The 60,948-nt window shown below is 45.7% G+C and overlaps 1 long non-coding RNA gene across 1 annotated transcript; it reads right to left on the reverse strand.

Annotated features, from left to right (window-relative positions):
- Positions 1–20,739: 20,739 nt before the first annotated feature.
- Positions 20,740–36,713, reverse strand: LOC138428529 (uncharacterized). The gene is made up of 5 exons (XR_011252480.1): positions 36,442–36,713; positions 32,263–32,675; positions 30,402–30,468; positions 27,132–27,220; positions 20,740–20,887 (listed from the first exon to the last, which is right to left on the reverse strand). It is a non-coding gene; the product is annotated as an uncharacterized lncRNA (long non-coding RNA).
- Between the last annotated feature and the right edge of the window lie 24,235 nt (positions 36,714–60,948).

Genomic DNA, 60,948 nt, shown 5'->3' on the forward strand with positions numbered 1-60,948 from the left:
ATACTACTTTTCATTTTTTTAAATTCCATTCTGACAGGCTTACACTAGAAAACATATCTCTCCAAATATTATTAATGGGGGTCTAAATTGGTTCAGAGCTTCCAGAGGATAATATACCAGTAAGTATCAAGAATTGATTTAAATTTTTTTAATTTACTTTTAACGATATGTCCTAAGGAAATAAGTTGAGACTTAATGCATGATATGTGTCTAAATGTGCCTACAAATGCTTTATTTTTAACTTAATAAATTAACAAAGAACAACCTTCATGCCTTCAAAATAGGGCTTTGTTAAAATGTTTACATTCCACAATTGCCAATTGTACTTATGTAATAGATTGAGTAAAAAAAAAAGTCTGAGTAACTTTATCAGGTATTGAATAAACATGGACATAAATTTGTAAAACAAGGGTAGATGAGAGAGACAGAGAGAGGCAGAGAGAGAGAGACTAAACTTAACAAAGAGGTAGGAATATAGATGTGTTCTTATTACATCATGTTTTCTTCTTACATCTTCCCATTTGCTTTCTTTTTAATGTAATGAATAAGCATTGCTTTGAATGTCATAAAAAGGAGGTTGTTTTAAAAATAGTCATTGTTTGTAACAGAGCCCTTATTTCAGTTCAGTTCAGTTCAGTCGCTCAGTCGTGTCCGACACTTTGCGACCCCATGAATCGTAGCACGCCAGGCCTCCCTGTCCACCACCATCTCCTGGAATTCACTCAGACTCACGTCCATTGAGTCAGTGATGCCATCCAGCCATCTCATCCTCTGTCGTCCCCTTCTCCTCCTGCCCCCAATCCCTCCCAGCATCAGAGTCTTTTCCAATGAGTCAACTCTTTGCATGAGGTGGACAAAGTACTGGAGTTTCAGCTTTAGCATCATTCCTTCCAAAGAAATCCCAGGGCTGATCTCCTTCAGAATGGACTGGTTGGATCTCCTTGCAGTCCAAGGGACTCTCAAGAGTCTTCTCCAACACGTATTTGGACTATGTCAAATCTCCTTGAACTCTGTTTATGCTTTAAATGTTGTGCCCACAAATAAGCATCACCATCTTCATGCTCAAAAACACGTTGTTAAGCCCTTCTTTAATTCAGAGAAGCTAGTAGGTACTGGAGCACGCTCAGTTGCTCAGTTGTGTTAGACTCTTTGAGACCCCATGGACTGTAGCCTGCCAGGCTTCTCTGTCCATGGGATTCTCCCAGCCAGAATATGGGAATGGGTTGCCATTTCCTCCTCCAGGGGATCTTTCTGACCCAGGGATCAAACCCTGTCTCTTGCATCTCCTTCTTTGCAGGTAGATTCTTTAACTCTGAGTCACTGGGGAAGCCCCAAGTATTAGAGACCCAGATATATAATAAATTCACCAACTTTGAAGATTTGAAGTCCAGTTGGCCTTGCATGTGGAACTTGATGCCCCATTGAACCTGTCTTGTATTTATTCTATTCATTTTTCATTCTCTGGACTAGAAATAATATTAGTGTTCCTTAGGAGAATAAACCACAATAGAGGAACAAAGACTCTCTTTCAGTGGCAAAAAAGGGTTCATCATCAGGGAAGGGCAGTGTGTAGACCATCTGTTTCTGTGCTTCTGACAAAGAAAAAGTGCCTCCCCTCCTGGTGGTTCTGGGGTGGGGGCAGGGGAAGAAACAGTATTTCAGATGCTAGAACCCCTTCTGACACCACAGCTAAGGCATTAGGAGGTGGTCAGAAATGAGAGTGAGCCAGTAAAATTAGAGAACTGTGGCTCAGGGAACTATGACAAGGGTCAAGCTTCATTCGATTGGCCCAAGGAGCAAGCACTTATCCACACAAGATCCTGGTGAGGATTTTCATCCCTCCCTGGGCAAATTTAACAGCCATGTTCATGATATAATGCATATGTTAATCAGCTTAGGGTGCTAGAGCAAAATACCTTAGACTGGATGGCTTGTAAACAACACAAATGCATTGCCCACAACTCTGGAGGCTAGAAGTCCAAGATCAGGGAACTAGCATGTCAGGTTCTGGTGAGGGCCATCTTTCCAACTGCTGCCCGCTGAGTTATGTTTGTATCCTCACATGGTAGAAAGAGTGAGAGAGCTCTCTGGGGTCTTTTGCTGTGCTGTGCTTAGTCGCTCAGTCATATCCGACTCTTTGTGACCCTGTGGACTGTAACCCACCAGACTCCTCTGTCCATGGGGATTCTCCAAGCAAGAATACTGGAGTGGGTTTCCATGCCCTCCTCCAGGGACTATTCCCAACAAAGGGATAGAACCCATGTGTCCTCCATTGCAGGAGGATTCTTTACCATCTGAGCCACCAGGGAAGCCCAAGAATACAGGATTGGGTCGCCTATTCTTTCTCCAGTGGATCTTCCCGACCCAGGAATTGAACTGGGATCTCCTGCATGGCAGGCAGATTCTTTACCAGCTGAGCTACCCAAGAAGCCCCTGGGGTCTTTTATGATGGTGCTAATCCCATACATGAGGGCTCCACCCTCATAACCTAATACCTCCTGAAGACCCCACCTCTTAGTACCTTCACACTGGAAGTTTGGATTTTAGCATGTGAACTGGTGGGAAAGAAACAGTCAATCTATTTTATTGACTGAAAAATCGTGATGCCTAACTTGAATAGCATGAATATGAACTTCAGTTTGTAAAACAAAATGTATTTCATCCCACCCAGTAGTGGACCACCAACAAGGACTCTGAAGGAGCATGGAGATGGGGCAGCAAGAATAAATAGCAGGACTAGGAATTGTAGCCTAATGGATAGCCAGGGAGCTCCCCACACAAGCTGGTCATTTAAGGATGACACTTCCCCTTTTAGATTTTGTAAAACCTTATAATTTAATTTTTCTCAAAACTTGATTATCCATTCAAAAAATAAGAGAGAAATCACAGTAAAGAGAACTACACAAGCAAAAAGGAAGAACTCAAAATGCTATTGTATCCAAAGGGAACAAAGAATGTTTGCCTTCTCTTTCCATGTGTTTATTATTACAGTTTGTCTCCACTCTAAATTTAAAACTGTTTATCTCTCCTCACATCAGCATGTGTCAAAAAAAAAAAGGCTTAAATTGCATTTACCCAACTTGATTTGTCAACATAGAAATCATTTTTTTTCTTCTTTCCTTCGTTTTTTCTCAAGACATTTGGTTCTCTTACTTGGATCCCAAATGGGAGAAAATAATAATCAACAATTGATTTATTTGTGTGGACAAAATGATTTGATGCTGTTTCTTGTCATTGACAGAATGATCTGGGTGGAATTGCATTCCATTGATAAAACTGTGATGAAATGTTATTCGTTGGATGAATAAAGTTAGAAGTCAAGAGAAATTGCTTTGGCTCACATGATATTTTTTCAGCCGTCAGTCATTTCTTGGCATTTGATCACATCATTGTCTCTGCTCCCATCATATTGACTTCGTTGCCTGTTATTAATTGAAGGATGACTTTTCTTTCAAAACTACAACAAAGTGCACAAACTCTGGAAGACGGAAGAAATTTCACTTTTACTTTTCCTACCTCCCGACTATCTGGTCCTCTCCAGAGTCACTTACCTTCCTTACTGATCTACTTCGAATATCACAAATAGATATGTTCTGCTTTTAAAGACATACATTATGAAAGGACACTTCCCATGATGTGACTTCAGTCACGTCATCTTCAAATGTCCTTATGAAAATACAAACTTAATAACAAAATTCCCTTACCATGAAGTGAGAATACTCCATGGTACAAGAAATAAAAACTGATAACCTATCACAGCCTAGGTGCATCCCACAAGCATAATGTTGAGTGAAAACCAGACTTACAAGGTGCACACTGTATGCATCAAATTACATACAGTCCAAAATCAGACAAGACTAGTCGCCAATCTTAGAAGTCAGAGGACTGGTTACCACTGGAAGCAGTGACTGGGAAGTGACAGGGAGACTACTATGCCAGTGAAGTTCTGTTCTTTGATCTGCATGGTGACTATTCACATTTTTTAAAATCCCATCATGCTACACACTTGTAGAAATCTTTTGCATTTTTGTTGTTTTAATAAAAATGGACTAATTTAATTTTTTTTTCTTTTTTAGCCCTTCACCAATTAGATGTTAAAGTAAGAGACAAGGAGACTGTATGATGATCCCAAGTTTCTCTCAGGCATTGCCGGATGAGTGTGAAAAAGGATGTAGGGACCCTTTTGAGGAAAGAAGGGGTTGGTTTAGAGAAATTGAGGTTGTGGTGCCTGCAACTCAGGACTCTCAGTCTAAACTCAGGACAACTGAAATAGAGCATATATACATTCAGTTGTGAGTACAACATTAATAACCAGAGTCTATCAGGGTATGGGATTGCCGGGGGGAGAAAAGAGCAAAATGAGAAGAAGGCTGAGGAAGGGGCAGGAAATGGTCCATCCTGAAGGCTATGAATTCCCATCCTAGGTACATGGGCAAGGTGGACTTCCTCTCTACTCAATCTCCATGGAGCCAGACCTGCCCTCTGGAGCCCATCTCACCCAGCAGAAAGTAGATTAAATCTCAGGGTTAGGCCCTTCCCCAATTTATCATCTTGACCTTGACCTCAGCTGTTCACAGTCACATCCAAACCCCTTACACATACTTGATGAAAAATTGAAAGTCTCAGAGATATGTCCTGAGTTACAGCAGGTTGATAGGCTTTTGCGATCCCAAACAGGAATGAAATGGAAACCACAGATGAAAGCAGTTGTGTGTGTATGTGTGTGTGTGTGTGTGTGTGTCTGTTGGAGAGAAATCTAAGGCACAGAATTGGAGACAACATTAACTGTAGATATAGGAGACTTATGTGAAGCTTGGGCAGAGTGATGGGGAGGTGCAGTGGGTGTTAACAATTATTAACAATCTCTCGTTTAGAATTCCCTACTCCCCTTTCTCCCAGTTCAGTTCCGTAGGGACACCCATAAAATCATTTCTCTTTCATCCTATAGGCACTCAATAATATCTGACTGGCCCAAGACCTGGATGGCATTCCCAGCCTGGAAGGTCATTGCTTGCTTGGCCCTGTGTCCTGAGCACGGGGTGTCACAGTCAAAGCTTAGTCTGGGAGAAGCGTAAACAGTTGTCCACCAGCCTTCCCCACAAACTGCAGGCAACTGGCTGCCAGTACGCGGACCAACCAACCATACAAATCAAGGACTCGATCGAGGTTTCCATCTTTACCTCCTCTTCTAAGAAACAGGCAACTTCCCTGAGGAACCTTTGGAAACTCTGAATTTCTTTCATTTATCCAGAGAACCAGCTCCTCAAAAATAAATGAACCCAGATGGGGTTCACTGACTCTGCCGAGGTGCCCCTGGGGGCTCCCTGGGCTACTGGGTGACTGTGGGCTGCCCTGCATCACTGGTCCACTGGGGCCCTGCAGAAAGAGTCTCCCTCACCAGGCCTCCATCTGAAGGCTCCGTCTATCCAGAGAATGACAGAAATTCACTGAATTGGGCCTCTGCCCCTGGGCTGCACACTGTGTGAGATCAGAGATGTGATGAGGGCCACTCTCCTGGTTCCAGAACCACTGATACAGGGATGACAAAAGGCAGCACTCACACAAAGGCTCACAACGACACACCCAGAGACTTTCCACACCAAACAGACCCTCTGCACTCACAAAGACACGCAAACGATGGGACACACATATGCACATGCAGCTTCTCACAATAACATCCTTTCACATTCTGTGTATGCACAGACACACATCTGCCCAACCAGACAGACATCACCCACCCCCGTCTGCCCAGTGCTGGGTGAACCTCTCCCCACCTCTACCCCTGCAGCCCAGCACCATTCAAGCCCAGAGTCAGACAGAATAGAACTTGAATTGCGGTTCTGATTTCCTCTCCAGAGCCATGTCTAACCTCATTAACCTCTTCATCTGCAAAATGGGGTCAATAATATGGGTAGGGCTTCTGTGAGGTTTCAACGGGGTAAAGCATTTAAAGTATTCAATACTTGGCACCCTGCCAGTTGTTGTTGTTTAGTCACTAAGTTGTGTCCAACTCTTTGTGACCCCATGAACTGTAGCCACCCCCAGGCTCCTCTGTCCATGGGATTTCCTGGGCATGAATATTGGATGGGTTGCCATTTCTTTCTCCAAGGGTTTTTCCCCACCCAGGGATTGAACTCGCATCTCCTGCACTGGCAGGCAGATTCTTTACCACTGAGCCACCTGGGAAGCCTACAGAACACCTAACGTTCCATAAATGAGGTGGGTGGGTACAAGCCCACACCCTCCTAATCACCGAATCCAGAAAGATTCGAAAACCAAAAGAATTTTCACAATTTCACCTAGACTTGAGACTTTTGTGATGCTATTTACCTTGTTTGGCCTCAATATTAGTAAGGTTTGCTGCAGAACTCAGTGTGCCCATTGTACCAGAATTCTACTTCCAAACAATATTTATCACTTTCCCTTTCAGAAATCTGTAAAGTCGTGGTTTGAAACAAATGTGGTCCCAAGGGTTTGGATAAGGAGCTGTATGCCAGTGTAACTACTAGCACCTGCAGTTTCTATCACAAAAATAAGAGTATATGGTGTGTCATAATGACAATCACAGTTTGATGAGGTCATAATGTGATAGCTCTTGTTGCTCTGCTTACACTCTGCTCCCTGCCTGTTAGCATGCACAGGTGTGAGCACAGTGGTGAATTCACATGGCCCCCTTACTCCCCCCTCTCAGGGACCCACTTCCTCCCTGCACTGTCCCCACCCCACAGGAGGGATCAAAGCAAACCACAGCCGCCTGGATGAGTGCCGCATTATCCACTGGTCTTACTCCCATACAAATCTTCTTGTGCTGATCTGTCTTACACACACACACACACACACACACACACACACACACACACACATGAATGATGCTCAGGGCTCCATGTACGGCCATATTTCAGAGGTGCTGGGAAGGGAGGAGGGAACTTCTCTCTCCAGGTGCCCAGCGAGCACCTGGACAACAGACAAGAGACATTTCAGATCTCACTTTCTCACTTCCTGGAATTGCCACACCTGTCTGAGGCCAAGGGCCATCAAAAATGACTGGTAGATCCCATCAATGCCTTGTAATGACCTTTACTGGAAAATAATCTGAAAAATAATATAAGTATGTGTGCATATATGTATATATTGGGTTGGTCAAAAACTTCATTTGGGTTTTTATGTATATATGTTGGGTTATATATGCTGCTGCTAAGTCACTTCTGTCGTGTCCAACTCTGTGCGACCCCACAGATGGCAGCCCACCAGGCTCCCCCATCCCTGGGATTCTCCAGGCAAGAACACTGGAGTGGGTTGCCATTGCCTTCTCCAATGCATGGAAGTGAAAAGTGAAAGTGAAGTCGCTCAGTCGTGTCCGACCCTCAGCAACCCCATGGACTGCAGCTCACCAGGCTCCTCCATCCATGGGATTTTCCAGGCAAGAGTACTGGAGTGGGGTGCCATTGCCTTCTCCGTGGGTTATATATAACCCTATATATATATGACTGAATCACTTTGCTATTCACAAAACTAGCAAAGCATTGTAATCCAACTACTCTTCAATAAAATAAATAAATAAAAATAATTTTCTTTAAAAAGGGAAATTGCAAACATAGAGGAAAAACAACCAAAAAAGGCAAAAAAATAAATAAACAATGACTAGTAGATCCTGATGCTACTATTAATAAGAAATATACTTGGCTTCTCTTCCTCTTGGAACCCTGAGCATGCTCAGTGAATAGGTGACTTTCTCAAAGTCTCTGTCGCCTGATACCCCAGGCAAGACTTGCACTTTTCCTCATTGACAGTTCTAAGGCCTGGATATCAACCTTGGGAGCTCATTAGAATCACCTGGGGAGATTTTGAAATTCCCAGTAGATAGGCCACATGCATGCATTCTCAGTCATTCGGTTGTGGCCAACTCGTACCAACCCCAGGAGGCCCACCAGCCTCCTCTGTCCATGGGATGTTTCAGTCAAGAACTGGAGTGGGTTGCCATTTCTTTCTCCAGGGGATCTTCCTAACCCAGGGATCAAACCTGCGTCTCCAGCATCTCTTGCATTGGCAGGTGGATTTTTTACCACTGGGACACCCAGAAAGCCCCAGACCAAGTAATCTGGAATCCCTGGGGATTCCAACACTATTTTTTTAAGCTCCACAGACATTTCCAATGTGCAGCCGACACAGAGAACACTATTTACTGGATTTCTGGGTCAAAGACCACACACAGCAGTGATCTTCCCCTAGATGGCCCCAGGAGCCAGGGACTCTGACCTAGGTCCTGAAAAGAGGAGACTTCTCCCAGAGAAGAAAAGAAAGAAGAAAGAAAAGAGAAGAAAGAAAGTGCAGGTTACCTGGAATGGAAGCTAAAGCAGCACCATGTCCCTGGGGGCGGGCAAGAGACCACCCTACAGCCAAATTCTGGGTGGCTTGCAGCCAACCTGAGGGTTATGGAAGGCAGGTCACTGCATAAAACACAAGGCATCCAGCTCAGTGTGAATTTCAGATAAATAATGAAAAATTTTGCCATATAAGTATGTCCCAAAGATTGTACTGAAAACTGTTTCTTATTTATCTGTAATTCAAATTTAACTGGGCATCCTGTACTTTTATTTGCTGAATCTGGCTGTGTGGGGCTGGGGGATGGGTATTCACCCTGACTGCCTCCCACTGTGTCATGAAAATTTGTTTATGCGAAAGAGAAGAAAAGCAGTCATGTTATTTCAGATGACATTCATTCCATTTGCCCAATAAATAGAACTTGCCCTTTAAAGAAAAATAACAATAAAAAAAATCAAGCTTATTCACATTTCCTTTTTGTTCCAGGGGACATGGTCCTTACATCATGCTGGCCTTTTTCCTCCTTGTCACGGGTCCTTTAGACCTGGAAGGGAGGGAATGAGGCGATGCCTTCCCTTTTTGGGGGTACTGCATGAAGACAGAACTGAGGGGGTCTGGCAGAAACCCCCTCAGCCCCAACCCGCCTGCTGCTTCTCCCCCAGCAACTCCAGAAGGGCCCTGGACTCAGGCTCTTGACTGCTCCAAGCGTGGGGAGCTTTACTCAGGGAAACAAGCACAGAGGGAACAGGGCTGCGGCAGAGACGGTGCTAACTGGAGCAAAAGATTTCGCCAACTGGAAACAGTAGCTCTAGGCAAGCTCAGCCCCAAGGAGCCCTGGGAAACTCTCAGGGTCTGACTCCAGTTCGGCTCCCCCAGAGAAGACACAGCTGAACCTCCACTGAAGCAAAGCCAAAAGAGCACGAAATGAATCAATTATCAGTAAATATAAGGCAATCAGGGCTTGTATCTTTCTTCTTCCCGTCTCTCCGTGAATTTAAAAATCTTTATAAGAAGAGAAATCTTTGCTCCAGACCCTCAGGACCTGCTGGTCAGGAAAATTCAAGCTTCATCACTGAAGAGACTCTGAAAGGGTCATGGTGGGTGGCCTGGGCCAGGAGCAGTCGCCTCACTCTGAGCAGCCTGCCTGGGCTGTGCTGACCCCTGGTTGGCTCTCTTGCAGACGCTGGAGGGCTTTGGGTAAGGTCCAGCTTCTTCAAAAGGTCATCTTCCCTGATCTGAGGAGCACCCGCACCGAGATCACAGCCCCGGTGCTGAAAGCCCACAGCACTCTGGTGCACCTCTCTGATGTAACCCGGTCCCTTCCGGCCACCACCATCTGTGGGCATCAGCCCTACCAGATGCATGAGGCAATGTAAGTGCACATCCCACTGTGCTTTTAGCCATGTGGCTCCTTGTCCGAAATAGTCAATGGATGAAAGAGTGAAAAATACAAATTAGGAGTGACAGCCACCTCCCCTTTAAGTATATATGTTTGCTATCCCCATCTGTCAATAGCCTCATAAGCCCAGAAAGACTGCAACCATTTTTTTGTTTGCTTGCTTTTTCTTTTTTTATTTGATTTGAAATATAGTTGATTTACAATACTGTGTTAAATTCTGCTTTAGAGCAGTGATTCAGTTACAGTCATGTGTATATATATATATATATATATATATATTCTTTTTCATATTCTTTTCCATCATGGCTTATCATAGGATATTGAATATAGTTCCCTGTGCTATACAGGAGGTCCTTGTTGTTCATCCCTTCTATACATAATCATTTGCATCTGCTAACCCCAAACTCCCAATCCACCCCTCTCCACCCCACCTCTTCACCCCTCCTCAACCACAAGTCTGTTCTCTGTGTCTGTGCAGGACTGCAGTTATTAAGCTCATTTTATAAGCTAGAAAACAAGATTTGGATCTCTAACTTTTCCCATTGGGCTGTAACTCATCCGTGGTAAAGGCAGCCCGGAGTCTCCCACCCTGTGGTCCTCCCTGGGTGCTGCTTCTCTGGCCTAAGGGGCGTGCTGGACGCAGATCTCCAAATGCCTGAGAGCCATCATCAAAGTACGGATGGTCCATCTCTTCAGCAGGAAAGTGATACTTACTAATAATAGCCATTTCAAAAATATTAGGGAAAGGGGAGGAACTTCAGTGCATGTTGTCTGGAAAAAAATATCCAGACAGAATCCTTTCAAATAAAAATTATTGTCAGCTAGAGCCCATTCTCAAGGATCGGATGCTTTCTCAAGGAAAACAAAGTATTGCAGATGAAAATATAGCAAATACTTTCTTTGGGGTGCATTCATTATTGAGTCATTAACTAGACTCACCAAGCACCTATTCTGTACCAGGCATGGCTTAGGAGCTGGGATACTGCAAGGAATGAGTCACAGAGGCTTTCTGGCCTCATGGAGGCTACGCTCTGGGGGTGGGCGATACACAATACAAAATAAACCAAGTAAACAAGCAATACGGTGTCAAGTTGTGGCGTGCGAGATGAAGAAACTAAAACAGGGTTGTGTGACACAGGGGACAGGGGAGCTACTTTACATGGCGTGGCGGGAAGGGCCACCTGGAGGAGGTGACATCTGACCTGTGACCTGCCTGACCGGAAGGAGGCAGCCCCGTGAGGAAGCAGGGGAAGAGCATCCCGCTGGAGGAGGCAGCCAGTGCCCAAGACCAGAGGAAGGACAACCCTGGAGCTTTCGAGAAACAGAAAGGCCAGTGTAGGGAGAGGGAGACGAACAAGAGAGAGGACCCAGTTCCCACAGGACAGGGGGAGGTGGCCACCCTGCATAAGAGGGAAAGCTTCCCAGAAGAGAGCGAGTGATTGGATAATTTGTGCATTGGCATCTTCAGTCTCATCCCAGAGTGAGGGAAGCCCCACCAGTGTGCACACACACACACATAAATATGCACACTTTACACACACACAGTCATGTTCCCGAATCACAACCTTGAGTGTACAAACCCCTCCAGCGGTGCTATGAGAGGCCCCCAGACGCGCCCCCTTGATAATGTCCAGGTTTCTACAGACACATGCACACAACTGTGCAGTGTTCATTTTCAAACTGGCCTTCGTTCAAAAAGGGAGGACCAAGTTTCCTACCAACTGGTGTCTATGATGCGCCTGGTGCTGCGGAGAGCTCTTCCTGTCCCTGGCATCTCCTGATTTGACTGGGGGCTGATGGGCTGACCCCATGTGTTCTGGACCTCTGCTTTAAGCCTGACTCCCTGAACTGTTCCCTGGCTCTAGCCAGTCATCTGTAACCGTTTGCACATGTTAATGTCTTCTTTGTGTCTGTTCTTAGGGCTTTTAAATATGTATGTGTGTCCTAAATATTGGCCTGTGGCAGAAACCACATCTCTCAAATGAGGCCAGGAGGCCTGGGGCTCCCCAAGGGTACAGACTGTTTGTCTTCCACCAGACTGGAGACACCTGGTGACGCCATGCCTGTTGACCCACTTATGCTGGAGGCTGCTCCAAGACTGAGCTCTTCACTTCCAGTTCACCAGGTATTCTGTCCAGCTCAGGTGAGGGCTAGACTCGGCAGGGGCCCCGTAGGAGGCATGAGACTGCCCGAGCTCAGGAGAGTTACGGATCCCCTCCTCCTAAGTACTGGTGTGCTTTCCAGTCCTCTTCTCAGCCAGCGCACACAAGCGCCCAGTCTCGTCTGTGCCAACCAGGTCTGCTAACACAGGCCTACATGACCATCTGTCCACATGGGTCCAGTTTCAGAAAGACCCTTTGGATGCTCCAAAGCCTGGCCTATCTGCTGGTTAATGACCATTTCCTTTTCCATCACTGGGGATAAAACAAGAGGGCAAATCTCCCTCAGAAGATGACACACTGACTCTGACATTATTTCCTCTAACCTGTCAGTATCTGATTCTAGCTCCTCTTTGAGTGAGGGGATAAGTACAAGAGCTCTGGGGGCCTAATGTTGACGATGGTCACAGGGGACACAACCTCCAGGAACCGATGGGAGACCCAAACCAGACCTTTACGCTATATTCTATCTATCCTTGTTCTTGTACTCTTTTATCTTTCTTCCACTCACCATCTTCCCCTCTATCACCCACCTAAAGTATAATAAAGAGTATACAGAAGTGGCAAGATTGTAAAGGTGGCAAGAGAAGCCCTTCTTCCATTCAGAGCATCCGCATCCCCTCCTTGGGCGCTCTGACAGCACGTTCACTACAGTGCTACTAGGGCAGCTCAGACAGGGCACTGGGGCTGGCCGTTGACCACCAGTACCTCTGGGAGATGGCCAAGCAGCTTGAAGAGGAACTGGGTCTTTTGTCTCTTTATTTCCAAGTACCTAACACAGAGCACAATGTGGTGAGTTCTCAATGAGTCCTAACAAAAAATCTGTGAACACAGGGAGGACTTGTTATAGGCTGGATTCCCCAGAAAGCAGATGCTGAGATGAAGACTGGCCAACAGCAGGTTTATTGGGATGTCCTTGGGACCCACGCCGGTGAGTCAGTGGGAGCAGTAGGACTGGGCAGAAGGAGGACTTGAACTGCAAGACAATCACTGCAGGGAGTTCTGGAGCTCATATCAGATCTTTATACCCCAGTCTCTGCAGGAGGGCTAGCCCAGGCTACCCACACTGCCAGCGGCTGGGGGAGGAGTCCTTCAGCATTGGACAGGGGATCTACAACCTCAGAAACCTCAAGGGGGGTTGGCATTTAGGGAACAGAAAGAAATGTACTAGCAGAAGTTTCGTGGGACCCAAGTTAGGATCCCCATGTGCTCGTTCACACATGTTTTCTGATCTTGGATAAGTCATCAAATCTTTCTAGCTATTACTCTCTTTATTTGTAAAAATCATGGATGTGGATTACATCACTGGTTATGACTACTGCCTACACACTAAAATCTCCTGAGATGTTTTTCAAAATTACCTGATTCTAGTTCCTACTTCATATCAACTGAACAAACATACCAGAGTAAAAGCCTGGGCACCAGAGTTTTGGTTTTTTTTTTAAACACTTCCTTGTGATTTTAATAGGCAGTTGAGTTGGAGAACCAAAGGATAATGCATGGTCCTTGGGGCCCCTTCTGGATTGACTTCTAATATCCATGTACTAATTTCCACTGCCTATGCTCTGTAGCCAAGATCTGGCCCCTATGTGCAGAAGAACCAAACTGACTTTTAGCTGCACAAACTCCTCCAAATGTATCCCTTTTATGTGCTGCATTGCGTTCCCTCAAAATTATTTGTTAAAGTCTAACAAGTACCAGAATGTATTTGCAGATAAGGCTTTTAAAGAGGCAATTAAGCTACAATGGTGGTGGTTGGTGGTTTAGTCGCTAAGTCGTGTCTGACTCTTGCAACCCCATGAACTGTAGCCTGCCAGGCTCCTCTGTCTATGGGATTCTCCAGGCAAGAATACTGGAGTGGGTTGCCATTTCCTTCTCCATGGGATCTTCCCAACCCAGGAATCGAACCTGGGTCTCCTGCATTGCAGGCAGATTCTTCACCAACTGAGCTATGAGGAAGCCTAAGTTACAATGAGATCATTAAAATGGACCGTTAATCCAATATGTTGTTGTTCAGTCACTAAGTAAAGTCTGACTCTTTGTGACTCCGTGGACTGCCGCACACCAGGCTTCCCTGTCCTTCACTATCTCCCAGAGTGTGCTCTAACTGTCCATTGAGTCGGTGATGCCATCCAACCATCTCAACCACTGATGCCCTTATTAGAGAAAATTAGGACATAGACATGTGATGACACAGGAGACGATAGCCATTTACAAGCTGAGGAAAGAGGCCTTGAAAGAAAACAACCCGATGGGCAACCTGATCTCAGACTTTCCACCTCCAGAATCAGGAGGAGATAAATTTCTGTTGTTTAAGCCACACTTCAACCCCAAATCCTCCTGCCTTCTCTCAATTTCTTTCTCCAATTTATTTCTCCATTTCCTCCAAGCTCAGAGTTCGTAAACACTCTCAAAGGTTGCCTTTCCCTCCAGGCTTAAATGCTGTTACCACAGGACAAAACTTAGGAAACTTCCATCTCTGTGAAAAATTGTTGACATCTCTGCAGATGCGTTCCCTGACATCTTCCTACCCTTTCTTTCCAGTCCATGAATGAAGACAGAGTTGGTCAAAGTCCTTCTAAAACAGCCATCCCCTTGGGCTCATTCTTAGTAAACTCATGGAGGGAGATGAGTAAGAGGGCATTTATAGAGAAAGCTATTTTTTATGTGGAGTGGTGGTGCTCTTCAAAGAGCTTGAGGAAAGCCAGCCTGTGGCCAGTGTCTGAAATTCAACCATCCACAACTTCTTGAGTATTAGTCAAGGCCTTTGCTTTAATGTCAGTGCCAAAGGGATGGAAAGACAAAGTATATGCTGTTTATATTTTAGGGTCAATTTGCTATAAAGTTGTATCCTATGAGCTGGTTTGATTAATCGTTGTTGGAGGAAAAAATTAAGGCATTGGCCACAGAAAAGAAAGATGAACTTGCAGAAGGCCTACTGTCCATAAAGGCTGCCGCTCTAAAGAAAGCACCATTTCCTTTCTTATTTCTCAGAAAGCACCCCAACAAATAAACAGGGAACCTTCCCAGCGTGGGCTTGTACTAAACCAACTTGGACAAGCATTCCCAAGTTTCTCCAGTTACACTCCAAAGGAGGCCAATTGATTTGTCCAAATAAAAAGCATTAGTACAAAGCATTTAAATCACAAGGAGGGGCATGGGGGTAGAAGGAACTTCTGGTCAATTTTCCTCTGTAAGTAAATTCTGGTTTCTGAACAATTCCCACAATGACCTGAAAGTCCTGTGAACACAGTACTGCATTTCCCGGGGAGAATTTCCCTGAAGAATGTACTCTCCTTACCCACTGCTTTGCATAAACAGGAATGAAGTGTGGAAAATAAAAATGTTCCAAACAGGAGATGCAATTATTTTAGGTCCTTTCCTACAGGAAAAGAAAACATAACCCTGCCATAATTTTCTCTTTACTTCCTTCCCTCATTCTCTCCTCCTCTTCTACCCACTGTTTAATGAGCCCCAGAATTTTACTCCAGAGAACTTTTCCCCATCATATAACACAACCTTGGAAATAAACACCAGCTCCAGTTGTATGGCCTGAAAAAAACAGGATGGGCCTAAAGTAACGTATTCACTGAAAAGTAATCGAGCGAGTCGGTGCATCAGATGAGGTTGGGTGGCTTCTGCTTTCTCCCCCTCCCCTATACAGGTAATTCCCACTTTAAGAAAACGCTCTAAGATGGATTGGCCCTAGCATTTGGCCAACAACAAGCCTGGAGAAGGAGTGTTTCAGAGGTCTTTCACAAGATCCTGGGACTCAGTGCTGTTGGCTTTGGTGAAGGCAGACTAGCTCTTGAGCCAGGGAACTTCCTTACCTCATTCTGGCCACTGTCTTCTTGCCTGGTTCTTGTGTATGAATCCCCATCTCCAGCATCAGCCCAACATCCGGCCACTCTAGGCTGTGGTTCAACCCACGCTAGACCCCACAGGAGAGCCTGCTGATCACTAGCACCATGCTTGATCCCCGAGTTTCCCTAAGTCGGCTGACTGCTGGGTTCCTCAGTTTGGCACTGCCCACTCTGAAGCCCCCACTCTGCAGAGAATCACAGAGGAAGGTGGAAAAGAGCATGAAAGCTGCAGTGAGCTAGCCTGGACAGTTTATCAGTTGAGCTACTCTAGAAGGTTACAGGTTTATCTGTCTCTACTTCCTCATCTATAAGAGGAAGAGCCGTGTTACCTGCCTCACAGGCTGGCATGTAAAGAAGGGTGCCTGACACAGGGAGGTTTGGCAGCTATCTGCTTCCTTGTACGTGGCTCCTCACCTTGGGCTGCTTGCCCTCCGGGACATTCCTGTTGTTCATTAGCCACGTCCGCTGAGCACCGAGCTTTCTGTCTACTGTGCTAGATCCCCTCCCCATCCCTCCAGGTCTGCCTCATGCAACTGGGCCAATCTAATTCCAGGGCTTCTCCCTTTCAGGGTCTAGCCATGGCCTCACCTAAGTCACTGTAGATTTAACAAAACTGAATACAAAACATGCCATCCAAAAATTGCTGACTGAGAATGGATCATGTGCTAAGCACCACAACAGATGTGAGGATCCATAAAGAAGAACTTATATTGTCTTTTCTTCTCAAAGAGCTTGGAGTTAATACACTCATCGAATGTGTCAAAAATCATAGCGGAAGTTTATAGCACAAAGGAGCCTTGCTTCCCCCTGAAAGAAGACCACTGTATGTATTTATATTCTATTCTCCCCAAGGTTGGATGTCTGCAGTTTCCAAGGTTGATCTCTCTGATTGATCAGGATGGGGAGAATTGGGTCACCTATGCCAGCACCCCATTTGAAGGCTGACCTCCTTCCTCCGTGTTATGGGGCAAATGGATCTACAGGAAAGGACCCTGGAGAGAAACCCTTTTGGCATTTCTCTATTTCCTACATATAAACCCCTTATTGCCAGCAAGAGACTATGGCGGCTCTACTGGGAGACAGAATCTTGTTACAAAATTAAAGAACTAGTGAAGCTGGTGGTCCTTGCTTCTTCTCTGATTCATTCCAGCCCGTCTTATGTTTGCGTCCCCTCTCCCTGATTCTTACTGTGTTGGTATTTAGAGGTGAGGCCTTTGCAGGTGACTAGGTCACAAGGGTGGGCCCTCATAAACGGGATGAGTGCAATGATAAAGAGAACCAGAGATTCCCCAGTCCCTTCCACCCTACGAGGACACAGCAAAGACAGCCATGTACGAACCAGGATGCAGGCCTTCACCAGCCACTCAATCTGTCAGTGCCTTGATCTTCAACTTCCAGCCTCTGGAACTGTGAACTATAAACTTCTGCTGCTCATAAGCCACCCAGTCTGTGGTATTTCACTATAGCAGCCCAAATGGACTAGGGCCTGGGGGCTCAGTTGGTAAAGAATCTGCCTGCAGTGTGGGAGACCTGGGTTCAGTCCCCAGGTAGGGAAGATCCACTGGAGAAGGAAATGGGCTCCCCACTCCAGTACTCTTGCCTGAAAAACTGCAGGGACAGAGGAGCTTGGAGGCCTGTCGTCCACGGGACTGCATACAGTCAGACACGACTGAGCGACTAACACTATATAATCACTGTCCCACTCAGTCCAGTCCTTAAGAATCCAGCTTGTTCGCAGGTGTTCATGCTTATCTGCCTATCAGGAAATAAGTGCGGCAAAAAGCTTAGCCCGTGCATGGAGCTGGACCTGAATGTGTTCCCTGTCCTGGGGCCTTCAGCCAGCTCCAACAGAGGACTGCCGGCAGTACTGGTATGAGAAGCAGCCAGCCTTCAGAGTGCTCACAGACCGGGGGGCACACACACTGGGTGCCTTGGGAGGGGAACCACATATGGAGGCGGGAGGCACAGGGTTGCTGCATCCCAGTCTGCAGACCCTGAACAGTCTATTCAGTGCAATATTCATGCTCCCCAGAAGCGGCCAGAAGCCCCCAGGCACAGTGCAGGGAAGCTCCAGAAACTTTCCAGGGAAAATAAATGGGCATATTAGACCCAAAGAGGGCAATGTTTAACCCAAATGATATAATGTTTAAGCCAAACGAGAAAAGCACCTGAGGCAGACTTGCAGACAGCCGCAAAGAAAGATGGGGAGCCCTGCTGCCGGGCGACCATGTGCTCTGAGGATATTTAAGATGGCCCTGTGAGCGGGCTGTGTAAACCGCATGAAAAAGCAGGACCTGAGAGCCAGGGCCCCCCAGGGAGGCGGATTCCCAGGCCTCAGAATCTCCCCTCCTCGTCTCTGTCCCCACCCACCTGCCCCTCTGCCCTCGGGGGATGCACGGGAGGGTTCCCCACCTGGGTCCACTCCTGCAGGATGGGGTTTGGGTCTCAGCAGAGGGCTGGAGAACTCTTCAGAGCTTCAGCTCACACCCTTTCCTCTGTGAACAGGGCGTGAAAGCACGTCTATCCCCAGGAAGCCCATTTCTGCAGCATCAGCCTCAGAAAGCTGCCTTTTCGGAGACACAGAGGAAGTCACAGGAATGAGAGCCAAAGCTCTTCCTTCTGGTCTCTGTGGTTTGTGTGTCTGCACAGCACCAGCAACACAGAGCCCAGCACAGGGGCCACAGGACTGCTTCTGGGTGCCCGAGGCTCCCCCAACACACACACCATTGACCCCTCCCCACGACCCCGTGGGATCCTTCCTGCCTTCATCTCCCTCCCTCATCCCTTGTTTTCAGCACTCTTTCATACTTGACTGTCACCCACATCATGGCACAAGTATGTGTTTACTGGCTGGGCACCCCATGCAGACCACCTCCAACCCTATGAGCCAATAAACGTTGATTGCTTGTTTCTTTCAATCAGTCTTCTTCTTGAGGAGGCGTTCTTCTTGGCCCAACGCAATTCAGCCTCATCATCCCCGCCCTCTAGAATCTCGTAGGCGTTCTTGAGATCGTTTGGCCCTTTCTCGAGTGGACTCACTGTGTGTCCTTCCCACTGGGGCCATGTTCTCAGCACCAGCACAGGGCTGGTACACACCGGAAGTTCAGTGTTTATGGATGAATGAATGAATGAATGAATGGTGTCTTTCATGGCAGGTAGGTCTCAAAAGAGTAGGGCTCTTTTATTTCACTTTGGTTGTTGACCTGCTCCCAGCATGGCTTTGCACATAAAGATGTTCACTCATGCTGATGCACTCGCAAAAGTGATTTGGACGTTTTCCTCTTGAGGGATGACTGCATTTTGTCCTCCCCATCATTCAGTACCTCACCCTTCCCTGTCCCAGCCCATTTTCTGCACTCTAGGAGGTCAAACCTCCTTCTGACCCCTGATTTTGCCCACCCCCAGCACTGCCTGCTAGTCTGAGGCAACCACACACTGCCATCCTGATTATTAAAGAGCCAGAGATTTGGGGCTATTTCCCCTGCACAGAGTAGAGATTCCAGGCAGGCTCACGGTCTCTGCTGCCTCTTCTGAACCCTTGGAAGGAAGGCATGCTGGGCTCACCATGAACTCTGGAAGTTCTGCTTGGCCTGACTTGAAGCATAGCTGTAATTCACTTCCCAGGGACCTTTTTATGAAGGTCAATTTTGAAATCTGACAGCAGTGGCCCTTGGCCCTCAGGGCCCATAGACCCTCCCTCAGGGACGAGCTCAGTCTGAACTAAAGGTCCATGCAGCAACCCTCTGGTTGTGCAGCTGGATTTGTTTGTATGGCGTAATTTTGTTCCCCAAAGCCACATGCAACATGCCTTTTCTGAATCAAGCCAGCCTGCAGTATCTTCAGAAGTGCTCTTCCTTTACAGACAGACAATATCTGGATTCCTAGTCACACTCAAGACTTCTCCAGTGGCTCAGCTGTAAATAATCTGCCAACAATACAGGGGATGAGGGTTCGATCCCTGGGTCAGGAAGATCCCTTGGAAGAGGAAATGGCAACACACTCCAGTATTCTTCCCTGGAGAATCCCATGCAGAGAGGAGCCTGGCGGACTACAGTCCATGAGATCACAAGAGTCAGACATGACTCAGCACACTGACCAGTCATACTCAAGGCTTCGCATGCCATTGGAGCCTGCTGGCCCCTCACTTCCCTCAACTTCTGCCCACCCTTGGCCTTGTTGAGCTCTTTTCTATGCACAGCCTGTGGGCTCTCCACTCTCCAAAGTCAAGGCCAAGTGCTCTTTCTGTTCTCTCATTAGCAAATTCTAACTCACAATCAAACCTGAAGTCTCCTAAAGTCTCCTTTGATTACCTTGGCCAACTTTGTTCCCAAAACAAGGTCTCTGCCATGCTTTCCCATAGGATCATTCATTCAGGTTTGAGGAATAAATGGAGTCTAATTGTAGCGAGGCAGACCACACCAGAAGCACCCTCTATGGAACTGATAGGGAGACCACCTTCCTCTCTGACAAGAAACACATCCACCAGGGTCCACAAAGTTGGGAACTCTCCCCCAGGGCACAGAGGCTCTTGGGCACCATCACCCACCACTGAGACAGCTGGTCCTCCAGGCACTCACGTCCCCAGCATCTCCACAGCCTGGGGGGGCAAGCACAAGGCTTGTCTGCATCCTGCCCAGGTGGGAACACTCCATGAGTCAGAGATCACTTGAAGGAAATAAGCTGTGGTGCACCTGGACGGTCTGGATGTTGATGGGGGCCGCAGCCGAGACCACGACTGGGAGGCTGCCCACAACTCCCCACTCACAGCGGCAAACTCAAGTTCAGTGAGACCCTCACATGCTCTGTGGCCAAGACAAAGACTCTGCCCACTGGACTCCCACCAAGGTTCCCGTTTCCTGCTGAGGCTCCGCTTCTCTGTAGTCAACTTGGGAAATTATTGTGCCATGAATGCAAAGGGGATCCAGGGTATGACCTTGACCTGTGACCTCAAGGGACCACCATAAACAATACAATAGTCCACAAGCCATCCATTTACCTGAGAGGAAGCTGCCTTCTCTGAGGCAGGCGGGGGATGTCATATGACAATTTTTTCTTCATTCCATCATTTTCAGTCCAGGGAAAATTGCTCTCTCTCCCACTACTCCATCAAGAGGGAAGGCTCTCTCTTTCTGACTTACTTCACTCTGTACAAGAGAAAGATGAATACCATATATTAACACATGTATATGCAATCCAGAACAGTACTGAGGATCCTCCATACAAGGCAGCAAAGGAGACAGACATAAAGAACAGACTTTTGGTCTTGGTGGGAGAAGGAGAGGGTGGGATGGTTTGAGAGAATAGCACTGAAACATAGACATTTCCGTATGTAAAATAAATGGCCAGTGTGAATTTGATGCATACAGCAGGGCACCCAAAGCTGGTGCTCTGAGACAACCTGGAAGGCTAGGGTGGGGAGGGAGATGGGAAGGGGGTTCAGGACAGAGGAGATACCTGTATACCTATGGCTGATACATGTTGATGTATGGCAAAAACAAAAATCATAATATTGTAAAGTAATTATCCTCCAATCAAAATAAATATTTTTTTAAAAGAAGTTTTGCTAAATCCAAAGTCCTGGGGGACCCGCTCTGTTGCAGGAGTCTGGGTTTGAAAAAGAGAGGCTAAGGGAACGGGGTAGGAAAGTGCCCACCAAGAGGTGACAGAGCCAACAGGATGCACTGGTTAGTCTGGTGAACTGATCTGGGCTGATGCGCTAACGGGCTGATGCACTAAAGGGCTGATGCACTCCTTCGCAGCAACATCTGTGCACGCGTGGGGCCATCTGGAGGGCGTCCTCGCCTGATGATGATGGGATTTGATCTGAAGAGCAGAGGGCAGCACCGGCTGGTCCAAACCACAGGCCAAACCTGCCCAGTGAAGGGCTCTGCACAGCCTCCCCTGCAGCTGGGATGCACGGGGTCAGCTCCAGGGACAAGGAAGAGGTACCAGGGCACACCACACAGAGAGGGTCAGTTCTCCCCACCGCCCATGTTACAGGATGTGCTTTAGGGTTGGAATAAATCAAGGGTAGCTGGGTCAACACAACTGAGCTCAGACATAGAAGAGGGCCCGCTTCCCAGGTGCCTCTGGTGGCAAAGAATCCATTTGCCAATGCAGGAGACACAGGAGATGGGAGTTCAATCACTGGGTCAGGAAGATCCCCTGGAGGATAGGCATGCAATCCACTCTAGTATTTTTACCTGGAGAATCCCAGGGACAGAAAATTCTGGCACGCATGCATAGAAAAGGCATTGCTTTGTCAACTATTTTGACAAAGATTTTGAGGGGCGAATGATTGCATTGTGTTCTAGGGACCAAGAAGAAATCAGCTGATTTGAATATCAGCTGCTTTTTCATTAGAAAAAAGAAGATTGGGGGGTTTTCCCCCTGTACTTCTTAACAAAGAAATTAAATATCCTTCATTGATCTTCCACAAAGACCACTCCCTTAAGGGGTTTAAAAGCTATCAGTAGGTAGAAGATAACAACAATGTATCCTAATTCAGGCCTGAAGGTGAAACCACGAGACCAGAGGAGGGTCTCTGAGGCTGTATTTTAAGGGAAGACAGTTTGAAGCAAGTCAGGAAATGTCAGCATTTAAGAGTGTCTTGCTGTAAGGATAAGATCGAGAAAACTGTCCCAGGACTTGAGAATGCTGCTCCAGGGAACAGCTCCTCTGGGTCTGGCCCCCGAAGCCCCCTGTGCTGTGAAGAAAGCAGGGAAATCGTTTTCAGGTAAGATATGCCCACAGACGCTGCTTCAGTGATTCTGCAGGTGGGGACTCATATCTTTCCTGTCTCAGTGATTTATAATAAATGCTGAGGGTGCCTGGAGCCATCTCTCTGCATTGCTAAGTGTGTGGTTCACAGCTCTTTGGGGAGAGATGGAGCGGTTGAGCCCGGCTTCCAGCCCGCACAGGTGAGTGAATGGTGACAGTGAGATTCGCAGGGTAAAACCAGAAAGAGCATTTCCCCTCCTCCTTCCGTTGCCCCTCTCGAGGCCCCCCACCCCATACTCACCCTTCCTCTTGAGGAGCACAACAAAAATGGGTAACATAGAAGAAGTTGTGCCCCAAGCCTCCTAGACCCTCTGCTGTAAGGAGAAAGGAACAAAGCCTGGACCAGCGTCCTGGTAACAGGGGACAGAACCTGCCCGGGCAGGATGCCCATCAAGACCCTCCCATATCCTAGAGGACAGCACTCCAAAGATGCTTCACATCAGCGGTGTTGCTGAGACTGTGGCATTCTTCACCCTTTTTAAGTCCATTGCCCCTTTAGTGCCTGTCTTCTTGGCCTTCAGTGATGCTTGGTGATTTCAGCTCCTAAAAGAAAGAGGGTCTTCCCAGCCTGATCCAAATTCCTCCTTTTAGTGTCATCAGCCAGTGCTCAGCCTGCAGGGAGCTCTCAGAGAGGCATTTGGACATGCAAAGGCGACCTGTGTCATCCCACAGATAGACATCATTTCAGATGGCTACTCTGCACTGGCCTTTGGGACCTTTGGGCAAATTATAGCATCTCTCTCAGTTTCTTTCCTCATCTGTAAGACGACTGTCAGAATGCCTAATGTTTCAGATAGTTTGAATGACTGGGATCACACAGATAAAGCTCAACGCCTAGTACAAAAAATTAGATCTTACATCACTTACAAAAGAAAGCCCAAATGGATGAAAAACTTAATACTTTTTATAAATAGAAGAAAATTTTGGAAAATGTGTTTATGATGTTGAGGATGGAGAAAGTATACTTAAAAATAGGACACAAAAGCAAGTCATTAAAGAACAGGGTAATACAAATGGACTGAATCTAAATTAAGCATACATAGAAAACAAAAAGCGAATAATGGACGCGAGAAGATATCGTCACCAAATCTAACACAGTGGTGTTACAAGTATAACCCTGGTGGCTCGGGGGCTGAAGAATTTCCCTGAGTCTAGGAGACCTGGGTTCTATCCCTGGGTCAGGAAGATCCCCTGGAGAAGGAAAAGGCAACCCACTCCAGTATCCAAACCCATGGACAGAGGAGCCTGGCAGCTACAGTCCATGGGGTCACAAAGAGTCGGACACGAGAGACTAGCAACACTGTAACACAGAAAGGGTGACTCTCCAAAGTATGTTTTTAAAAGATCTGCAAAAGTAATTAAAACTATATGTACCTGTTCCTCTGTCAGTGGGCACTTAGGTTGATTCCGTATCTTGACTATTGTGAATAATATTGCTACAAACATTAGGGCACACATGTCTTTTCAAATTAGTGTTTCCATTTTCTTCAGATAATACTCAGGAGTGATTTGCTGGATCGCAAGTAGTTCTATTTTTATTTTTGTATGTTTAAGATACCTCCATACTGTTTTCCACAGTGGCTACACCAATTCACATTCCTACCCACATTACTGTTCCCTTCGCTCCACATCCTCAGTGTTCGTTATTTGTTGTCTTTTTGATCATAGCCAATCTGACAAGTGTGAGGTGACATCTTATGGTAGTTTTCATTTGTTTTTCCCTGATGGTTAGCAGTCTTAAGATCTTTTCTTATGCCTATTGACCACCGGAACGTCTTCTTTAGAAAAATGCCTATTTGGGTCCTCTGCCCATTTTTCAATTGGATTTTTTCTTTGATATTGAATTGTATCATAGGAGTTCTTCATATATTTTGGATTTAATCCCTTATTAGACCTATTGTTTGCAAATATTGTCTCCCATTCTGCAGGTTGCTTTTTCATTTTCTTGATGGTTTCCTCTGCTGTGCAAAGCCATTTAGTTTGATTAGACTTCAGTTGTTTATTTTTGCTTCTGTTACCATTGCCTGAAGAGACAAATTCATAAAAATATAGCTAAGAATGATGTCAAAGAGTATAGTACCTGTTTTCTTCTAGGCGTTTTCATGATTACAGGTCTGACACTTAAGTTTTTAATCCATTTTGAGTTTATCCAAATGGATAAAGAAAATGTTACATATTTATGGATATATACACAATAGAGTATTCAGTTCAGTTCAGTTCAGTTCAGTCTCTCAGTCATGTCTGACTCTTTGCAACCCCATGAATTGGAGCACACCAGGCCTCCCTGTCCATCACCAACTCCTGGAGTTCACTCAAACTCAATGTCCATCGAGTCAGCGATGGCATCCAGCCATTTCATCCTCGGTTGTCCCCTTTTCCTCCTGCCCCCAATCCCTCCCAGCCTCAGAGTCTTTTCCAATGAGTCAACTCTTCACATGAGGTGACCAAAGTACTAGAGTTTCAGCTTTAGCATTATTCCTTCCAAGGAAATCCCAGGGCTGATCTCCTTTAGAATGGACTGGTTGGATCTCCTTGCAGTCCATGGGACTCTCAAGAGTCTTTTCCAACACCACAGTTCAAATGGTCTTTTCCAACACCACAGCAATTCTTCAGCGTTGAGCTTTCTTCACAGTCCAACTCTCACATCCATACATGCCCACAGGAAAAACCATAGCCTTGACTAGACGGACCTTTGTTGGCCAAGTAATGTCTCTGCTCTTCAATATGCTATCTAGGTTGGTCATAACTTTCCTTCCAAAGAGTACGCATCTTTTAATTTCATGGCTGCAATCACATCTGCAGTGATTTTGGAGCCCAAAAAAATAAAGTCTGACACTGTTTCCACTGTTTCCCCATCTATCTGCCATGAAGTGATGGGACTAGATGCCATGATCTTAGTTTTCTGAATGTTGAGCTTTCAGCCAACTTTTTTACTCTCCTCTTTCACTTTCATCAAGAGGCTCTTTAGTTCCTCTTCACTTTCTGCCACAAGGGTGGTGTCATCTGCATATCTGAGGTTATTGATATTTCTCCTGGCAATCTTGATTCCAGCTTGTGGTTCTTCCAGCCCAGCGTTTCTCATAATGTATGCTGCATATTACTTATCTATAAAAAAGGATGAAACCTTGCCACTTGCAACAACATGAATGAACCTAGAGGGTATAGTGAAATAAGTTGGTGAAATAAGTTAGTGAAATAAGTTGGACAGAGAAAAATGTTTTCACTTATATGTGGAATCTATAAAACAAAACAGAAACAAATTCACAGATTCAGAGAGCAAACCAGTGGTTATCACAAAGTGAGAGGGGGGCAAAATAGATGAAGAGGATTAAGAGGTTAAAACTAGCAGTTATAAAATAAATAAATCACACAGGGAACATAGTGAATAATTTATAACTTTGTATGGTACATAAGCTATAAAAATATTAAATCAGTATGTTTTATACCTGAAACTAATATGATATTGTAAGTAAAGTGTAGTCAAATAAATGAAAAAGCAAATAAATAAGAAAAAGAAACCTAACTCAATAAAATGATAGGCAACAATCACAACTGATCAGCCACAAAAGAGAAAATACAAACAGCCAATACACGTATAGAGTGGCTCCACTTCACTAGGAGGAAGAAAACTTTTATTTAAAACACCAATAAAATTCTATATCCTTTCATACATCTTAGGTTGGCAAAATTAAATTAGGCAATATGAAAGGACGATGAGTTAGTATGAAAGCATATAATTTATACACAATTGAGGGGAGTATACATTTTCACAACTGAAAGCAGAGAGCTCATTTTGCAACCCTTGAGAAAATTTTAAGATGTATACATACAATAAGACACCTACAATAATATATAGCACAGCACTGTCTACAGTAAAGAAAAATGTTAAACAATGGCTAAATTAAATGTGATATCCCCATAATATGGAATAGTATGAAGTTATTAAAATAAATAAGGTATACCTGTATGTTCTGAAATGAAATAATCTCTAACACATGTGCTGAGTGAAAGTGACATCTAAGTATACACCATTTACACTAGATTAGATAGATGATGGATAATACTTGTGTGTGCTCAGTTGCTCAGTCGTGTCTGACTATTTGGGACTCCATGGACTGTAGCCCACCAGGCTTCTCTGTCCATGGGTTTTTCAGGCAAGAATACTGGAGTGGGTTCCCATTTCCTCCTCCAGGGGATCTTCCAGACCCAGGGATCAAACCCACATCTCCTGTGTCTCCTGCATTGCAGGCAAACTTGGATATATTCTATTACTTTCCACAATCACATGTATGCACATAGATGCCTTCTAAAGTGTTTAATCAGGCTACTTACTAAACTTAGAAGTGATAAACCCTGGAGAGGAGCTAAGAATGAGAAGAGGCACATGGAAATAATTCTCACTGAAATGTTTTAAATTTTACAAGGAGAATGTATTCATGAATTCCTTCTGTAATTAAAATTAAGTTTTAATTGAACAAATAAAATACAACAGAACCTATACCTCATCATAAACTTCAAAGACTGATCTAAGAGACACATAATGATAACAGCCAATGTTAACTGAGAGATTATCACACACCAACCTCCTTCAAAGTGGTTTCTACTTACGCGTTCTCTTCTTGCGTGTTTCTGTATTTTCTATGTTTTTGCTTTTATCCTCAGGACAGCAGGATGAGGAGGCACTGTTCTCATGCTTCCTGCAAGTCAGAACACTGAAGCAATAAGGAGATGAGGTGTTGCCTGCAGTCTCCACCTGAACCCCTGGAAGAGCTGGAATTTGCATACTGACAGCCGCTATGGTAAATAGCCATGCTCTGCACACCCTCTGGCTCCTTCTCGCCTCAGGGCGGAACACCATGGCAGCGCCTCCTGTAGTCCTTCCCAGGGTGGGAAGTGGGCAGCCCTTCCCAGCTCAGGGCCAAGCTCTCTCCAGAGAAGACCCTCTCTGCCTTCTCACAGCCTAGGCATGTCACCCTAGGAGGTTGGCTTGCTGAGGGGTGGACTTAGAAGAGTAAGAAAAACTGGGAAGCCAGGACAGGCATATGGGGAGGAGATCAGAACATGTTCAACCTTCCTGAATTGGACATGAATTATTCAAAGAAATTAAAGAAGAAAACCACTCTTGTAGTAAATTGACTCTTATCTGATGATTAGCAAGGGGCAAAATGAGGCATTTGGCACCAGGCATGAGCAATAAGTGGAACAATTCATTTGAGGCAAATCCAGCCCTGACTCCAGCCTCAGGCCACCAAGTGCCAGGAACTTCTCCAGATTTCTGCCCACCTGCCAGCCAGAGATTGTTCACAAATAAAGTCTGCTAACAAGGGTCTTCTCCCAGGAGCAAACCTCTGCAAAAGTGAACGGAAGGAGATGGCCTATTTGCAGTTTAATAGCCAACAAGAAGAACTGCCATGAAATTAAGATGCCTGCTCCTTGTAAGAAAAGTTATAACAAAGCTAGACAGTGTATTAAAAAGCAGAAACATCATTTTGCTGACAAAGGTCCATATAGTCAAAGCTATGGTTTTTCCAGTTGTCATGTATGGATGTGAGAGTTGGACTATAAAGAAGGCCGAGTGCTGAAGAATTGATGCTTTTGAACTGTGGTGTTGGAGACTTTTGAGAGTCCCTTGGACTGCCAGGAGATCAAACTAGTCGATCCTAAAGGAAATCAATGCTGAATATTCATTGGAAGGACTGATGCTGAAGCTGAAAATCCAATAATTTGGTCACCTGAGGTGAAGAACTGACTCATTGGAAAAGACCCTGATGCTGGGAAAGACTGAATGCAGGAGAAGGGAGCGACAGAGAATGAGATAGTTGGATGGCATCACCAACTCAATGGACATGAGTTTGAGCAAATTCCAGGAGATGTTGAAAGACAGGGAACCCTGGTTTGCTGTAGTCCATGGAGTTGCAAAGAGTTGGACACGACTTAGCTATTGAACAACAGAAGAACTGCTTGACCTAAATAGGTTCCACACTCAAAGCCTCCATGACTTGAAACCCCCTCCAACAGACCCCACCATGGTGGAGGCCAATGCCCCTAAAATTCCCATGGAGGTGTTCCCAGGTAGGAGACCAGAGGAAGGCCCTGGGCCATTCCTTAGAGAAATTTCTGGACAAGTGGTTCTCAGAACCCCTGCATCAGAATACTAGTGGGTAACACTTACTGAGTGCTTGCTCAGGGCCATAAGCTCTGCATGTGTTACCCAAGTTAACTCACACTGTAATACATAACTGTTCACGTAGTCCCATCTCACAGATGAAGAAACTGAGGTACAGAGTGGTTGCCCAAGGTTGTGTCATTAATGCAGAGGAGGTACTTGAACCCAGGGACCCCGATGCTAGATCCTGTCATGTGCTGATCAGATAGGATAGCATTAAGCTAGAAATTCTAGGAGCAGAACCAGGGAATCCACATGTTAAGATGCCACTTGGGGGATTCTTATGCACCCAAAGCTGGAATTTTAGAATAGCGTATGCTTCAGATAAACAAGTTGCTTCTTTGGGGCTGCCTCTGTAATCTAGCTCATCTCACAGGGATCAGTGTTGTCATCTCTGGACGTGTCCGCTGCCACCAATCCCCACCCTAGACCCCTTAGCACAGTTCTAGGCATAGCACTCAGGGAACACATTTAGTCCAGGGAGACAATTCTGGACACAGCTCTGAAGCTCACACTTAAGTTGTTATGAAATGAGCTCGAGCAGGTGTTTGCAGCCAGTTTGGCCTCCACATTCGTATCTATTCAATGGACATAATCAAAAGAGGATTCTAAAGATACTATTTTAAATTATCTTTTATTGGGTATTTATTCTGTGATGGGCACTATGCCAGGACCTCTAGCATACACTGACTCTGATTCTCAGGAACCTTCAAGGTAAGTAATATTAAAAATGGACAGGATTTCAGAGACACTGTATTGCTTGTCTAAGCCTGAAGGTCCCTTTGATTTCACATCACAGGCTCTTTCCCACATACTACCCAGGGTGGTCAGCCCTTTTCTCAATCCCATGGATATAATGAGAACCAAATGAGATCACAGAGATATCAGTCAGGTTGGATGGGCTATTCTGTGATTTAAAAAACAGCTCCAGATCTCAGTGGCTTAAAACAGCAAATGTTTATTTCTTGCTCTAGCCACACATCCATCAGGAGTCAGCAGGGCATTTCTGCAAACCGTAGTCACTCAGGGACCTAGACGGAGCAGCTGCCCTCCCGAGTGTCGCTCAGGGGAAACAGGGTCAAATCACACAAGCTCATGGAAAGCTTCTGCTCAGTTAAATGAGGTGTACATCTCATCTATTCATATTCCATTGACCAAAGCAAGTCTTGACCAAGCCCAGTATCAATGGGGTGGGAAAGCATGACCAAGACAGAGAGAAACCATAGTGGCGAACAAATAATCTACACAGACGACCGTGGATGTACAGAATGCTTTGGAAGGTACTCAAGTGAAACAACATGAAGCGTGTTTTCTCCTATAACAGCATGGTGGCGGCTCGCTGGCTCCAAGCTCAGCCTCCACATCTGCAAACCCATGGATAGCTCCTCTGTTATCAGGAATCTAATTATGACTCTTGTTTCTGCTCAATTATTAAAGACAAGGCAGTGAAGAGCCCTGGAAGAGGAGGAAAGTCTGTTGTGCCGCAATGACAAACCATATTTCATATGCATAAAGGGGAGAAATAAAAGAGCATTGCTTTTACTCTTATAATTGCAATTTCCTGCTCGTTTCCTTTTCAAATTAGTGGATGTAATTGTTTGGTAATAAAATATCAGCATAATATATTAGAGGCAGAGAACAGACGGGTTTAAGGGACAGTTGCCAAGAACAGGAGGGAGAGGAAAGAGTGAACAGAATCAGAGTGTACAAACCTGTGGGCCTTTCACAAGATGTCCCAGCTAAACCGTGTCCCAGCCCGGTCCATCTCTTCCTCCATGACTGTTAACGAAAGCAAATGAATGATCCAGGTAAGTCGGTATTCTCCAGCTACCTTAAAATTTGGGTCAGTACCCAATTCAGACCACAATGAGAGACAGACAGAAACAGGGACAGAGAGGTGGAGAGGGCAGGAGTGAGAGTTCAGCAGGGACAGAGCGACTGTGGGGCAGACCAGCTTTGGAACACACTTGGACTTGGTACCAGCTTCACCACCAACTGACTGTGGCACCTTGGGAAGATTAACCTCTCTGAGTCTCCATTCATTCCTCTGTAAAGGAGGAAGGAAAAAGATCCTGTCTTAAAAGGGAGGCGCTCCTCAAAGAGTAGCTATTCATATTATTAGAAAATTAGAGCAAGTGGTTTACAACCCTGCAGGGAGGGGAGTGAGGCACCACAGAGGTCACTTTTGGCAAATGTCCAAACTAGGGAAGGCTTTTCTTTGTACAGTTTTCAGTTCTACCATTTGCTTCCATTTTCTCCATCCTGGGGCCTTTCTCCCTGGACTGCCCCAGTTTTTCAAGGCCTAAACGTGTTCCAGTGTGGCTCTCAGGTCAATAGTACTTGCTGTTTGCCACGACATTAACCCGCAACCGAGATGCTACCAGATAAAGAAGCCCGAAGGAGGCTGTCGTTGGAGGAAGGAAGGGGTGCTGGATGGGGGGATGTGATGCCACCTCCGACCACACACTATCAAAGCAACCACCGCCTTGAGTGCCTGCCCTAATTGAGTGGTTGGACCCCATAGGCGAGCCCTAAATTGGGAGCCATGGGAGGTTAGAAATTAAACAGTGGGTTCAGTCTGTAACCTCAGAAACCTCCAGCCTGCCGGAGGGAGGAGGGGAAGCCAAGTCCACCCGTGGGGAGGTTCTCTTCTCTGCTACTCTCCGACTTGGGTGCCCCAGGAAGTCACTTGGTGGCCTGAGTTCAGGGACCTGGCCGTCCTCCAGCTGCTCGCCTGGGGCTCACAGCCTTCGACGGTGACAATTCAGATTTTTTATACAAACACTGGTGAGCCAGTGCCCCTTGGAAAATATCTCTTAAACGCGATTTCACGGGGAGGGAGCTCGCGAGCGCCCTCCTGAGGAAGGTGCAGGAAGGGGAGGTGCAAAGCTGATGAAGAACTCCCCCATTCAGCCCCGACTTGCCTCTGGGGAGGTGAGCCACGCCAGGAAAAGAGATCTGTGGGAAGCTTTCCCAGCAGGATCAGAAATGGAGAAAATGACCCTGGGTTCCAGGAATAGAAAGTTAGTATGCTCGTAAAGTGGAACCTTCTGGCAATAAAGAACTGAGGTTATGGGAGCTCTCTGCCGCTCTATCCCCCAAACCACCTCAATTTAAAGTGACCCTAGTGGAACCTTGGTGAGAGTTTTATAACAAATATAGTCATTTTCCTTCAGAAGGAGAAAGTCCTTGTAGCAAACCTACAGAGAGAGACGCCAGGCCAAGAACTAGGAAGGTGGAGAGAAATGCCCAGAGGACAAAGACTTTAGAGGCCATGGGGACCCCACCCCAACCCCGGGAAGACTTGACTGTCTTTCCCAACACTGCTTCCGGGGCCCCATCCCAGTCAGAGTCAAAGCCAGAGATGCTTTGCATCACAGGATCCCAGACATTCCCCCTCAAGTTTTCACTCAGTCAACCCACAAATACTCAGGGAAGACCAACTATGTGCCAGGAAAGGTACTGGGTACTTACGAAGCACTGCCTAAAAATTCTGGGGGACTCATCAGGTCTAGGGAGTGGTGAGTCAGAGACCCGGCCAAAGTCTTGGTCAACATCAAATACAGTTAATACCTGTGCATCTGGGAATCCCGGAGGCCATGACTGACCACAGCCTGCACTTGGTGAGGTGAAGTCCAGTGAGACACAGTCGATTCCCATGGTCTGATGTTCTCCTGGACTATGGCAGCAGCTCATCTTTCCTGCTGAGCTGACCAGGTCCTCACTGTCCTCACACTCAAATGTGCCATTACACTGTGCCCCATAGTCAGTCTAGTTGGGGAGGGGGGTGGTGGTATGTACTCTCATCGCATAGCTACCGGAGAGACTTGACTGTATCTCACAGTGTCTGAAATAGAGTCTTAAGCAACAGAGTGCATTGTGTCCACATGTATCGAAGGAAATGGGTGTCTAAATGTTTCTGCACAGTGACCGTTGTTGATCCAAGTTTATCCCTTCTCCCATGTGCTGAGCGTCTCAGGAGATTTCTAGAATTGGTCAAAAACACATGTAGGTTAAAAAGACAAGGTTTCCATGCATACGGTGCTTAATATAAGTGTGTATTTCATCATTCTCAGCGCCTCTCTGCAGGAGCCGCCTGGACCCAGAGCATTTTCTCAGCCAGTCATTTCCAGCCAGGAGAACCCTTGAAGCTTGGCTCATCACCTCAGAGTGCTTAGATCTTGAATTTCAAGTAGAAAAGCAGTAAGATAAGGCTAAAATTGAATGCTCTGAACAAACATACACTTATGACTCTACCCTGTGTCCTGGTTTCCTCCACCCACCCAAACCCCAACCTGATAGTGCTGATCGTCTGTCCTGTGCAATTGAGGCTTCAGGCTACTTGACTTGTAACATTTCTTTTCTCACTTTTTAAGCTGTTTCTCATTTTGTTTTGGCCCCTCATCCAGACTGTAAAGCCCTTGGAGAAGCAAGAAAGTGTGACAAGATAGAACGGGACATGTCCTGCTTTGCTTTTCAGCCCTACCCCTTTATGCAGAATTTACAAGAGAGAAATCAAACGTGGTCTTGCAACTTTTGGACCCCTCAGCTCAATCAGGACTTAGAGAGTAGAAAATGCTATGTGCTCTTCCCAGACTTACCGGAGGGTTCTTCAGCAGGACCACGTGCAGGAATTTGAAATGTATTTCTGCATAGAGGACTGCCACCTGACTCACGCTTGAGAATATTAAGGGGACTGGAAGCAGGAGTTTGACTCCCACCTGGAAATCTGCTGGGTGAGGGCAGATGACTCCAGCAGGGAGGGCCAATGACTCCAGCGGGGAGGGCCACTTTGCTGCGATTGGCCTTCACTCTAAGAGAACAAGAGATGCATGAGTATTTCTCACAGACGGATGTGGACAAGGCAGACCTAGGGCCTTTTTGTGTCCAAGTCAGTGGAGCTGACTAGAAGAAGGAGTGTCTTCAGCAGAAAGAGATTTGAGGTTTGCCACTGGATATCCATGGCGAAGGAAGATGTCATAGTGTCCAGCTGAATTGGATGGGGGTCACTCACAGGTCAGGGACACTTCAGAACAAAGGGAACCAGAAGGGAACCTCTGAAGAGCCCAAGAAATTGCCCTCAAGAGGAAGAATCAGCTCGGTCCCTCAGCCCATACCAGAGACTGTGAGGTCCCCAGCCGAGCAGATACTGTCTCATCCACTCACCACTCCCTCCCATGCCTCCAACCTTGGGAGATTCACTATGAGACCTCATGACCAAGGCAGGGAGTATAGAGCAAGAAACCAGGGAGCAGCAGACAGTCAAAGAGCCATGTCTTCTGTCCCACCCAGGCTTCTAGCTCGAAGCAGTTCAAATGACGCCAAGGAAGTATATGCAATTCCAGGTTTGGTTCTGTTTTGACCATCACATGAGGCTCCATTGGAAAAGGAAGTGGCAACCCACTCCAGTACCCTTGCCTGGAGAATCCCATGGACAGAGGAGTCTAGGAGGCTGCAGTCCATGAGGTCGGTAAGAGTCATTCATGACTGCACCAACTTAGCACGTATGCATGAGACTCCATACATTATTTATTGGACCAACCTGTGTTTGTGGCCTACAACAACAATAGCAACTAAAACTGAGGAAAAAAGCCATGATATCTGTCACAGTTCTTGTCGAGCATTGGGAAAATTATTCTCACTAATGAAGTTTAAAACAATGTCAAAAAAACAAAAATGAAGTTGCATATTGGTGGTGTCTAAATCACTCATATTCAAAATACCATGCAATAATGCCATGTTTCAAAGTTCTAGACAGAAGTCTAACTTTTTAAATTAAAAACATGGTCCCCAGGACTTCCCTGGTGATCCAATGGTTAAGAATCTGCCTTGCAATGCAGGGGACATGGGTTCTATCCCTGCTCAGAGAACTAAGACCCCCACATGCTACAACTGCTGAGCCTTCACACTTTAGAGACCTCGCACCACAGCGGGAGGGTCCACATGCCACAGTGAAGGGTCCCTCGTGATCCCATGTGCCACAACTAAGACCCAACACAGCCAAAATAAATAAAGAGGGGAAAGAACAAAAACATGGCCCCCAGAGTAAGAGCAGTTAGGCACCAAGGAGAGAATCTGATAGTGAAAAGTCAGGAGATGATCACCCGGGCTCATCCCAAACCTCCAAACCACTCAAGAGACCACGTTCCCTGCCCTGGATATGGTTGCAGAAGGATGGCACCCATAGCAAAGGAGACCAGAATCTGTGTGGGCCATAGCAGGAGAGAAACAACAAGCCAGGGTCTAGGTAGGCAGGGAAAGCTAATAAACACCAAACAACTTTTTTTGTTTTTAAGTCCCCTAGTTTAAATATATTTTAAAAATTATAAAATCTGGCCATGTTGTTTAATTCTACTAAACATTTTTCTCCCCAGCCATGCCACTTGGCTTGAGGGATCTTAGTTCTCCAACCAGGGGTTGCACCAAGGCCTTGGCAGTGAAACAGCCAAGTCCTAACCACTGGACCTCCAGGGAACACCAATAATTTGTTAAGGTTCAAAGGGCTACTGAAAAGCAACAAACAGTGTCTCTTAAGCTTCAAGGCCTCTTGGGAAGACATCTGAGTTTATGGCTCCCCTTAATGACGTGGTCCTTCTGAAAAGTCAGGGAAAGGAGAGATGATGGCAACTCTCAGGAATCATGACATGTCCAGGAAGAGTGCAGGGTACAGCTGTCTGTATCCTGGTGCCTCATTCAAATTGCCCCATAGCAGCCCTGCTCTGGCGATGGAGTTCTTATTTTCCAAAATCCAAGGAGGTTGCTTAGAAACAGAAAAGAAGGCTCATCATCCATTGTCCAAAACCTCTTTTTATCCAGCAGGGTCTGGAAAAGCAGGAAAGTGGATAACAATGAGGAGTGTGTTGAGGAAGGCAGGAGGGTCAAGCCTGGTAGTTGCCCCTTACTGGCTCCCTAGGACCAAAGCTGTGCATGTCCATACAGCCTACCTTTCACCCTCGACCCTTCCTACAGCCACTGCCCCCTTCATCTGCCACAAAGTCCCTCTTAAATCACTGCCTTCAGTGCCCCAGACCCTCCTCTCAGCTCTCTTATTTGCATCTTAGTTTTGCATTCCAAGAGTCTCGGCTTGCTTGAGGATGACAGGCTTGTACCAAGAATGTTTTTCTGCTAAAATCATTGTATGTCCACTTGTGGCAGAGGAAGAAATCTCCTTCAAAGACTGAAGCAAGCATCCAGTCTAGGGAAGAGGCCATTAGAATTCTCTACTGGTTCATCTGCTTTAATACCACTACCCACAACAACAGCAAAGCTGAGCACTATTAGTTATTTTTTAAGTTTTCTTTTGAACGTTCTCAATATTACAAAGATCCAAACTGAAGTCATGGTTAACAGAGTCGTCTCTTCTTACAGTTGGCATTCATTTCAAAAGAGAGTTTCTTTTATAATCCTTCTTCAGATACCAAATCCTCCTCACCCCCCAACCTAAGATTCGTTTTACACAGGAGAGGAGTGGAGTCACACGCTTGGGGATTTGAACAGAAACACACTAAAGCCCAGTGTTTCCGATACTCACATGGAAGAAAAAGAAGACAAAGAAAAGGCAAATGAACAAAAGGAAAAATTAAAGTCTGGTTAACCTGGGAACTTGAAAAAAAGTGCAATCAACCTGCTCCCAAGTGGAAGGAATCAGGGGCTCTGTAACCAAATGCAAATGGGCCCTCAGTGGAAAAATTGTGTGGGAAACGATGGAGGTGTGGAGAGAGACAGGAAGACGGAGATTTCTTTGGTACTTACCTGTATGGCATCGACTTCAAGTCGTCTTTAAGTGGAACTGACGGCATTACAAACATAATAAGCACTTCTAGACAAACTGGAATAGCAATCACTTCAGGAGCTGGGAAGCATTCACAATTTTGCTGTTGTCAACGCTTTCAGTGGCTTTAATTTTCAATGGTAAGCACAGCTTCTATATAGTGTTGTCAAAACCTCAATGAAGTCATGTCATTGAATATTAAAGGCCCGGCCCGTGGAATGCCAACACAGAGATTTGAATTTCATGCTCGCTCCTAAACATCAAGACAAATATGTCTAATTTCATAAAAACCCGGCCAGCCCCAGGGAGGCTGACAATCATATCTATTGTTACCCAAGTTTGCTAGTATAAAACCTGGCCTTCCTCAGTGTGGGGGGCGGGGGCAAAAGGGAGGAGGAAGGAGAGGAGAGAGAGAGCAGAGGATTACCAAAGATAAGCAGTAAAAACTGGCTGACTTTGTGTGGATTTTGTCGACTGGGAGCGGAGCTCTGATTGCCTCCCAGTTGGTATCTCACTTGACCACTTTGGACTCAGCACTCCCAAGTGGTACTGAGGATCCTCTCAGAAGGAATTCTTTGAGCCTAGCAAAGTGATATACTTTACCTCCAAAGAAACACGTATACCTACTGAATCTTTCCTATCCCAAGTCAGCCTGCCTTAAACACAAGAGGCAATTCTCTGGGTTGCCAGAGTGATCAAACCAGTTAGACTGTAATGGAGATGGATTTTAGGATCCACTGGGAGCTTAAGTTTGAGAGGTAGATGGGGACCAAGGTGGGGGACATCTCCACCAGAGACCTCTCCATAAGTATTAACATGTTAAACCTGGTGTTCCAAGAAGATTAATTCTAAGATTCTCAGAAGCTCAATTTGCTCCAAAAGAAAAGAGCAAAAAGCAGACAAAGACATGGGCCTTTTTGAAGGAAGAACATAAAGAAACTGGTTCATGGAATAGACTCCTCCTGCTCTTAAGATTCACTTCAAAAAATAGACCGTTGGTAATCCCTCCTCAGACAACAGGCCCCTCACCCACACTCAACATCCACCTCACATTTGGAAGAAAATATCAATTATACTAACAATCCAAGGATCCAATGTTGTTTTCTAGCCTTCTTAAATCTATTTTTGTATCATGGCATGTTAAGATTTAAAGGTGTTTTCACAGCTCTTATTCTATGGGATTCTCATAATGATCCCATGGAAAAGGTATACTAATGCTACTAATTTGATGATCATCTTTCCCAGCCCATTTAGGGGTGCCAGAGGCAATGCCCAGAGGATCTATGATTTGTCCAAGGGAATACACAAATTTGCTTAAGTTCAATCCTAGGAATTCTGACTCCAAAACTAATCATTGTTTCATCTCATTTTCCCCTCAGGTGGGGTTCCTGTGTCTCATTCCATATAGCTCACACCCTGAACTGGTTGGATGTGTGTGTGTTAGTCACTCAGTCATGTCCGACTCTTTGTGACCCCATGGACTGTAACTCACCAGGATTCTCTGTCCATGGAATTCTCCAGGCAAGAATACTGTGAGTGGATTGTCATTCCCTTCTCTAGAGAAACTTCCCAACCCAGGGATCAAACCCTGGTCTCCTGCATCATAGGCAGGTTCTTTACCATTTGAGCTATAGGCTATATAATCTGGTTGAGATGCATACAAAAGAAACCCAGGATTTAAATTAAACTTGTTTGTTTTGTGAGGACACGGGTCTTGTCTCAGACATGGTGAGGAAGGAAGATATGAGGGTCCATGAATAGTGGATGGAACAAGTCTTTCTTACATTTCACATTTTCCTCCATAAAAGCTAAGAAGAAATAGGCATGATGAACGATAGGATGAAGAAACTGTGGGCAAAAAGTAGGCAAAGAGGCAGAAATTCACAGTACCTTTCTCCACCCTCCTTCCTATGGCATTTATAGCCAGGACTAAATCATCTAGCCATTGATTAATTTCATTTTGACCTCTCATTGAGGTTGAGAACTGTGCATGCTTTTGCTATATTTTCTAAAGCACTGGTTCCCAATTTTTGAAGTGCTCAGACATAAGTGTGGGCTTCCCAAGTGGTTCAGCAGTAAAGAATCCGCCTGCCAGTGCAGGGAATGTGGCTTCAATCCCTGGGTCATGAAGATTCCCAGGAGAAGTAAATGGCAACCCACTCTAATATTCTTGCCTAGAAAATCCCATGGCAGAGGAGTCTGGTGGGATACAGTCCATGAAGTTGCAAAAGAGTCAGATACGACTTACCAACTAAACAGCAGACACATGAGATAGGAGATACTTGGCAAATACGTGAACTCTTGGGACATTTGATGCCAGTGAGTCTCATCCAATAAGTCTGGATCCATGTTTAATGAACATCTTTAGGTAGGAAATTAGATGGCTAGGTCATGGCATGGATAGTGGAAAGCAAGACTTGAAAGGAGAAGGAAGCAGTTCTGTGAGGGCCTCCCATTGCATGCCAAGGCATTTGGACTCCATCCTGAAAGCAGTAGCAATCCTAATAGGATTTTAAGCATGGATGAGGCTATAATTATTTATTAGAAAGATTGCTTTGATTCAAAGTAAAAATTGGATCAGGCAGCTAAAGCTGGAAACAAATAGAACAGTTAAGAATCAGACACTACATGAGTCCCTGTACTGGGTCAGTTCTGAAGGAAATGAAAAATGGACAGCTCCAAGAAACATCAGAAGATCAAGATCCTTGTGGCTGGGATAAGACGAGGGGATGGAGAAGAAGTCGGGAATGACTTCCAGGTTTGTGCTTGGGCAATTGGAGGAATAATCATTGATGTTGATTAAGTGTCAACTACGCTGCTGCTGCTGCTAAGTCGCCTCAGTCGTGTCCGACTCTCTGCAACCCCATAGATGGCAGCCCACCAGGCTCCACTGTCCCTGGGATTTTCCAGTCAAGAACACTGGAGTGGGTTGCCATTGCCTTCTCCAAGTGTCAACTATGAGCTAGGCAATATGGAGCCACAGCAAGGTATAAAAACTGCCCAATTTGGAAGTGATGGATTCAAGATTCAAACTCACATCAACTGGGTCTAGGGTTCATGCTTCTAGATGGAGACAGAGGAAAACAATGAGTTTAGAAGTTGAGTTAGGACAGGAGAAGAGGAAGAACAAGAAATGAAAGAGAGGTAAAGCGTGGAAAGAGAGAGAGGAGGAGACCACAGAGGAAGTGGAATCTCGGAGGTCACAAAACAAAAACATCTACCAAGGTCCTGCAGGAAGAAGGACATTGACACCATAAGCCAGAAAGCAGTATAAGAACAGAAAAAGTCCAGATTTAGCCACGGGACATCATTGCAGAATTCATGTGTGAGTCCATGAACTGATATGGGGAAACAGTGGGGACTTAGGTGAAAGAAAAGCGATGAAAGAGGTGACAATCCGCACAGTGAAAGGGGACGTCAAGGAAGAGAGATGAATTATTCTCACATTGAGCTTATGAGGCAGCAAGGCCTTGAAGAGGCTGTTAAGGAGGGTAGAGAAGGCAGGAAGGATATCTGAGGAGTGGAAGAAGTGAGTGAGTCGGAAGTGGGAATGACGAGGGTCTGAAATGATCATCTTTAGGGATAACAGGATATTATGGACCTACAAAGTGGTTGCTGGAAAATGCTGAGAACCTAGTGAGCTTGTGGTTCCAGTGTTGGCCTGTGTGTGGTGAAGTTTTCTCCAGCTGTGCCCCTCAGCTTGTATGACTGGGTCCACAGCTGAGGATTTGCAGGCTGGCTTTGTGTGGATATATAGTTAGATAGGATAAGAATAACAGGGACAGATGTTTTGATCTGAGTGAGTAAGTGAGTAAAGAAATGGATGGCTGGAGAGATGGATGAATCCTGAGTTTGGCCCCAAGAGTACATGTTCTCATCAGACCAACAGGAAGCAACAAGGAAGGCAAAGCAGGAGGTCAAGGTCCACATTCTCAAGGGCAACACAAGAATAAACTGAGGAAGGGTTGTGAAGAGCCTTTAGTGCAGGCAGCTGTGCCCCAGGAAAGCTCCCCTCTGGAGCCATGCTCCAGGTCCCAGCCCACGGCAGCCCATCCCACCCAGGGTGTCAGGGAGAATCGCGTGGCAGGGGCAGCCTCTTCCAGAGTCCCTTGAGTTGGGGAAACATTACTTCCGGATCTAGGACTGGCACTGTGTCCTCATCCTCCGTTTTCTCTTTCTCCGCATATGCTCATTTCTTTCCATCAAGGTACAGGTGAAATCATGCCTCCTTAATGAAATCTCTCACGCCACAAAGCCTGACGCACAGTAAGTGCTTGATAAATCTGTGTGTGTGTGTATGTGTGTGTGTGTGCACGCGCACGAGCTCTGTTTCATCCCATTGTTTGCAACCCCATGGACTATAGCCCACAAGGCTCCTCTGTCCATGGAATTTCCCAAGCAAGAATACTGGAGTGGGTTGCCATTTCCTACTACAGGGGATCTTCCTGACCCAGGGATCAGACCCACGTCTCCTGTGTCTCCTGCATTGGCAGGCAGATTCTTTACCACTAGTGCAACCTGGGAAGCCCATGCTTAACAGATAATGATCTTTTTTTTTTTTTATGATCATATTGTTTCAGTGGTATGTGTTGTTTCAGTGGTATGTGATTTCTTATACCCCAGCCAGCCTGCGGACTCGTCAGAGGCAATGAATACATCTTCTTTCAACACCCCCGCACCCCTGCCTCCAGCCTGCAGCATTTGCACTCATGGTAGCCTCCAACCCGGAGGCTAACCATGGCTGATGTCACCTAACCAAACTGTCCAGCAGGAAAAGATGAGGATAAAAACTCTAGGAGAGGAGACAGCAAGGAACCCCCAGGACCTACAGCCATATCCTGTTCCTGCCTCAGAGAGAAGTGTTTGTTGGTCTATCACTGAAGGCCCAGCAGGAAATGGAAGGCACCCAAGCTGGGGTTTTGAAAAGAATTTGATAGTGGGATTAGGTGCAGGTTTAAGGAAGTCAACAGGAGATGTCAAGGTATCCTAAAATTCGAACAGCAGGGGCTGTCCCTCTGAGGGATCAGTTCAGATAAGTTCAGTCGCTCAGTCGTGTCCAACTCTTTGTGACCCCATGAACTGCAGCACGCCAGGCCTCCCTGACCAGAGGAGGGAGGAATTGACATTACCAGAACCCAGGGAGCCCTGGAAAAGGGCCCTCCTGGCAGGAGCTGCAGGCATAAAAATAACAGCTATAAGCAGACCTATTGTCACAAGTGTAAGACAGCAGGGCAGAAACATCTCAACTGCAGTCTCCTCACCACCCCCTACACCCTGTTGGTGCATCCCATCACTGAACCCAACAGGAAGACAGAGGCTGCAAGGGAGCTTGGGGGAGGTAGCATGCAGGGCTCAGCATCCAGGGCAAAGAGCAAGACAGTAAAGGGCAGGGAAAGGTGGCGCATAATCATCACAATTAGCAGAGACCAAGAGTCAGGTGAGAGAATGTGGACCACATCGTCATCAAAGAGTTAATATTGTCAGAAAGGGCTGGACACTGAGTGGCAGGAAGTAATGACTATCATTGATTCTGTATTTACTTAGTAGAGCTCCCCTGGTGGCTCGGACAGTAAAGAATCTGCCTGCAATTCGAGAGACCCAGGTTTAATCCCTGGGTCGGGAAGATCCCCTGGAGGAAGGCATGACAACCCACTCCAGTATTCTTCCTGGATAATCCAATGAACAGAGGAGCCTGATGGGCTACAGTCTATGTGGTCGCAAAGAGTCGGACACTACTGAGCAATTAACACTTTCCCTTTCATTTTACTTCATAGTTGTTGGAGACACCCTAGGAAACTAAGCAGAGCCCATCCAGGGTAGGGGGCTTCCCTGGTGGCTCAGAGGTTAAAGCGTCCGCCTCCAATGCGGGAGACTGGGGTTCAATCCCTGGGTCGGGAAGATCCCCTGGAGAAGGAAATGGCAATCCACTCCAGTATTCTTGCCTGGAGAATCCCATGGATGGAGAAGCCTCGTAGGTTACAGTCCATGGGGTCGCAAAGAGTCGGACACAACTGAGCGACTTCACCTTACCTATCCAGGGTAGGAGAAGGGTCAGCATGGGGTGGGGGAGTTTGTGACCCTGTGCCTGATAGCAAATTTAGGGATAAAATGTCTTCTCCAAACTTGGCCTCATATCCAGCAATCACTATCATGCAGCAATGGAATAAGTAATTAAAAACAAATAAGCCTGGCCGAGGGAAGGGAAACAAGCCCCACCTTGACCAGATCTGAGACAACCAAACAAGTGGGAAAGCCCCCTAGGAATTCCAGGGGAGAGTGGTCATCACGCTGGTGTCACTGGTAACATGACGAGGCAGTGAACACAGGCCCTAATGGAACTGGGGAGAGACTCTGCTGGAGCCCACAGACCAGTGGTTATTTTCTCCCTGGAAGGGAGATCAGGCTGGAAAACAAGCGATGATGCTCCGGGGATGAGCAGTGTGGCCTCTGCAGGGAGCAGGTGGTAGCTCAGCGGGCTGGAGAGACAGCAGCCCCATATCCCTTCCCCACAACAACTGTGAGTTTTATTAAGCGATGTTCAGACTCAATGAGAGTGGGGATTATGTGGAGCTCATCTCACCGCCCGTTTGATTCTGCTGATTAAGTTTCTTTCTCTAAGATCTTATAATACGAGTACGGAGAGGCTAGAAAGGGAGAAGTTAAGCCCTAATAGCCCCATCCTTTGGGTAGCCGGGCCACAAGGATTCTAGGCAAAATTTCCATCTCGGTAGTCCATAAACGTGACATAAGTGGGAGCTGATAATAGTGCCAGCCCCCTCTTATCTTTATAATTATTATTTTATGATATAATTCATTCAAAAGTTCTCTGCAAAGGTAAATATGTTATTATGAGAGCCAAGAAATGTAAATGAGACAAAAGCTAAACTTCCTACTTTGGATTAAAATAGACACACATAGAAAACATGTGTAATTATGTGTTACTAAGCATCAGAACGTCTCAACATCACCTCTTATTTGACTCAGAGAAAAATCCAGTCATACGATAGCCTACAAGCCTTCATAATGTGCCCCATCATCCCTCTAAACTCATCTCCAGCTGTCCACACGATCTCACTCCAGCCGCACTGAACTCCATGCTGTTCCTCAAACATGCCACAGCTTAAGGCTTTAGCAAAGCCTTTTCCTTCTTCCTACTTGCTTTTCCTCCAAATATCTGCTCACCTGCTTCTTTTCCAAAATCATTTCAATGAAGCTTGCCCTGACAACTCTAATTAAAATTACTTTCACTGAAAACCTCTCAATCTCTATATCCTTTGTGCTAAGTCACTTCAGTTGTGCCCGACTCTTTGTGACCCTATGGATTGTGGCCCACCAGGCTCCTCTGTCCGTGGGATTCTTCAGCCAAGAATACTGGAGTGGGTAACCATGCCCTTCTCAAGGGGATCTTCCTGACCCAGGAATTGAAGCCAGGGGAGAAGGCAATGGCACCCCACTCCAGTACTCTTGCCTGGAAAATCCCATGGACGCAGGAGCCTGGTAGTCTGAAGTCCATGGGGTCGCTAAGAGTTGGACACGACTGAGCGACTTGATTTTCACTTTTCACTTTCATGCATTGGAGAAGGAAATGGCAACCCACTCCAGTGTTCTTGCCTGGAGAGTCCCAGGGACAGCGGAGCCTGGTGGCCTGCCGTCTATGGGGTCGCACAGAATCGGACACGACTGAAGCAACTTAGCAGCAGCAGCAGCTCTTACATTGCAGCAGATTCTTTACTATCTAAGCCACCAGGGAAGTGGTGGCTTTATTCTTACCTTTATCTGCTTTTCCATCTTTTATTTCCACAGCACGTCACATTCGATCACACTATGTAGTTTCTTTATTTGTTATACTTATTGTTTGTTGTCTGTTTCCTTCTCTACAAGCTAGCTATGCAAGGACAACAATCAGTACATTGTTTACAAATGCTTACAACACCGTCTTGAATATATAAGGCCTTAAAAAGGCATTTGTTGAATGAATGAATGAATGCTCTATCATGTGTCAGACCTTAATTATGAGTCTTTATTCCACTCTGCTTGTCCCTAGTAAGATAAAAATATCATAAATTAATGTTCCATAAAGGATAATTGATGATGTCACTTAGTCAACAAACATTTATTGAGAGCCTATTTTACCAAAACCATGAGAGACACTAAGAAATATAAGCTATCTAAGGTACTGTTACAAAATTATTATCTAATTGCTGATGTAGCTGGCATCAAAACCCAATACCCAGTTCTCCTCCCCTCCCAGACACCTGGAAAACTGTACTTTTCAATTGCCTTGCAGATGGGCAGTTGTGTGATAAATTGGCCGATGAAATGTGCACAAAAATGACATTGTCCACGTCCAGGATGAGTCATTGGAAAGCACCAGCTACCCCTGGACAGCAGCAAAGTGGCCCTGTAACCCCAAGACACAGTTACTAGTTGGAGGAGACCCCCCTGCGCTTGGATCCTTGAACAAAACCTTTCTAGTGTTGAGGCCCTGACATTTGGGAATCTTTTGTTCCTGTACAATCTAGCCCTTCCTGGCTAGCATGGGGTGCAGGGGGACTGTGAAACATGAGAACGATAAGAACTGAGTAAATAGCTTTCATGACGCTGGGTGTAACAGGTGGGCAGTAAGTGGTCCAGATGATCACTGAGGTGTCCATTGAGAGGCAGGAATCTTGAAGCGCTGTTGAGCAGACTGAAGGAAAGAACTGAGAGCAGGTAAGGATGAGTTGAGTTTAGATAAGCAGAAAAAAAGAGAATGCTTTAGTTGGACAAATGGCTTTAAGAAAGGCATGGCAATGATGATGATGACGACCGTGGTGATGATGGTGGTGATGGTGATGGTGGGTTCAGTGAAACCCAAAGAGGAGTGTTCAGTGAAACACAAGGCAGCTGAGGTAATAGGGACAGGCTGATCAACTCACTAATTAATAAGCCTAACTCACGCAAGTGTCAGCCTCGGGACAGGCCAGCATGGAAAAGCACATTTCCCTTCCCATCGCCCCACACACATTTCACAGGAGCAAATGTTACTTAAAATTCAATTTACCCTTTTTTGTTGATTTAGGATGGCTGTTTAATTAGTTTTTAGCATTGCACATTGTTTATGATCATTGTTTCAATGGAAGTTAAAAGTGAGAAAGTTTACCGTGCTCTTGATTTGTAGACAAAATAACTGACTGTTTGAGATTTCTCTCCTCTCCCCTTGCCACATTTCTGATTTAAAGGTGTCTCTGACCTAGTGAATTGCTTCTAAATCATATCCCTGGGTTTGCTGAACTTCCACTGCATAGAATCTCTCCCCTAAGACAGCGTCCCTACAGCTGAGAAAACACATCTTCTCTCAGTGTTTCAAGTGATAGCACATCTGATAACAAATGCAATAGGCCAAAAGAACATTTGTCCTCTGGAAATGGCATCATCCTCAATAAGGAAAATTCCACAAAAACTTGAGCTGAGAATTTCACTTTGGCATCTATAAAGGCTGGTCCCTGAGCAAAACTCAGACTTGCCCATGAACCCAACCAGACATGGAGAGGGATCTGGGCTGAGGCCATTTCTTCTCCTCGTGGGTCCATAATTAACAACCACTGGAGATCCACTAGAACCTGTGCTGGGAGCCAGGGCAAAGAAAGTGAAAGTGAAAGTCGCTTCACTTAGTTGTGGCCAACTGTATGGGATCCCATGGACTGTACCCTGTCAGGCTCCTCTGTCCATGGAATTCTCCAGGCAAGAATACTAGAGTAGGTTGCCATTCTCCGGGGGATCTTCCCGACAGCCCAGGGATAAAACCCAGGTCTCCTGCATTGTGGGGGGATTCTTTACTGTCTGAGCCACCATGGAAACTGGAGAAGATTGGAGTGGGTAGCCTATCGAGTCACCTGCAGATCTTCCCAGCCCAGGAATCAAACTGGGGTCTCCTGCGTTGCAGGTGGATTCTTCACTAGCTGAGCTGCACGGGAAGCCAGGAGAGATGGAGACAAAAGGGGACCTGCCCCCACATTCCTCACAGCACTATTCGAGGACACATAATCAATCCTCATGGAGAGGAGGCTAACGGTGGCTTGAGAGTGGCTATGTTACTCACGCACCCTTCCTGTTCCCCCAGCATCACAGCCCGTTTGCCCAGGTGCTTTTGGTGAGCAGAAAGAGAAGCCATCTCAGAAAGACCGTCCTGAGAGAATTCAAATCACAGACAACTAATAGGAGTAAAGATTACCTACTGTTCTAAAAATGAGACCGGGAGGAGACTGATACAAACATAGCATGTGAAGAAATGGTCTATTTTAAGAATATTCCTATTTGTGGGGATTGCATAAGTGTTGGAGGGATGTTCGCTTTGAAAAAGAGGTTTCTGTCTCTCGAAGCCCACCAAGATTCCTTCCCTATTGAGTTTGCATTCTTCTGGTCATTTCTAACTTCTCCTCCTAGACTGATATGGAGCCTCTGCCCTGTGCATATACGCGCATGCACACACACGCAGACAGACACATACGCACACACACGCAGACAGACACATACACACACACGTAGCATGAAAGCATAGTTCAGCTCAGCAGATAGGAATTGGATGCTGGAGTCAGTCTCCCTGGATTCAAACTCAGTTTTATCATTCTTTAGCTATGTGACCTTAGTCAAGTTATTCCATCTCCCTTTGTAGTGGTATCCTCGTTTGTATTCAATTGTGGTATTTACCGCATAAGGCTCTTATGGAGTGAGTGTTTAACATACTCAGAACAGTGCCTAGCTTGAACCTATATCCCATGTTTCTATTATGGGTCTTACTGTGTTCATACCAGTTCAACGGAAGATTAGAAGAATCCCTCCAGTATGCTAGTGCTGTGAACTACAGAGTATTTCATAAAGTTTCTGCCCTTGAGGTTGTGAAAATCTGCTTGGGAACACAGGACAGAGAGAAGAAGAGACTAAGTAGAGAAGATTCTAGGTGTGCTTGAGAGTCAGCTCAGAGAGTGCAGCCCATGACCCTGAATATTCAGACTCCACACCCATGCTCAGCTCTGTGTTTCCTTCCTGCACCATTTCCTCCTCACCTGAGTGCAGGCGGGCAACCATGGAAGAAAAGTCCATATATTAATATACCAGGGTGTGTGATCCCCGCGGAAGCTTAATGTCACCACACATTTCCCTCCCACCCTCCTCTGTCCCCAAATCGGAGGCTTCCCTCTGCAGCCTACTATCCCTGCAATGCAGGAAACTGTTTGAGAGGTACTCCCTTCTGTTCTCCGAGCTACTTCTTCTCGAACAGTCAAGAAACACCCCTCAAAATAGCCTGACTTGCTAAGGCATCTTTGGACCTCCGATATGCCATGGCTTCTCTCTACAGGGAGGGCAGCAGTCTGCACAATGGGTCCGCTCCTCATCAGAGCCTGGGATGGAGGTGGGAAGCACTGCCCGCCATTTTGTCTGCCATCTTTGTATTAGAAACTTACAGTCTATTTTAGCCCGACAAGAAAACTCTCTTTGTCTTCTTTCCACACATAATCTCTCACCCTGGGACACAGCAGGGCATTGTGTAAAAATACAATATTTCCTAAATATTTCAATAACACCATCCCACCTGTGCTCACATAAATAATAGCAAATGAAACAACTGACAAACAACTAATCTCAAAAATATACAAGCAACTTATGCAACTCAATTCCAGAAAAATAAACGACCCAATCAAAAAATGGGCCAAAGAACTAAATAGACATTTCTCCAAAGAAGACATACGGATGGCTAACAAACACATGAAAAGATGCTCAACATCACTCATTATTAGAGAAATGCAAATCAAAACCACAATGAGGTGCCACTTCACACCAGTCAGAATGGCTGCAATCCAAAAATCTGCAAGCAATAAATGCTGGAGAGGGTGTGGAGAAAAGGGAACCCTCCTACACTGTTGGTGGGAATGCAAACTAGTACAGCCACTATGGAGAACAGTGTGGAGATTCCTTAAAACATTGCAAATAGAACTGCCATATGACCCAGCAATCCCACTGCTGGGTATACACACCGAGGAAACCAGAATTGAAAGAGACACATGTACCCCAATGCTCATCGCAGCACTGTTTATAATAGCCAGGACATGGAAACAACCTAGATGTCCATCAGCAGACGAATGGATAAGAAAGCTGTGGTACGTATACACAATGGAGTATTACTCAGCCATTAAAAAGAATACATTTGAATCAGTTCTGATGAGATGGATGAAACTGGAGCCGATTATACAGAGTGAAGTAAGCCAGAAAGAAAAACACCAATACAGTATACTAACACATATATATGGAATTTAGAAAGATGGCAATGATGACCCTGTATGCAAGACAGCAAAAAAGACACAGATGTGTAGAGCGGACTTTTGGACTCAGAGGGAGAGGGAGAGGGTGGGATGATGTGGGAGAATGGCATTGAAACATGTATACTATCATGTAAGAATCAAATCACCAGTCTATGTCCGATGCAGGATACAGCATGCTTGGGGCTGGTGCACGGGGATGACCCAGAGGGATGTTGTGGGGAGGGAGGTGGGAGGGGGGTTCATGTTTGGGATCGCATGTACACCCATGGTGGATTCATGTCATTGTATGGCAAAACCAATACAGTATTGTAAAGTAAAATAAAGTAAAAATAAAAATTAAAATAATAATAATAATAAATAAATAAAACAGCTCACAATTCCAGCTGATAACCAGATGCAAAAACAGGGTGGGGCTGAGGAAGGAGTCCTTCCTGAGTCATCTTCTCCCAGTGTGTGTGCGGGCTAAGTCACTTCAGTCATGTCTGACTCTTTGTGACCCTATGGACTGCAGCCCACCAGCTCCTCTGTCCATGGGATTCCCCAGGCAAGTATCCTGGGGTGGGTTACCATGACCTCCTGCAGGGGATCTTCCCGATCCAGGGATCGAACCCATGTCTCTTATGTCTTCAGCATTATCAGACAGATTTTTTACCACTAGCACCACTTGGGAAGCCCCTTCTCCCATTACAGGCTCACAATTCGGAGAAATGACCTATCAGAGGTGGCTGGGCAATCAAGAAATGCTTCCCAAAGCCCAGAGGAGTTGAGAGATGCTTGAGAAGTGCTTCCAATTAACATGTAAGGTGATGGTTAGGAGTAAAGACTAAAGGATCCCAGATATGGAAAGTGGGAAAGGCAAAGATGCAAGAGAAATCAGCACGGCCCCCGTAGCGGAGGCAGTGTTACAACTACCGTGACACGACATGCAGGTCAGCTGGGGCGGGGTACATAGGTACATGTGTTTATTTGTATTAGAGGCCATTTCATACCACAAAAATGCATCAGCACACATTGCCTCAATGATTTTCACAACTGACCTGTTAGATTGGCAAGATATGATATCATTCCTCATGTCACAGGGAAGAAATTCAAGCAGAGAGAGAGAAGCTATTTGTTTAATTCTTAAAATTAGTAATTATGGAATTTGGATTTCAAGACAAACGTTGTGGTTCTAGATTCAGTTCATTTTCCGGATTCCCCTTTTCCTCTCCCTTCTCTTCTCCTCTCCCTCTTCTTCTTCCTTCTCCCTTCCTTACCCTCTGCTCCTCCGTCCTTTGTTTTCTGCCTTCCTCCCTCACCCACTCCGTATCCCTCCTCCTCGGTCACTATGGTTACTGCCACCTTCATCTCCACCCCTATCCGCAGCTCTCTCTCTTTCTCTCTCGCCCTCCAGTGCGTGGAGAAAGGTTGGTCAGGCATCTGGAATAGGGCTCCTATGTGCCCACTGAGACTACACCTCCCTTAAGTCTCAGGAGGCCTGGGTCCCAATCACTCTGACCTCTCCCCATGTGCCATCCCCTTCCTGTTCAAAGGCTGGAACCTGCATTTATGCATTCTTTCACTGCAGAGTAGAACATACTTGAGGCAGAGGGGAGTCCTTCTCAAGAGACCCATCTGTCTGCAGAGTCAGGGACATGATGTCCCAGGATGAAGACAGGAAACGGATAAGAGCAAGGGGGCCTTGGGATATAATGGACACTAGAAAGGGGACATGCCAGTATGGCAGACAGGTCACCTGCATTCTCAGATCTAAATTCATGTAGAGGGAAGAAACACTGAATAAAGAGAAATAGGAAAAAAATTGAATTCCTGAGGAGGAAAGTGCCAGGCAGCAGATGTAAATGTCACTGTCAGATAGTCATCCCTGGCCACTGCTTTGGCCCAAGTCCCACCTCAAGGCTCAGAGAGCTTGGGCATGGGTTCGAGGTAAAAAGAGAGGACCTGCTTTCTGAGGTCTCCCCTCTTGCAGTGATCTCTAGAATTTCCCTGCATTTGGGGGACTCCATAGGAATTCTGGATGCTGCCGCAGACACCAAGCTTCTCTCTCACACACACACATAGGCGCATTCACACACATAGGCGTTCACACACATAGGCACACACACATACACATGCACACATATTCACGCACGCACACACACATGCACATACATACGCACATGCACACATGCTGCTGTTGCTGCTGCTGCTGCGTCACTTCAATCGTGTCCGACTCTGTGCGACCCCATAGACGGCAGCCCACCAGGCTCCTCCACCCCTGGGATTCTCCAGGCAAGAACACTGGAGTGGGGTGCCATTTCCTTCACACACATGCATGTGCACATACTTACACACATACATATACATATGCACATATACACACATGTGCATGCACGCACGTGCGTGTACTCACACACATATGCACATAAGCACACACATACGCACATACACACACATCCCACTCACTGACCCTGAACTGGGAATATCTCTTCACACCAGACCCTCATCTCCTCCCCCACGATGCCCCATCTGGAAAGGCTGACAATCTCTTTCCAAGACAGAAGATGATGCCCCAGAAAGGGACTTTCAAGTCATTGTCCTGGGTAATATATGTACTGAAGGAGAGCCACGCCAAGGCTAAAGGACAGGACAAAAGTGCTGTACGTGATACACATGCCTCACTCCCTTTGGTCCCCAGGCACAAAGAAGCAGAAACTCCTAGAAGCTTTAGCATTGGCTCCACCACCATTCCAAGACCTAGGGACAGGAGGAGGGTCCTGGCTTCCCTGACTCCCACTCCATTTGCACTTCAGAGAGCTTTTGAACTGTGGTGTTGGAGAAGATTCTTGAGAGTCCCTTGGACTGCAAGGAGATCCAACCAGTCCATTCTGAAGGAGATCAACCCTGGGATTTCTTTGAAAGGAATGATGCTAAAGCTGAAACTCCAGTACTTTGGCCACCTCATGTGAAGAGTTGACTCATTGGAAAAGACTTTGACGCTGGGAGGGATTGGGGGCAGGAGGAGAAGGGGACGACAGAGGATGAGATGGCTGGATGGCATCACGGACTCTATGAACGTGAATCTGAGTGAACTCCGGGAGTTGGTGATGGACAGGGAGGCCTGGCGTGCTGCAATTCATGGGGTCGCAAAGAGTCAGACACGACTGAGCGACTGAACTGAACTGAACTAAGCTCAGCGCCTGCGGTGCTCTCCAGAGGGGAAACTCATTCCCAAGGAAGAGCTCTGGGAGGCCTTGCCCTTCTGCTTCAGGGCTGCAGGCCCGGCCCCACAGGTTGCCCCACCCCTGCAGGGAGCAAGACTTGTCCTTTCTCACTCATCCATCCCAGCAGCTTCCCCAGTCCCTACAAGTGGAATCCCTCAGAGCCCCCTGGGAAGTCCGCAGAACCTTTTGGATTGGTTTCTAGAAACACCTCCCATTTTAGGAGAACAAGTCCTTCCTCCATGATCTAAATTGCTTTGTGGTTTCACCCTGCCATGACCCTTTTTGAGCACCCAGATATGCCCAAGTCCAGGTATTTAAGAAAGAAGCCATTCTTCTTCTCACTCTTGCCCCCTTCCTGGTCCAAGCTTCTCCAGGTGTGTTTCTTACCCTCCAAGCTTCTCCTTACTTTTCTCTGTGCCTCTGGGGGGGGTACTTGGTGCATAGCAGTAATGACTTGTTAGGACAGTGGGGCTGGCATCTCTCTGGAAAGAGGGCTGGGAGAACACAGCCCTCCCTCTGGAGGGAACTAGGGTAAGCAACAGCATTGATAGCAGAAGTGAGCTTATCATGAAAAGGACCTAGGGCTACTGGCCTCACTGAAGCTAAAGGGCTCTGGTGTGAAGGAGGCATCATGAGATAAGAAAATAGAAATTATCAAAACACACTTACTGATTCACAGCTATTAGACACAACCCTGCCCTGTACGCTTTGCCTTGGAGCACTCACCCCATAAGCATTCCATGGGGATGACCTTCTTAATGGCTGAAGCATTTGTAGTCAGAACCCCTGCTCTTGTACCTGGTCAAATACTGCTTTAAACTTTAAGCAGCGCCATTATAGAGCACACTTCTCCTTAAGTGTTGTATGTCTGTATGAGTCCTACCTGCAAAGAAACCACTAACTCTTCTAGGACAAGGACCAGACTTCCTCTGGCATTGTTCTTCCTTCTCACCACCGGATCCACCCCAGGGCAGCCCCGGGTATTCAGTAAGGAGGTCACACGCTACTACTGTGGGAAAAGCCATGTTTGGCGATCCAGGCTTCCAAGAGATCTGGGCTTTAACCTTGGACCTAATTAACTTGTAACTTTGGAAAAGTCACCTGAATTCTGAGCCTTTCCTTTCTTACCTGTAGAGTGACACAAGCTATTTTACTTCTTTACTGGAAAATCAGCTAGAAAATTCTTTAAATTAATATACACTATTCAAATCTTTCAAACAGAAAGCCAAGGGAGAAAAGGAAAGATATACCCATCTGACTGCAGAATTCCAAAGAATAGCAAGGAGAGAAAAGAAAGCCTTCCTAAGTGAACAATGCAAAGAAATAGAAGAAAACAATAGAATGGGAAAGACTAGGGTCTCTTCAAAAAAAATTAGAGATACTATGAGAACATTTCATGCAAAGATGAATACCATAAAGGACAGAAATGGTATGGACCTAACAGAAGCAGAAGATACTAAGAAGAGGTAGCAAGAATACACAGGAGAACTGTACAAAAACAGACCTTAGTAACCCAGATAACCACGATGGTGTGATTACTCACTTAGAGTCAGACATCTTGGAGTGAGAAGTCAAGTGGGCTTTAGGAAGCATCACTATGAATAAAGCTAGTGGAGGTGATGGAATTCCAGCTGAGCTGTTTCAAATCCTAAAAGATGATGCTGTGAAAGTGCTGCACTCAATAGGCCAGCAAATTTAGAAAACTCAGCAGTGGTCACAGGACTGGAAAAGGTCAGTTTTCATTACAATCTCAAAGAAAGGCAATGCCAAAGAATGTACAAACTACTGCACAATTGCACTCATCTCACATGCTAGTAAAGTAATCCTCAAAATTCTCCAAGCTAGACTTCGACAGTGTGTGAACTAAGAACTTCCAGATGTTCAAGCTGGATTTAGAGAAGGTGGAGGAACCATAGATCAAATTGCCAACATCTGCTGGACCTTAGAAAAAGCAAGAGAATTCCAGGAAAATATCTACTTCTGCTTCATTGGCTATGCTAAAGCCTTTGACTGTGTGGATCACAACAAACTGTGGAAAATTCTTAAAGAGATGGGATTACCCTACCACCTTACATGCCTCCTGAGAAACCTGTATGCAGGTCAAGAAGCAACAGTTAGAACTGCATGCATATGAAACAACAGACTGGTTCCAGATTAGGAAAGGAGTACATCAAGGCTATACATTGTCACCCTGCTTGTTTAACTTATATGCAGAGTACATCATGCGAAATGCCGGGCTGGATGAAGAACAAGCCAGAATCAAAATTGCCAGGAGAAATATCAATAACCTCAGATATGCAGATGATACCACCTTTATGGCAGAAAGTGAAGAACTAAAGAGCCTCTTGGTGAAAGTAAAAGAGGAGAGTAAAAAAGCTGGCTTAAAACTCAACATTCCAAAAACTAAGATCATGGCATCTGGTCCCATCACTTCATGGCAAATAGATGGGGAAACAATGGACACAGTGACAGACTATTTTCTTGGGCTCCAAAATCACTGCAGATGATGACTGCAGTCATGAAATTAAAAGGTGCTTGCTCCTTGGAATAAACTTATGACCAACATGGATAGCATATTAAAAAGCAGAGACATCACTTTGCCAACAAAGGTCTGTGCCTAGTCAAAGCTGTGGTTTTTCCAGTAGTCATGTAAGGATGTGAGAGCTGGACCATAAAGAACTCTGAGTGCCAAAGAATTGATGCTCTTGAACTGTGGTGTTGGAAAAGACTCTTGAGAGTCCTTTGGACAGCAAGGAGATCAAACCAGTCAACCCTAAAGGAAATCAATCCTGACTATTCATTAGAAGGACTGATGCTGAAGCTGAAACTCCGATACTTTGGTTACCTGATATGAAGAGCCAACTCATTAAAAAAGACCTTGATGCTAGGAAAGATTGAGGGCAGGAGGAGAAGGGGATGACAGAGGAGAGGATGAAATGGTTGGATGGCATCACCGATTCAAAGGACATGAGTTTGAGCAAGCTCCAGGAGATGAAGGACAGAGAAGCCTGGTTTGCTGAAGTCCACGGAGTTGCAAAGAGTCAGACACAACTGAGCAACTGAACAACAACAATTCAAATCTTATGTAAATATGGCAGACCCTGGAAGTCACGCATTCTGGTGTTCCATCTTTGACTGCTTGCAAGAGACCCCTAAATCCCATGGTATGACAAGAAGTCACCATTTTGCTGTGATCTGAATTCTTTCAGGAGCCCATAAGGCTGAGTTGGCTGTCTTCCTGGATGAGCCTGGCTGACTGGGTAGCATCCATCCTTCCCCAGTGCAACCCCTACCTCTCCTTAGAAATCTGAAGGAGCAATGGCAGTTTCTCTGTGTGTCACCTCTGTCTTCATAGCATGTCTTGAATTTCTCCACCTGCCTACCCTGAACTAACTAATCTCCCTTGAGTTGTTGCAACAACTCAATAACTAGTTTCCTAACTAGTTATCTTACTTCTTGCCTTCACCCTTCATGGTCTCTCCTTAACACAGTGGCTGGTATTCTTAAAAGTCATAAGACAGATTCTATCATCCCTTCATTCAAACTCTCCCCTGTCTCTCCAGCCGCCTCACCATGCCCAGGGTTGTCTGGGGGCAGAGAGTGCTATGGACAGCTCCTGGATAGCAATGAGTAAATATCGGTGAAATGACTGATTTCTATTGCACTTGTGGAAAGAGGGAATTATACATAACTTTGGTTTTCACACGTTTGAGATTCACAAAAGCCTCGGGATATAATCTCACAGATGTCAAGGCTCTCCCATACTACAATAGTAAATAATCCATACATATTTAATTGTATATGGGAGTGAAGTGAACGATATCTAAATCCACATTTCCAGACAGTGCCCAGAACCGGTGTACAAATAAATCTAAGATTGTGCACTGAAGCTTGAGGTTAGCACACAGGCAACCCAGGAGAGGGTGGGGTCATGGAACGGAGTGAGAGGGCAAGAGTCCTGGACGAGCCCAGAGAGCCCTCCTATAGCAATCACTGCTCACCGGGGAGAGGAGCTACTCTGGGTGACTAGTTAAGAGAATTCTGTGGAGTATGTTAATTTCTGTGGGACTCCAGAGGCCCCATAACTCTTGGAGATTAATAAGAATCTGGGAAGTATCTGTCTTTGCCGGCTGCTTTCATTTGCGCAGTAATAAAGCTCGCCTTTCTTGTTTAATAAAAACAATGTGGAAACAAATGGTTCTGTGCACAGTGGAACTTTAGAGAAATGAATTCGGTGGAACAGAGGCAAGCGTTTCATCACACTCCTGGCTCCCCATAGCCAAAACAGAAGCCACATTTCCTCTCGCATGCCCACTCTTGCAGACCTCACCCCACATTTCAGTGGTACATCTGGGCCACTCCCTGTTGCAAAGGGCTGGTGCATCAGATGGAGAGATACGGGCAAGCCCCCTGTTTCTGCAGGCTTCCACTTGTTCCTCAAACAAAGGAAGCCAGGGCCTGGCTCATGAGATCCCAGGGGTTCAGGGAGGTGGGTGGAAGGCCAGTTGCAGGCACTAAATATGATGAGGAAGCACCAGCTCTCCTACAAAGGGAAATGTGCCTGTGAAGAGTCATGGGCTGAGAAATGGTATAGCAGTATGACTGGAAAGTGGATTGCTAACAGGTCCTGGGGAAAACTGGGTCACATAATGCACTTGTTTGTACAACATGCTCAGGCAGATGACATCAGGACAGACAGTCCCCATTCAACCGCCTCAACCAGTAGCAGAGTCCAAGCACTTGCTAAACAAGCCATCTGTCTGACCCCAACAGTGCTTCTGGTGTCCCCCACCCTTAGTTTGCACTCCCAGCATAGATGTATCATAAAGGCAACAGGCTTTCCTGGAAGGCTATGGTTCTTCTTTAAGGTCCGCTATGACCATGTGAAAAGTGGTACCAAGCCTGGCAAGGATCTAAGTGATGCTTTCTGATGAGGAGAAAGACCAGCGGACAGCCTCCCACTGCAGAACAAACAGAGAAATACAGGATTTATTAACTGGCTACTATGTGCCCTGCCCTGCTGGCCAGCATCCCCAGGGGGACACATGAATCACAGTAATGAATTAGGACCTCTTTAAATTAGACAAGTAGGGGGTCTGGCTTATCTGCATTAATGAAGATCTGATTTATTAACCATCTTTAAAGAAATGCAGTTTTATTACTTTCAAGTATAAGCATTGATTCATATCAAGTGCCAACAAGTATTGCCAAGTGGAGGTCCTGATGGCCCTGCCTTAACAAAAAGATAAGATTAATTTGTAATTAACGGCATCCATTTGCATGGAAACAATTAATGGGCTGAAGTCCTCATAAAAACAGTGCAATCTATTAACTAGATTAATAATGCCCCCTTTACAATCTCGGAAAACTTATTAGTTTTTTCCAGAAAAGGCAAAGGTCAGCTCTCCGGGAGCTTGGGTGCTATGCTGAGCCCAGAGAAAATTATAAAGATGCCCAAACTTGTTTGCATGGTCCCCAGCTCCCTTATCTCTTCTTCCTTCTCGATTTCTTTCAGTTGGCATTTATTGAGGGCAACTAAAAGAAATTTAAAGAGAAAACTATAGGATAATCTTTGACTTCAAAGAGCTTACAACTTGGCTGGGAAGACAAGACGCAGACATACTAAAATATTCGGGAGAAATTCAAGTGCTCGATCAAGGCAACACATGAGCAATAAGATCTAAAAGTGGTTGAACCCATTAGTTACGCTAGTCTTTATAGGAATCCCTTGATGTGTATGTGTTAATATGTAAGCAATGCTGGGAAGTAGGCATTATAGGTTCCTTTCCCAATCCACAGACGAAGAAACAGAAGCACTGAATACTCAATACCTCATCTGTACTCCTACAACTGATAAGACATGTTATAACTCATCTTTAGAAATGGTCCCACAATGATCTGTACCCCCCGCCATTCAAACCACCATGTGGATTTATCAGCTTGAAACTGGGCTGGTTCTCTGACTCACTTTTGACCAATAAGAGTCTTGCAGAAGCGGTGCTCTGTGACTTCGCAGTCACATCATAAGAAACCTCATGGCACCTGCCCAAAGCTCTTAGAACACTTCCTCTGGGGGAAGTCAACCACCATATAACAAGTTCAACTACCCTGACAGTGACATGCTGTGAGGAAACCCAAGCTAGCCACATGAAGAGGCTAGGTAGGAAAAGTAAGATGCCTGGGTGATCCCTAGATATGGTAGCCATGCCCACTGAGGTGCCAGACATATAAATAAAGACTCCACCTTAGACATACAGCCCAGATGAGCCTTCATTTAACCCCAACACCAGGCACCATCTGCCCACAGCCACAAAAGAGACCTCCAACCAAGAACCAACCAGTTGAGCCCAGCCAATCCAGAGAATCAATAAAATAGGTTTTTTTTAATTCCTTATGATTCTCTGCAGCACTTTAATAGTGTCATCTTTTAGGATTTGAATTAGTTCAGCTGGAATGCTATGTTTTTTCCAGTTGTCATGTACAGGTGTGACAGCTGGACCATAAAGAAGGATGAGCAGTGAAAAATTGATGCTTTTGAACTGTGGTGCTGGAGAAGACTCTTGAGAGTCCCTTGGGCAGCAAGGAGGTCAAACCAGTCTATCCTAAAGGAAATCAACCCTGAATATTCATTGGAAGGACTGATATTGAAGCTGAAGTTCCAATACTTTGGCCACCTGATGCAAAGAGCTGACTCATTGGAAAATATCCTGATGCGAGAAAGACTGAGGGAAAGAGGAGAAAGGGGCAACAGAGGATGAAATGGTTGGATGGCATCACTGACTCAACGGACATGAGTTTGAGCAAACTCTGGGAGATAGTGAAGGTTAGGGAAGTCTGACATGCTGCAGTTCATGAGGTCACAGGAGAGTCAGACAAGACTAGACAGCTGAACAACAATGACAAATGAGTCTCTGCAATAGACAACCAGAGCTCATTGGAAAATTTGAATGACAGCAGTCTAATTCCAGAGTTACAAGTTTAACCACCAAGCCAGACCAGCTGTTGGGTATTATAGACCACTGTGTGAAAGTCGTGTGTCTGTCCGCCTTATCCCTTAGTTTGGAGAATCCCTTAGTTTGGAGAAGCAAGCCTGCTCTTTCATTGAGATTTCTGTCCTGTAAGAATGGTATTCAGTCTGTGAACTTGATTCGGAGATGAAGTAGCCCCGCCCAGCCTCTGTGGGTTAGTGCCTGTGATGCAGGTACTAAAATACAGGGCAAAGGGCAACTGTGCCTGTGCTAAAGCCCATTTCAATGCCCTCCTATGGCTCCTATGAGGGTCTGTATGAAGTGCCCTACTCCAACTTACATCTGTCTGGTGTGAGCCCCAGACCCTGGTCCTTACTTTGAAGCTTATATTCCCCTCTCCCTAATATACGATTGCCCCCACTGGATTCAAGAGAGCTAGGCTGTTGAGTGTGTTTGTACCTAAACTTGCTTGAGTTTAGTGTCACTGTGAACACAGGTGAATTTATGCAGTCTGACCAATTCCTCAACTTTTGGTCTATATTGGTCAACTCCCCAACAAAAATGAGTTTTTGCTAAATAAAGCTTTGTTTTGTGGCCTGTTCTGACTTGGGGGCCCTAATAGCACCAACCAGGGGCTGAGACCCATGTACATTAAGGTGGACAGATGATGATGATAGCTCAAGGTGTCATGCTGCCTTAACTGCCAGCAAGAAGTCTGCATTTTGTCTGAGCCAGTCTATTACTAATAAAATGAAGCTCCTATTATAAAAATTCCTGATATCCTTACATTAAGGGGTAGATACTTGGATGAGTCTCTTTTCAAAAGCTCTAGACACTCTGCCAGGTCACTTCCTCTATGTATATAGACCAATGGCTTGATCTCTGGTGACTGTCTACATCCCTAAGATTTTATTGGGATTCCTTTCTACAGCTTAGAGCAAAACCTGGAATTCAATTGGAAGATGAGGCTGTAACAAAAGAAGGACACCTCCCTCCACCTTCCTCTCAGCTGTCCACACCTCCTAGCCCAGCGGGCTCTAAAAGAAAGTTCCAGATGAGGTACCTTCCTCCTGGAGATGCATGTAACAAGAAAGTACACAGTACGTGTGGAAAGTGACAGGTGACTTCCTGGAGACATCTCTGGCTGAAGGCTTTGGCTAAGTCACTCTGAAGCAATTCTCACAACCAAGGTCAGGAGCCCTGATCAGGAGGTAACACTCTGAGCATAAACTTGGACTCTGTTACTTCCTCACTCTGAGGCTTCAAGGAAGTTCTCTAACCTGGAAGACTAGTTTTCTCCTCCATAAAATGGTGTTATCAGTGTCTATTGCATCAAATCAAATGAGCAAATATTAACAAAACTCTTATATAAAATAATAAATAATATCCCCTAGCAATGGTAGCACATATGCTCAGTTTTCCTATTTTTGAATCAACTTGTAAGTTTTCAATGTGCCCATATGCTCAGTCGTGGCTGACTCTTTCAGACCCCCGTGGACGGTAGCCCACCAGGTCCCTCTGTCCATGGGATTATTCAGGCAAGAATAGTGGAGTGGGTTGCCGTTTTCTACTCCAGGGCATCTTCCTGACCCAGGGATCAAACCCAAGTCTCTATGTTTCCTGCCTTGGCAGACATATTCTTTACCACTGTACTACCTGGGAAGCCCTTGGCCCCAAATTGTATCTTCAGAGTAAGAAACATTGTCATGTCAAATTTTATTGAATCCTCACAAAATCATTCCCACAACTACCCTTCTTTTAATGATGAAAATGAGCCCTGGAGAGGTGCAGTAATTTGTATTATCATCTCAATTTTGCAAGTTAAGAATCTAAGAGCAATGACCTGGCCAAGGCAGCTTAGTTCCCTGAAAAGAGAAGACAGGTTTGTATTTTATCTTCAAATTTGAAATTAATCTCCAAGCCCATGACCCTCAACCCTGACCTTGCTAGTGTAATGAGTCATCTGTCCATCAACAGGCACTTGTTGGGGCATTTACCTTCTACACAGTTCTAGAAAA

The sequence above is a fragment of the Ovis canadensis genome, chromosome 23, assembly GCF_042477335.2.
Source record: "Ovis canadensis isolate MfBH-ARS-UI-01 breed Bighorn chromosome 23, ARS-UI_OviCan_v2, whole genome shotgun sequence".
Classification (NCBI taxonomy): Eukaryota; Metazoa; Chordata; class Mammalia; order Artiodactyla; family Bovidae; genus Ovis; species Ovis canadensis.